The sequence below is a fragment of the Podarcis pityusensis genome, assembly GCF_964106645.2.
Source record: "Podarcis pityusensis genome assembly, chromosome: 3".
NCBI classification, from domain to species: domain Eukaryota; kingdom Metazoa; phylum Chordata; class Lepidosauria; order Squamata; family Lacertidae; genus Podarcis; species Podarcis pityusensis.
This window is the reverse complement of record NC_138026.1, coordinates 21,222,215-21,294,303: the sequence shown is the minus strand read 5'-3', so window position 1 is coordinate 21,294,303 and position 72,089 is coordinate 21,222,215. Positions and strand designations below refer to the sequence as shown.

The following is a 72,089-nucleotide window of genomic DNA, read 5'->3' as shown; positions in this document are numbered from 1 at the left end:
CTTTTTCAGAGCTTTCGCTTCCATCGGTGACAACCACCTTGGGGTTTTGTTTTCCAATAAATCCTTATATCTTATCCAAACATTAAACAGTGCTTTCCTGACGATATGATTTTTAAATGCTTTATGTGCTTTGACCTTATCATACCATAAATATGCATGCCATCCAAATACATTATTAAAACCTTCTAAATCCAAAATGTCTGTATTTTCAAGAAGTAGCCATTCTTTCAACCAGCAAAAGGCTGCTGATTCATAATAAAGTTTAAAGTCTGGCAGGGCGAATCCACCCCTTTCCTTTGCATCAGTTAATATCTTAAATTTTATTCTGGGCTTCTTGCCCTGCCAGACAAATCTAGAAATATCTCTCTGCCACTTCTTGAAACAGTCCATCTTGTCCACAATTTGCAATGTTTGAAACAAAAACAACATTCTAGGCAATACATTCATTTTTATCACAGCAATACGACCCAACAGTGAAAGCTTCAAATTTGACCAAATTTCTAAGTCTTTTTTCACTTCCGTCCAACATTTTTCATAATTATCTTTAAATAAGTTCCCATTTTTGGCTGTCATATTAATCCCCAGGTATTTCACTTTCTTAACCACAGTCAAGCCTGTCTCATTCTGAAACCTCTCTCTTTCAATCGGTGTTAATTTTTTCTCTAAAACCTTAGTTTTTAACTTGTTCAGTTTAAATCCTGCCACTTGACCAAATTCTTGAATCAGTTCTAAAACCCTTTTAGTACTAGATTCTGGCTCCTGTAACGTCAATACTAAGTCATCTGCAAATGCTCTCAGTTTGTACTGTTTGGCTCCGACCAATAAATTTTATTTATATCCCGCTCTCCCCAGCCGAAGCCGGGCTCAGGGCGGCTAACAACACTAAAATAGTGCAACATTATAAAAACATTATAAAAATTAATTAAAATCAAAATTGATGGCAACCATAAACTAAAGTTTTGTAAAGATTGCCAAAGGAGGGAGTCAGGCTGTGCCCTGACCAAAGGCCTGGTGGAACAGCTCTGTCTTGCAGGCCCTGCGGAAAGATGTCAAGTCCTGCAGGGCCCTTGTCTCTTGTGACATAGCGTTCCACCAGGTTGGAGCCACATCCGAAAAAGCCCTGGCTCTAGTTGAGGCCAGCCTAACCTCTCTGTAGCCTGGGACCTTCAAGATGTTTTTATTTGAAGACCGTAAGTTCCTCTGTGGGGCATACCAGGAGAGGCAGTCCCGTAGGTACGAGGGTCCTAGGCCGTATAGGGCTTTGAAGGTTAAAACCAGCACCTTAAACCTGATCGTGTACTCCACCGGGAGCCAGTGCAGCGGGTATAGCACCGGATGAATGTGATCTCGCAGCGAAGACCCCGTAAGGAGTCTCGCTGCGGCATTCTGCACCTGCTGGAGTTTCTGGGTCAGTCTCAAGGGCAGCCCCACGTAGAGCGAGTTACAATAATCCAGTCTGGAGGTGACCGTCGCGTGGATCACAGTGGCTAGGTCAGGGCGAGAGAGGTAAGGAGCCAACTGCTTAGCTTGGCGGAGATGAAAAAATGCCGCCTTTGTTATAGCTGCAATCTGCGCCTCCATGGAGAGGGAGGTATCGAAGATTACACCCAAACTCTTAACGGACGGTGCTGGCACTAATTGCACCCCCGCAAGAGATGGGAGTTGCCCCCTCAATCCCATATCGTCCCGTCCCAGCCAGAGGACCTCTGTCTTCGAAGGATTTAACTTCAACCGGCTCCCACGTAACCATCCAGCCACAGCTTCCAAGCATCTGATCAGTGTGTCTGGGGCCGAGTCAGGATGGCCATCCATCAACAGATAGAGTTGGGTGTCATCAGCATACTGATGGCAGCCCAGCCCAAAACTCCAGACAAGCTGGGCGAGGGGGCGCATAAAGATGTTAAAAAGCATCGGGGAGAGTATCGCACCCTGGGGCACTCCACACACCAAGGAGTGGCAGGATGACAATTCCCCCCCAAGCGCCACCCTCTGTCCCCGACCAGAGAGAAACGAGCGCAGCCATTGAAGGACTGTGCCCTGGATCCCCACGTCGGCAAGGCGGTGGTCCAGGAGTTCGTGATCGACCATGTCGAAGGCTGCTGACAGGTCTAGAAGAATCAGCAGCCCCGACCTGCTTCGATCCAGCTGCCTGCGGAGATCATCTGTTAGGGCGACCAGAGCCGTCTCGGTCCCATGACCAGCGCGGAAGCCGGACTGGAATGGATCCAGAACCTAGTGTTTCTCTAGAGCACAGAGAACAGAAGAAGGTGTGTCAGACCAGCAACTAGTAGGTCTTGGAATAGACTCACTCATCACTGCACAGAGCTTATGCACCGGAACAGAAAGAAGTGCTTTGGTGAGATACCTCCATACTGGCTGTGCAAGTCCACCCTTATAGACAGGCTTCCCCCTCCTTGTCTTACAACAGCTCGTTTTAATTGTACACAAAGATTGTCAGTTGCAGAGCTGGAGGGCAAAATGCTGCTGCTTTTATGGCAGAGGATTTATATTTTCTCTGACATTGCCCAGGCAACACACACCCAATTACAAGGAAAATCAGAGTCTGGGAAGCAACAATGTTGTTTTGTTCCCAGTAAATTCCATATCTTATTTACAGTCTTTCTTTCTTTCTTTTTTAATGATGTTTCAGATATTTTGATATCCAGTGTAAAAAGTATCACAATGCTTGATGACAGAAAGCAAGACAATTAGACTTTCCAAAGGAAAAAAGCTCTTTAGAGTTCCCCCTGATATAACGTTTGTTTACACAGGTCCCTTCCACAGAAACAAATGCCACCCATACTCATGGAAATAGCACTTGTGATATTTTTCTACGTTGGTCATACATAGTCCAGAAAAGTAAGCCAAGGGCACTTTCCCATTCACTGATATATGAAAACTAGGAGCTAAATGGCACCTTCAACCTAGGTTATGGGCGGAACAACGGAATGTCTAGGTGCACTTTTTTTATAACAATAATACAAAGCTGAAAATGAACTGCAGCTAAAATATTATGTTCATTTTTCACATGGTCTAGTCCTTCCTCTGCTCACCCCCCTAATATTCTTAAGACAGTCTCTTCTCCAGTCTTCAGAGAGTAGCTGGAAGTAAGGAGGCAGAAAAAAGTCCTCCTTTCCTTCCACTCTGCCATTTTAATCTGAAATCTTAGGCGCAGTATTGCGCCCGGAGCTCAGAAACTGCTCGCGCTAATGAAATGTCCTGTCGCAAAATGCGCCCAGAACAATGGGAGTTTTGAACACTGATGTGGGTGCGTCACTCGATGAACAGTAACTGAGTGTGTGAACTGAGTCCTGAAAACACTTCAGGTGATATGAAAATGGTGGCAGTGGTGTTAGATCTGTGATAGTGTATTCACACATGAAAGCCCCCACCTGGTGCTGAAGATAAATTTGTAAACATGCCTCAGTTTTGCACTACCAGTGGTACTTCGCCAAAAAATGCAAGAGGCATTAGCTGTGTTTATGGTCCCTTACAGAAAATTAATGACAGCAGAGGTAAAAACCCATTGGAGGTTGAATGTGTAGACCGTGCTATTTCCATGCGCTTTGCGTAAATACAAAAAGTACTTTCCATATATTGTTTGTTAGAAGTAGTGCAAATGCTACACTCCTCTATAGAATTACAAATGAGAGAAATGGGAAAACGATGGTGCTGGAAATCTGCCAGTCATCCATGAATGGTGGCTACACCATGTTTATGAAGTGTCCTAATCAATTGTATTTTACACCCTGCCTTTCCTCTAAGGAGCTCAAAGCAGTGTTCTCTTACTGCCGTTGTACCCTCATGGCAACCTGGTCACATAGGTCAGATTGAGAGAAAGGACCCAACCCAAGAATAACCTTGGGTGCAAACTTCAAGAATGAATAGGAATTTGATCCTGGTTCCCCTGAGTCCTAGTCTTGGACTTCAAGCACTTCAGACGTTACAGCAGCAGTGGGATCTCCTTTTATGTGGTATTGAGATACAGTGGTACCTCTGGTTAAGAACTTAATTCATTCCGGAGGTCCGTTCTTAACCTGAAACTGTTCTTAACCTGAGGTACCACTTTAGCTAATGGGGCCTCCTGCTGCTGCTGCACCGCCAGCCGCGCAATTTCTGTTCTCATCCTGAAGCAAAGTTCTTAACCTGAGGTACTATTTCTGGGTTAGCGGAGTCTGTAACCTGAAGCGTCTGTAACCTGAGGTACCACTGTACACTATATCTGGCCTCACATGGGTAGGTCCAATCATGCAGATCTTTCCAACCTGGTCATTGACCAAGGTCCTAAAAAGATGGTTCCATGCACAAGAAGGATTCATTTAAAAGGCACTGTGGGTGAAGTACACAGAAAAGCAACTTCCACACTCCTCCTTTAACATATTGAACTGATAGGAGCGCATCCGTTCCCCGTTATCCTGCCATCCCTTTTTCAAGTTGCTGGAATCCGAGGAATCAGCTGTATCTCAAGTTGGATCTTATACCGTACACAGACTCCAGAATCTTGGAGCTGGTTCTCTGTGTATGCTGTATTACAGCTTTTAGTCAAGCTAAGTGAGTATTTTATAAGGGCTTTTTTGTTCTTGTAGTTTCCACATGGCTATCTTGATATCTTCTGGAAGGTTATCACTTGTAAGTGACTGATAAAAGCACATAAATGATTTTGGCTACATCTTTTTAACCAAAATAACCGCTATAAATAGGCAGATAATGTCTGGGATCTCCACAGCCTAAGTGCTATAAATAGTTCTTAACATTTTCCCACTTCATGCTTTTGAAAAGAACATTCTCCACTTCCTTTCTTCAAGAACCCTGGGGAATTATACTAGAGCACCACTGCTCAAATATATATATATATATATATTTGGAGAGTTACAAAAACATGGTTAACGAACTTGATAACAGCCACTACAAAATCCATTGAAGGAGGTCAAGTACACTGAGTTAGCACTGTTCAAGTCATCATTCATACTAAACTGTCTAACCCAATTATTTGTCTTCAGCTTGGTTGAAGAATAATGTTACTTTCTAACCTTTCATTTAGGGATTTCAACCATAGGAATATGGAATGCAGTTGATGTTCTTTAAGAATTAAAACAAACCATCTAGACCACTAAAGATCTTCTCTTTAGAATGCCCTTCCTGGTGGCATCAGCCTGATTTCAGCAATAAATAACTCGGGTAGGAAAGATGGGCTGTACAATATTATTTACGTTTTCTGTACAGTAGTTGGCCCTGAAAACAGACTCCATAGGTGCAGTCAAAATGCCTGATCGATAAAAAACTAGCAGCTGCCTAAGTTCTAGCACACCCTGCTGGCTGAGACATTAAGAAAAAAGCTGCAACAGATGTAAAACTGGGTTAAGGAACTTTGGGCAGGTTTTTCAGGTTTCGTTAGCATTCAGAAATGCATGTTGAGTCATTGTATTGCCATGTGTTATAAACATGGCCCATGTTTTGCATTCAGACGTTCCCAGCTTCACCTCCAGCAGGTGTTGTGAAAGACCTTTGGCTGAGGTCTCATGCTGAGGCCCCATACATTTAAAGCACTCTTAAACCACTTCCACAGTCATGGCTTCCCCCAGAGCATCCTAGAAACTGTACTTTGTTAAGAGTGCTTAGGGGTCTCAGCAACTCTCAGCACCCTTAACAAACTACAATTCGCAGGATTCTCTGTGGCTGGCCAAGCGGTGCAAGAGTGCTTTGCATATATGGTGTGGATGTGACTTTTACCCTGGACATCTGCTGCCAGTCAAAGTAGACAGTACAAGGCTAAACAAATAATCGGACGTGGCGTAAGTCCAACTTCCTCTGATAAGCCATCCCTGACAGTGCTTAAATGAATGTCGCTGCAAGAGCAAGAGCAGCTACAGAGGTGCTAGAGGTGGCAGAAAGCGAGCAGTGGAGACAAGCAGGAAATAGACACACAAGACTGAAATAGCCCACAGATTCCCATTTTCATCTCATAAAAGGGGTAGTGTGGGATTGAAGGATGGGGAACTGGGAATAGACCAGAGTGTGACAAGAACTCCAGATTTCCACACACACCGCCAATACTGATGGACCTTGTAATAAAAAAATTAAGGTCTTATATATGTTCATAAATGTACCAACCAAGCACGTACATAGATATGTGGACCACATGTCTGGAGCAGCACGGAAGACCATCCTGCAACCATTTTGACTCCCCAACTGACCAAATGTTTTCTCTGCAAGGAGGGAGGGGGTGAGGGAACCTTCCCATTGTCTCAGGAATTGGGTAATCACCATCTCAAAGGAATGGGCAGACTACCAGGAAAGGCAATCAGATAAGGCATTATCAGATAACCTGGCAGACAGGAAAAACAACAACATTCAAATTTCTGTTGTAGACCACCTTTTCTGTGATGTAGGTATGATGTTTGTGGGGGGTGGTCACCCCTTCTGGTATATGTATGATGTATGGAGGGGTGGTTTTGAGCTCCAGGGCAGGGAATTTAAAATGGGCAGGCACGCCTTTGTTCTGGGTCCTCCGTCCTCCTGCGTGTGAGGGGAGCACCCTGTTGCAACAGCTTTAATAAAGATCAGGCTTACTAGCTGCTTTGCTTCTCAATATTCTCTGGTTGGCCTCTGTTATTTTCTCCTACCGATAGGGAACCCACTTAAGGACTCTATATGGGCTCTTGGATACCCTATAAGGGAAGAAGGGCAGATTTTGTTTACAACAACCTTTTCATTGAAAAGAAAAAGCAGTGATACCAACTGAACATTCCTCAGAGGCTTCTTTGCCTTAAGGTCCATGTCAAAAGCAGTCCAGCTTTTTCAACTGTGGGTATGTCATGCTTCTCATGCTCCCCTTTTGGTGCAGCCCTATGCATCAAGAGAAATGTAAAAAGACTTGTATCTCCTGGTTTTCATTCCTTGTTCACCTGTATGCACTTGTTTGCTTCCCCACCCCACCCCATGCTTTGTAAATAAAATTACTTTTGGTTCAGTCTTTGTTTAGGCCGACTCAGCCAGGACTCCATCACAGTCACTGCAACTTGTTCTATGTCAGTGGCTTGGAAAATTACTCTGAATGGTTTAATGAAGAAGCATCTGCAAATGCCATTCTTTGTCGTCACACATAATATAGCTGCTGGAGATGTTCTGTGCCTTGCATCTGTGAAATAATCTGGGAGGTGAAGAAGGCAAGGTTCAGTTCAGTTCCTATCCCACCTTGTCTCCAAAGATATCAAGGTCGTGTCCATGGTTTCCCTCTTTTATTTAATCCCCAGAACGATCCTGTGAGGCAGGTTAACCCGAGAGGCAGTGATTGGGCCTAATTCAATCAGTGAGCTTCATGGCCAAGAGGGGATTCAAACTCATTGTTAAGTTGTGGGTGAACATATCAGACGACACAGCGATTCTTCAAACAGCTCTTGTTTATTCACAGGCCAGAACAGAACTGAACTGAAGGATTCAGCCAGCCTGCTTATATAGAGCTCCACTAGAACGCAACAGTAACCATTTTCTGTAACTATCCAATCACTGAATGTCACTTTCAATCCCTTATTTGCATATGTGGACCTGAGTGAAAACTACCTACAGTATCGCCCTGCTGGCCCAGGGTGAGAACTTCAGTACATAACACCCATGTCTCCCAGGGCCTAGTAAAATACTCTAAACACTACACCACACTGGCTGTTAGCTAAATACAACCTGAACCATACTCTGTCCAATTCTGGTTCTGTAATGTACACAAAGTCCAAATTTGGAAATACAGCATTTTTCTTTGTCAAAGTTGAGATGTTGGAGGGCTAAGGATCTGATACAAAATTATCAGCAACCCTCCTAACTAGACTTCTCCAAGATTCATATGGCCAAGAAAGATTAGTAATGATATTGTTCCCTGTCATAGTCTTCATACAGTAACCCCCTGTTATATCATCGATCTAGGACAACAGAGGGCATAGCTTGAAAACGCAGCTCAGTAAAAGCGAATCAAAGTGAAGCTGGCCAGGGATTTGACAGGTAACTGGTTCTAAAATGGACCATTTTTAGAAGGGGAAACCAAGGAGGCAAAATTACCGTATTTTTCGCCCCATAGGGCGCACCGGCCCATAGGGCGCACCTAGGCTTTTTTTGGGGGGGGGAATAAAGAAAAATATATATATTTTTTCCCCCCCAGGTGCGGGGCTGGGGCGGGGGAAGCCCGAGCTTCCCCCGACCCCAACCCCCAGAACAGGCTGCTATCCGCAGCCTAGGGAGCCCTGCGGGAACTCCCCAGGCTTGCGGATAGCTTCCTGAAGCCTGCATTCGCCCCATAGGACACACACACATTTCCCCTCCATTTTTGGAGGGGGAAAAGTGCGTCCTATAGGGCGAAAAATACGGTGTAATAATTTTAAAGCCTCCTGAGAACTGGTGCTAATTTAAATATAACTTATTACCACTTCGTCCATTTTTAGCACTGCATTTTGACCAAAGTATGAAGCAAATATATATTAAACCATTTATCTAATCTTGGACAAATGGTTTATTGTCCATTGGTACATTGGAATGAAGTACCGGTACCAATATTCTGGTAAAAGGTGGCTTGCGGCTGCATGAGAGCTGAATTGCCGATCAAGCTTAAGATCAATCTAACTGTTTGCTGAAGCTTTCAAATTCAAGGATGAGCAAACATGCTATTAAAAGCAACATATTAAACCCTTAATGCTGGCTTTGCTGAAGAAATGGCATGATTTGGCAGTTGTCCTATAATAGCAAAAGGATTATTCAGACATATATAATTATTTGGATCAAAATGGGAAACTACAAATAGCAAAAAGAAGCTGGCAAACAGCCAGATGTGGGAATGGACCTGAAAGATGGAGAAAGAGAAGTCTCATTAAAACTTAAAATGTGGCTTATTGTAAAAGCAAAAGAAGTTGCAACTTACATATTAATAACAAGCTGGATCCAGACTTAATCACACTTAGTTGCAAGTAACATAAGTTCAGTTGATTTCAGTGGGTCTGTTTTAAGGATTTATTTATTTAAAAACATTTCCATACTGATTAATATTTTAAAATTCTCTAAACCCTGTACTCTAGGTAACACTAAGCCTAGATGCTTTTAATGTTAGAGGAAATTATGAACTGGTGTCATATCTCAATATCATGCAGACCTATTATTGCACACATTTAAATATTATATTATTTTTGAAATTTGTTAGTGGTCTTTTTTTCCTAGAGGGTGCCCAATTAAGCCTAGAAGATGTCCAATTAGTATAGAAACATATTAGCAGGAACAAATAGTCTCCACACACAAAAATAATAAACATAGCATTGAGTGTTTCGCATCATTTTACATAATCTTGGTTTTTTTGCGGAGACTGTATTACATTTTATTCAATCATTTTTTTTAAAAAAAGGAACATATAGAAGTTGCTCTAATTTGGCTCTGTGTATTTCAGTGTTGAGCAGCATACTTATTCTAATGTGACATTTACCAGTCTCTTTTAAGACCTTACAACAATGTAAAGTATTACATGCAGTAACGTCAGAAATCATAGTTTTTCAACTTCCCACCCACATCTTGGCTCACATTGCTTGCCTAAATAACCTTAATTCAGCCCTGAGAAAACATATCCAAATAGCAAATATGTGTCCTAAAAATAAAATAAAACCAAGTTGGCATTGATGGGCAAGGCTGTAGTTTCATGATGACTCAAGGCAGGTTACCCTAACTCGGTAATTTTTAAACCGTGATAAACTGAAAAGAGCACAGCTACCCTGTCTAAGGATCACAAATAGCTGGGCAGTATGGCATGCTTTAAAAGCTAGCCATTCCAAAGCAGCTGTTTTTGGCACTAATAGTAGCTGGCCTGGGACCCTACGGGCTCTGCCCCATGCGCCCATTGCTGTGAGCATGCTCTTTATTAGAGGAGAATGACAGGCAGATCCAGCTCAGGCTGAATCTGACATCATGACTTTGGGAGGTCAAAACAAAGCATCAGTAGGTCTGGCACAATTTGTGAATGTGTGCAGTGCAGGTGTGAGATGCTCACATCTGAATAATCCATGTAGACTTCATTGTTGCTTTTTAATGTACCATATTTTTCATTCTATAGGACGCACTTTTTCCCCTCCAAAAATGAAGGGGAAATGTGTGTGCGTCCTATGGAGCGAATGCAGGCTTTCGCTGAAGCCTGGAGAGCGAGAGGGGTTGGTGCGCACCAACTCCTCTCGCTCTCCAGGCTTCAGGAAGCTATCCGCAAGCCTTCGGATCGTGGCAGGAGTTCCCGCCGGGCTCCGAAGGCTTGCTGATAGCAGCCTGAAGCCCGGGGAGCGCAGCGCTGCGCACCCCGGGCTTTGGCCAGCTAAATAAATAAATAAAAATTTCTTTATATCCCCCCCTAAAAACTAGGTGCGCCCTATGGTCCGGTGCGCCCTATGGAGCGAAAAATACAGTACTTATATCCTGCTGTATTTTAAAAGAAAAAAAATCAACTTACAACATAAAACAAAAATCAGTAAACAGCTTACAAATGGTGTAAAACTATGCCTAAAGTCTGTCTAAAATGTTTGAGGGTTCCCTTTCCTCTTAAAATCTGATAACTCCCCCTGGTTTGGTGTATTTATCCAACCACTGTTGTATTTATCCAACCACTGTTTCTATGTTTTTATTAACGGGCAGAGCACACACTTGGTTATGAGCTATTGGACAGTAGACTCTTAACTCAGTGGGGAAACCATTAAGATATCGGAGATGATCTGCCAAAAAAGCTGAAAAAACATCTTCATGTATGTGACAACGGCCGCGAGAGTTTTAATAGCACAAGGATGGAAGGCTGAAGAAACCCCAACTAAAGAATCATGGCAAGAAAAATTGATGGACTATGCAGAACTGGCAAAACTGACATACAAGCTACGGGACAAGGATAACTGTGACTTTAAAGATGAATGGGAACCCTTTACAAAGTATTTGAAGACGCAACAAAGCGAACTGGACTCCTTGGCTGGTTTTGAATAAACATTCACAAACTTTTTATTGATAATAATCAGCTAAATAGTTTGAGGATCTATACAACTGTGTAACATGCAGAAAGCAACATTTTTAGAGAAATCAAAGACTGGAACTGAGGGAAGTCAGGGGGTGGGTGGGTTCTGTGGGGGAGGGAGGAAAAATGGGGGGGGAATAAGGATGATATGTTTCTGGATAATATGTTTTGTTTTAATTTTGAATAAAAAAGTTATAATTAAAAAAAAGATATCAGAGATTAAACAAATGTCTCTGAAAATTGGGATGATGGTCTTGAGTAAAGTGTGGTTGCAGGGGAAATGTTTTCTGAACGAGTGTCAGAAAATACACTGCATGTTTTGCAGAAGTAGTAAAATTATGAAGCTAGCCGAATGCTTGATGCACGATGTCCCTGGGGTAGCAAGTAAGCAATCAGTACAAACTGTATTTTACACTTTGTGAAAGAATTAGTGATTTCAGTTCCAAAATATTATTGGAGTGGGAGAAAAGAAATTTATAGTGGCAAAGATTCAATAAATATTAAATGTTCAGCTAGTTCATATAAAGGTTTTCAGAAACTGTGACTCTCCAGCTGGAAAGTAAATGTAAATAAAGTTGACAGATGTGCAAATATATAATAGCCTAAATTAATACTGTTACTGTTTGCTTAAAAGAAATTACATTTGTTGGTTGACTAGTCATCAGCATATGATGAATCTATTTCTTATTAGATTATACCGCAGTGATATTTTAAAGTATTTTTCTGTTTTCTGCTGTTTTCATCTGAACGTGAATGGGTAGAGGTTGAAAGAGATTCTTAAAACACTTTAGACAAGGCCTTTGAGCCATAAATTGAACTTCACCTATTTCCTTTATGACACCAGAATAAATTGCAATTTTATGCTCTCATCCCCCCTGCAACTTTTCCTGAAGATTGTTTAAATATTGATAGTTGAATATTGATGGGAATCATCCAGCAAACGTACGGGGTTCTATCCCAGCAAACAGCATTCCCTAAATCACCATCCATGGAAAATTCCTCAGAATATACAGGTAAAAAAGCATATTTGTTGCTGTATCTTTTCTACAATGATGCTGTATTTTCTTTGGGCAAGCCAGAGAAGTGTAAACTTCTCATTACTGCTATTCAACAGATAAAGTGGAGTCACCCCAAAAATGTTTTCCATGATCCACAAAACTGTTTTTCTTTTTTCTTTTTTTCTTTTTTTGGTATGCAAATATTTGTTCTTCAGAGGTGATCCTCTTTCATAGAGCTCCTCAGATGGCACTTCTCCAACATTTTTTTTGTCTGAGCTCCCCTTTTGGGTAGAATTCAGTAGGCTGGTTTGTTACTGATTTTATTTTAATTTCCAAGCTTTACACTACATGCTGATGACTGGTAGCCACGTGAGTGAAGTAATGACACCAGAAATGTTAAGAGGCGGCATGAAATAATATCTATGGCAGTCCCAACTTCAGTAAAAAAAATAATACTCTTAGGTGGGTACAACAATCCATAAAACAAAACTACAAAAAAATGTCAGCAGAAGTGTGGGAATGTTCAGGGAGGCAGGAGAGCATATATTGTTTAATAATATCCTCCCTAACTTGTGTTAGCAAGTTATATAACTTAGTTTTACATTCCCCTTTTAAACGCACAGCGGTTAGCTTGTTGCAAGCTTGTTTAAGCTTGTCAATATTAGATTCCTGGTCATTTCCCCTTTCATCCCTCCGAAAAGAATAGACACAACACAATCTTGTGTAAAGTATACAGTGGTACCTCGGGTTAAGTACTTAATTCATTCCGGAGGTCCGTTCTTAACCTGAAACTGTTCTTAACCTGAAGCACCTCTTTAGCTAATGGGGCCTCCTGCTGCTGCTGCGCCGCCGGAGCACGATTTCTGTTCTCATCCTGAAGCAAAGTTCTTAACCTGAAGCACTATTTCTGGGTTAGCGGAGTCTGTAACCTGAAGCGTATGTAACCTGAAGTATATGTAACCTGAGGTACCACTGTATATAAAAGAAGTTTACTCACACATTCAGTTCACAGATGGATCTCTGAAGGCACTTCGTTATGGAGTATATACATGTGGAATCTATCCCATATGGGAATAGTCCCTTTGTCCTCTGTTGGCTGAAAGCCAACACAGCACCTCTAGCTAAAAAGCTGTTGCTCCTACAATGGACAAAATGAAATAGACGGTGTGTACAGCGTGCCTGTCCTTTTGTGTTACCTGGGCAGGTAAAGTCACACCCACCTCTAGTCACATGCAAAAGGAAGTATATCCCAGTCAGGAGGAAAGTTTTCTACTGACTGGACCAAACATTCCCTGCAAGTTCACTCTAGGAAAACAAGGAATGCTGTACTTGACTGCTATCTATGTATCACATCCCACATGAAGTAGAATAAAACAGCAGGCTAAAAACAAGACTGCTGTTTTACAAAAAGATGTAACTCAGTGGCAGAGCATCTGGCATCACCAGAAAGGACTGGGAGGGACCTTGTCTGAAACCCTGGACAGCCATTGTCAGTCAATGGACAACACTGAGCTAGGTGGACCAGTGGTCTCTCTCCATATGTTCCCATGCCTGAATCTGGGCCAAAAGGAAGACAGGCTTATTGGGAATGGCATTCCATTCCTTTTTGCCGTAGCCAAAAAAGACGGTATCAAGAAGTAGCAACAGGTACTACTTCATGCAACATATAGTCGAACTATGAAACTCACTCCCCCACAAGGCAGGGATGGCCAACAATTTGGATGGCTTTAAAAGAGGACTAGACGATTTCATGGAGAGGGGTATCAATGGCTGCTAGCCCTGGTGTCTCTGCTCTGCCTGCACAGATGGAAACAGAAATGCTTCCGAATACAGTGGTACCTCAGGAATTACTTTTATAATGAAATGATTTTAGAATGTTGTACTGTTTTATTGTTGTTAACCGCCCTGAGCCTGGCTTCGGCTGGGGAGGGCGGGATATAAATAAAAATTATTATTATTATTATTATTATTATTATTATTATTACCTCAGGTTAAGTACTTAATTCGTTCCAGAGGTCCGTACTTAACCTGAAACTGTTCTTAACTGGAAGCACCACTTTAGCTAATGGGGCCTCCCGCTGCTGCCGCACCGCCGGAGCACGATTTCTGTTCTCATCCTGAAGCAAAGTTCTTAACCTGAGGTACTATTTCTGGGTTAGCGGAGTGTGTAACCTGAAGCGTATGTAACCTGAGGTACCACTGTACCAGTTGCTGGAAACCATGGGAGGGGAATGAGCCCACAGGTTCTTGCAGGAAATGATGGAGCTCCTGGTACCCATTTCAAACATGAACAGATGCTTCCAATTTTCCTCCTAATTCCACACCTGAAATCACATTTTCTGGTCTTCATGGTAGTCTGGTATTTTAGATTTCCCCACAACTTGGAACAATATAATAACAGTAACAACAACAATAATTTTATTATTTATACCCCGCCCATCTGGCTGGGTTTCCCCAGCCACTCTGGGTGGCTTTCAGAAGAATACAAAAACATAATAAAACGTCAAATGTTTAAAAACTTCCCAATGCACCTGTGTCCCTGGCAAGAGATAAGAAAACAGCCACATGTGCTGAACCTTGAGTCAGTCCCTTTTATAGGAGCATAGCATTTGGAATACAGGCTTGCTCTTTTGAGACAAAGAAGGACAAAAAGTGCTGGGGCATAGTAGAATTGTTCCTTTTTGTTACCATCTCTATACAGTAGCCTAAAGTACAGTATGTGCTTCTAAACATTACACCATAAACAGAGTGCATTCCCAGAGCAGCTTCCCATGCTTGGTTCAGCAATGAATGTTGGATAATTTTATTTTTTTTTTTAAACCCTATATGCCAGAATACAGTTGCTGGAGTGGAAAGGAGGCAAAGCAGAATGCTTTATCTGTTGAGTTTCTGCCTGTCTCTCAGCTTGTTAATGGCACCGTAAACGCTGTGGGTTAAACCACAGAGCCTAGGACTTGCTGATCAGACGGTCGGCAGTTCGAATCCCCGCGACGGGATGAACTCCTATGGCTCGGTCCCTGCTCCTGCCAACCTAGCAGTTTGAAAGCACTAAGTGCAAGTAGATAAATAGGTACCACTCCGGCGGGAAGGTAAACGGCGTTTCTGTGCGCTGCTCTGGTTCGCCAGAAGCAGCTTAGTCATGCTGGCCACATGACCTGGAAGCTGTACGCTGGCTCCCTCGGCCAATAAAGCGAGATGAGCGCCGCAACCCCAGAGTCGGTCACGACTGGACCTAATGATCAGGGGTCCCTTTACCTTTTTAAACCTGCCAGAAAATGAAACCTAAGTTCAAACTCCTGCCAAGTTATGGATCTCCAGTATAGATACCTTGGATCACCATGTGCAAATCTCTCTCCTACCTTGCATGACTTGGGGGGGGGGGATACTTACAGTTGGTATTCTAATTTATCTTGAGCTCTTATGAGGGAAAATAAAAGGTAAGGAAATTATGAGAGAGAAATGCCGCGCTGGTCTATAATAGCAAGGCAAAAAGTGGCACCGTGGTACAATTGCTTCTAGAAGCTTCAGTCTACACGAGGGATGAGTGACCCGTAGTGTCCCAAATACTGATGGGCTACATCTCCCATCATCCTCAGCATTGGCCAGTGAGATTTTGAATGCCAACCCCATCCCTGGTCTACACAACTGAGACTATCACAACTACCACAATCCAAGCAACTGTCTGTAACAGTGTCCTTGTCAGGACATTTCCTGAATTTTTCTCTTGCATGACTGATTCATTTATCTTATGCAGCGCTTCCACAAAGGACTGCAGGACAGTGTATTTGAGCGTTTCCCCAATTTAGCCTCATAGCCTTGTTGATGTGTAGATCCTTCACACCACTTGCTATCCGGTCCTTTTAACTTGAGGTGACAGGATCCGAACATGGGACCTTTTGCATCCAAAGTATGTGCTTTACTATTATCCCTCCCCAACATTACCCATTAAGCTTTATGGCCAAGTGCAAACTTAAAAACACAGGTCTCCTCTGTAGAAAAACCAACATTCTGTCCACAGCAAATGGTTTTTGCAAGTGCCCGGCCAAATGAGACATCTATGTGAGCTTTACAGCACCATTAGTGTTTGCAATACCAACTTACAGTCCATGGATAGTAAGCACATAATAAAGTCCCTTATCATTTCTTGAATTTATATCCTGATCTATCCTGTGGACTCAGTGCAGCTTATAGCTGTTCCTCTCTCTCTCTCTCTCTCTCTCTCTATATATATATATAATGTTTATTAAATTTTCAATTATACATCTCAAAATAAACATTTTACATACTGTTAAATATCCAACAACCTCCCTCCTTCTCCTTCCACGGTTCATTCTGTTTGTCTTTTGTTCCTGCAATATTTTACTATAACCATTTTATTCAGTTCTCCACTTTTACATCACTCAAGATTAACGACACTGTTGATTTTATCTTAATAAAACTTGACTTCCTTCCCTCTCTTTCTGCGGTTCCTTAAATTTATTTTTTAATCTCTTCCGCATATCCAAATTAACTTAATTTGCTCATTTATTAATCTACTTTAAATATATACCCTCATAAAAATGTAGGTTATTACAATAATCCTGCCAATGTTCTTTTATGTTTACAATTCATCTGTCAATATTCCATAAACCATTTCCATTATTTTATTGAAATGTGGTGTATAAACGCACTGTTAACGAAGCAGCAACTAACAAAATAAAATAATAATAATAATAATCTAAACAAAGGGCTGGATTTAGGTTTGATGAGGCCTAAGCTACAGAAGGTAATGGGGCCCTTTATATGTCCAGGTGTCCTTTGTCAACAACAAATCGTCGCTGTTTTTGTGTTGAATATATGCTATATGGTAATTTATGAACCTAATAAGTATCTAAAGCCATTTGCACATGTTGCCATGCAACCAGTCCATGCAGAATGTAGGCACCCTATATATAAAGGTAAAGGTAAAGGGACCCCTGACCATTAGGTCCAGTCGTGGCCGACTGGGGTTGCGGCGCTCATCTCGCTTTATTGGTCGAGGGAGCCGGCGTACAGCTTCCGGGTCATGTGGCCAGCATGACTAAGCTGCTTCTGGTGAACCAGAGCAGCGCACGGAAACACCGTTTACCTTCCTGCCGGAGCAGTACCTATTTATCTACTTGCACTTTGACGTGTTTTCAAACAGTGCCACCCTATATATAGAAATGAGCAAACCAGTGATATTTTAGGGAGCAGGTGGAGCCCATTGCTTACATCCTAGGAGCCTACACAACACAAAACACTGTTGCTGTATGTAGGTTTTACTTTATTTGTTTTCTATCTTATATTTTGGAAATTGGTACATCCAGTTTTGTTTTTTCTTTTAAAAAGTTTGGGGCCCCCAAGAGAGTGGGGCCCTAAACTATAGCTTGTTTAGCTTGTAAGTAATTCCGGCGCGCTTAACAGCAAAAAAAGACTAACGAATTAATGCGGCGTTTGGAATCTGCAAAACATTGACAGGAGGAGCAATTAAAAAAGATAATGAGCTAAGCCCTAAGGGCGCCTTTACGCGCGCCTTTTCCCTCCCGGGCACGAGAGGCGAGAAGCGAGAGCGAGGCGGGGCAGGCTCGCCTCCTCCGGGCAGGCGGGCGGAGCAAGCCTTGGCCAACCCCCGGAAGTCTCCGGCGAAGCGGAGGCGGAGCTGCCTTGTCGCCGGCGCCCTTCTCCTCCTCCTCCTCGGTGCGCGGCCAAGAGGCACGGGGGTGGCGGGCAGGTGAGGGCGTCGCGTGCGCTTCCCGAGCCGGAGGAGGAGCTGCCGGTGCCGGCTGCTCCTTGCTTCTCCGCTGCGCCCTCCCACGCTGCTTCCTGCCTGGGCCACCCGCGGGCCATGCGGCCGAGCTGCGGAGCCCTCCTCTTCCTCCTCGGCGGCGGCGCCTGCAGGCTGCGAGGCGTGAGAAGAGGCGCCTCCTCCTCCTCCTTCATGTGCTAGCGACGTCGCGAAGCCCAGGAGCCGGATCTTCATTTCTTCTTCTTTCTTTCTTTCTCCCTCCCTTTTTTAAAGTCAGCCCAACTCTGGCCGAAAAGATGCTGCTGTCGCTGGTGCTGCACACCTACTCCATGCGCTACGTGCTGCCCACCGCCCTGATGATGGGCACCGCGCCCACCTACGTGCTGGCCTGGGGCGCCTGGCGCCTGCTCTCCACGCTGCTCCCCGCGCGCGTCTACCACGAGGTGGATGACCGGCTGTACACCCTCTACCAGAGCATGGTGCTCTTCTTCTTCGAGAACTACACCGGCGTGCAGGTGAGGGCGGCTGCTGCCGGGGGCGGGGGGGGGCTGGCCGAGGCGCCACGCCTCCTTAGGGGGGGCTGGGGGAGATAGGAACCCACCCCCTTGTCACCTTTCTCTCCACCACCTCGCGTCTCTGGATGCCAAGGCGGAGAGGGACTCGGGCAACTTGGCTACAGGTGGGCGAGGCTGCGCGCAGGTGAGCGAGCGGAGGCAGGGGCTGCGCCTTCCTCGCTGCGCTCTCTCTCTCCCTCCCTTCCCAGCAGAGAGGGGGTTGCCCCCTCGGTTTGCTCACCTTCCCAGGCTCTGGGTGGCCTTGCAGGTGGGAGCGAGCCTTCCCAGGCAGCGCTGGGGCTCTGCCTACTTCCTCGATGCTGGTAACACCTAGGTTGAGTACAGCACAGTTAAGGTTGCGCACAGCAAGCCGAATTTGCACTGGGGAGACAGCAGAGTTTCCTTCGGGAGGGTGGGGGGAAAGGGACCCTGATTGGGGTCACATTCGACCTGTGGAATGCCTTCCAACCAGATGTCAAGGAAATAAACAACTGTCTGACTTTCAGAGGGCATCTGAAGGCGTATAGGGAAGCTTTTAATGTTTGGTGTGTTTTTGTTGGGAGCTGCCTGGAGTGGCTGGGCTAACCCAGTCCATAGCTGTCAACCTTCCCCTTTTTTGTGGGAAATTCCCTTATTCCAGTGCTGTTTCCCGCTGCTATCCCGGATTGTTAGATATCCCATAGACTGTCCCCAGCACAGGTGAGGCTGCTAATCCCTTATTTTCGAGGCTGCTGATCCTTTATTTTCAAATCTGAAAGTTGACAGCTATGACCCAGTCAGATGGGCAGCATATAAATAACAAAGGTGGCACAGTTGGTCTAGTCTTCCTTGTAACTGTGGCTCCCAGAAAGAGGTGACCTACCAGAGGCAGTGGCTTACCTGCCATGCCCCTTTGAGTGGCACGTTCAGTCTGATGTACCCAGCCTGCTGCTGTCCCATTGTGACGGTGCACTTCTGCCATTCCTTTCTGGCTAGTACATCACTCGGAGGGTGAGTGATCGAGGAAGAGAGGTAGCTGTCAGGAACAGCCCTGCCTCAACTTGCTCTCCACTCTCTGTGGGTGGTAGAGCAGGGAGGAATCTCTGCCTGTTGAACCCAGTTCCAGGTTGCACAACCTAGAGAGGCTGGCAAGCGAGCAGGTGGGAAATGAGCAGAGGTAGCAAGGAGCAACAGTCAGCTCTTCCTTTCCACCTCCATGCCTGGGCTGGGCTCTATTCTCAGCACAGAGAGAGGGCAGTTGAATAAGGATTGCTGGTGCTCTTTTGCAAAGGCCACTGTTTACCCACATTGGTAGGTGAGCAGGTGAACAAACAGTATCTGTATTGGCAACCTTTGCCTTTTTCCAGCAAGACCTCCACCTCTCTAGGGTTAAAGGGGAGGAGCAGACTCTTCCACCCCAGCAGAGTCCGAGCCTTCCAAGATTACTCCTGCCAACTTTGGCGGTTGTTTATCATCTGCAGGAGACTATCTTGACTTGTCTGGGACCTTGTAAGTTGCCTTACCATCCACCGTACTGTCTAACTGGCACTCGGGAAACAAGTGCAGGCCTCCTCCCAACTAGAGAGTGAAAGGGGAATAACGCAATGAGGATTCTGTACACCTTAAAGACTTAAAGGGTTTATTGTGTCATAAGGCTTTGTGAACTTGGCCAATGAAAGCTGGCCATTGTAAACCTGCCAGCCTTTAAGGTACATGCCTGGTGTTAAGTCTTAACAGAATAATATGGTTACCCTTCTGGAATTTGACATAGAGGAATATAAAAGGAAAAGGTATGATATTGCATGTTGCTCATCAAGGTACCACGCCTTTTTAAAAGGTGGTGTTTTGTGCATCTCTGGTTGGCCGCACTCAACTGCAGCTACACTGGTTCAGACAACATGCTTGAAACGGTGGTTCGTGCATATATGTTGAATGGCAGATCTTCAATAGTGGCTGTGACGTGAATACAGCACTAGAAAGTGCTATCCTTCTGGACTGAAAGGTAGCCCCTGAGTGGGGAACCTGTAGCTTCTCAGATGTTGCTGAACTATGTGCTTCCATCATCCTTGACCACTGACCATGCTGATCGGAGAGGACTGGAGTTCCACAGTGTCTGGAGGACTGCAGGGTCCCTGTAATCCTTTGAATGGCTTGGTATTTGAGCAAATTATGCAAGTATGGTCCTTCCTAGCTGTCTTTGCCACCCATCTAAGGAAAGGCATAGACGTATGAGCTCTCTGTGAACAGTAAAAGGTAAAGGTGAAGGTACCCCTGACCGTTAGGTCCAGTTGCGGATGACTCTGGGGTTGCGGCGCTCATCTCGCTCTGTAGGCCAAGGGAGCCAGCGTTTGTCCACAGACAACTTCCGGGTCATGTGGCCAGCATGACTAAGCCGCTTCTGGCAAACCAGAGCAGTGCACAGAAATGCCATTTACCTTGCTTTCGAACTGCTAGGTGGGCAGCAGCTGGGACCAAACAACAGGAGCTCACCCCATCACGGGGATTTGAGCCGCCAGCCTTCTGATTGGCAAGTCCTAGGCTCTGCTTTAGACCACAGCGCCACCCACATCCCTGTGAACAGTAGACTTAAATAGATCCATAAATCGGCAGTCCCACTTCTCTAATAAGGCATTGTGGTTTGACTTGTCCCTTGTTACCTGTTGCTTTCTAATGTGAAACAAGGATAGGTTTAAGTTGCCGTGAACTTCCAGTTAACATTCCATCCAAGCCCATACATTCAACATCAGAAGGAGGAGTTACTTCTACATGGCTTTGGTGCACCCAACTGAAACTTTTCTGTCTCTTCCTCCAATTTCATTTAGTATTTAAACTGTTGAAACTCTTAAAGATGCTAATAAGAGTTCAATCTGCAGAATTTTTCAACAACTTGTGTTGCATGTTTTCTTCCCCGAGTTGTGCTACCTAAGCCTGATATCTAGAGGATGACTTCTAGTTTCATTCTAAACCATCAGTTCATCATGTGGTAAAGCTGTTCCTAGGCCGTACCACTTCGGATTGTAAGTGGGGAATTGCACGATTCAATGGTCTGTTCCCCACTTGAAAGCAAACATACTAACAATGACAAAGAGATTAATTTCAGTCAAGCTTATCTGTTTCACATGATGATTTGGGGCCAGGATTGGGAGTTGTTGTTTTCTCACTGGTGGTACATTTGATCATACAATTCCATACCTGCAACCTGTCAGTACATTCATTCCAAAGACAATTTTATTAAATAATATAAGCTATATTACTCTTAAAAGTCCATTGGCTTTACATTATGCCTGTCGCTACACCAAGTGCCTGCTTGATGTCTTAAAATGTCTTCACCAAACTACGCGTGCTAACAGAAGCAGCAAATCCTTTCCACTGATGAGAACTACCAGTTGCTATGTATTACAGTGTAGTTTCCCGATCATAAACTAGAATGGCTCCCCAAACTAATAGCTGCTTTTAAAAATGAGAGATTTGACAGCGTATCTTTACGGCAAGTGCATGTAGTTTCGTTGGAGATCTGGAAGTGATAACTTTTTTTGGCTGCCGAAACATCTGAGGGCCGAACCTCAAGGATCGCCTCTCCCCATATAAACTGACAAGGACCTTGCAATCATCACCTGAGGCCCTTTATTTGTGTGTCTCCACGAGAGGCCCAAAGCGTAACAACATGAGAACGGGCCTTTTCTGCAGTGTCTCCCTGCTTGTGGAAGCTCGCCTGGCTTATATATCTTTATATATCTTTAGACGCCAGGGAAAAACATTCCTCTTCCCTCAGGCCTTTGGCTAATTAAACATCTAATTAAATCTAAGGCCTCTTAAATTGGGCTGGGACCCAGGGATATTGTTTCTGGGTTTTTTAATTATTATTTTATATATTTTTGTGTTTTTGTAAATCGCCCTGTGATCTTCGGATGAAGGGCAGTATATAAATTTAATGAATACATAAAAATAAAATAATACTATGTTTAAACAAACAAGCAAACAAAAATCTTTTTAGATGAATGCTAAATGGGTTGGTAGTATCCTGATCTTTGGACATGCCAGTTTGGAAGCAAGTTCCAAGGAAGCTTGTAGTCAGCCAATTGTATTTAGGCAAATCTTTTCAAGATCAACTGTTCATTTCAGCACTGTTGCCAGCAAGCAGATGTTTCAAACTAAGGGTACCAAACTGATGTTAGATGGTCCTTTCATTGAGTATGCTTGACTAAACTAGTCATCCAGAGGTCAAAGACTTCTGCATCCTGTTAAACTTTTCAGTTTTGTGCTTAAAGTACTTTCATTGCTTTCTCTTCATTCATGAGGTAATGTTTTCCTGTTTCCTCCCCTGCCATTTCTATCTTTATGATGATAGTAAAATAAAAACCCAACCCTCTCTCACTTGTGTACCTTACCTCAATCAGGTTGTGTTAAGAAAAATATATTTTACATATTTGGATCCTGTTTGCTTTATAAATATGCATACATGTTTGCTACTAATTCTACAGGAAGATCGGGAGAGTGTGCTAAAGGGGTTTTCATCTTTTAAAAGGGATTTCAAAGATGGAAGCTGGGTCTCTGTTTAAAGCATAATACATTCCCTCACGTGAAATAATTCCATTATTTTCACATGTTGGTTCTTGAACTGATCAGGTACTGATTGTTACATAGAAACACTTAAGACAATGTCTGCTGCCATCTTTTTACTGTTGCTTCAATGGGTATTGCGTATGACTTTTGCTGTAATTGTATTTTTTTTTGTTTGTAAACTGCTTTGAAATTCATTGGAATAAATAGCAGCCTAGAAATACTATGAATCAAATCAGTATTAAGACTTTACCTGAACCGCACTAACATGAACATGTCATGATTTTGCAAGATAAACTTTTTCTCTCTCCTCTCATTGTAAAAGAATGATTGCATGTAAGAGTACACTTTTATAAGCCAATTTACTTGTACATCCCTTCAGTTTCATAGACTCAGGTGAACGCTTAAATTATACATGGTCATTCTGACTTCAGTAAAGTGCCACATAAAGTCATGGGTAGATTAAGTTGGGGCATCAAGGTGAAAGAAAGGGAAAAGGTAGTCCTGTCATAATGTGGGAATTGTTAAATCTTCTCTCTCAAGAGTTTAAATAAAATAAAGCTTGCTCCTAGGTTTTGTTGGTGTTCTTCAGGCTGTTAAATCAAGTACCTTTTTTCTTTCCTAGATAATTCTGTATGGCGATCTGCCAAAAAATAAGGAGAATGTGGTATATATATCAAATCATCAGTGTACAGGTTTGTATGCAATTTCCTTACCTGTAAGAGTTTTTAAATTAAATAATTATTAAAAGCAAAAACAAAAAGTGTTAATATAACCACTGAGAATGAAATTCTCTAGATATAGATACTTGGGATTGCATGTTAAGATTAAATAAACAAAAATACACGGTATGATCCTGATAGATGAGCAGGATAATGGGTCTTTTAAGCTGTTTCTTTGCAAAACAGCCCCCACATGCTTCCTAACAAGGTGCCTCGAATTTGGAAGTGCTTTTGAACCAACACAAACAGTTGTATCCAGTGGCGGCTCTTGCACAAAGCAAGACACCCATTGGTTTTTTCCAGTCCTGCTCATGGCAGCCCACTGAAATGCCACCCCTAAGCTTGGGAGGAACCAATGGAAGAAGGTATTGTAACGCTCAAGAGGGATGCAGTAGGATTGGTGAAAAATGGGGGGGGGTCTGCCTTTCATGAGCAAAAGTGATTTCCACTGGAAATCTGCGTACAGTGTTCAGTTTTAATTGTGTGCTGCTCATTTTTTGCCAAGTGTCTAATATCTGTTTTGAACTTGGCTGATTGGCAAATTATATTACGCCACTTTTCCGTGTATAAGACAATTTTTAAAATTATAAATTAATGTTTGAGCGGTTCTCAGCAGTCCCCCCCCCAAAAAAAAAAGCTCAGCAACTCTCAACTCTTTTGTAAATTTGGAGTCCCCAAAAATAGGGGTCGTCTTATACATGGGGGCGCATTATACACGGAAAAATGTGGTAAATACTGGAACCCTGGGGGGTGATTTCAAGAAGTCCCATTAATTCTAGTTCTTCTGATTCTGGTTTTAAGGGCACACTACTTAACACGAAGGTGTGTTTCTGGTTCGTTGTCTGTTGAGTCAGTGTTTCTCACCAGATCCTTCAAGATACGCATCTATTCTGTGTTGGCAGGAGATTAAAAGTTATGTAGTGGTATTATGCAAACAGTACAAGCTTTGTTTAAAAAATGAAGAAATGTGTGCTAAAATACTAAAGAGTAATAGGGGAATATGATTGTGGAAAGAACTTACCTTGCATTGCCACTGACCGCAGTTCATCTTTCATGTTCATAAGCACTAGACGAGCATTAAATAATGTTGGGAAGGATTTTGACATTAACCTAGGGACATAAATGTTTGAGTTTTGTTTGTTTGTTTTGCAGTTGACTGGATTATAGCAGATATGTTGGCCGTCAGGCAAAATGCTCTGGGACATGTTCGATATGTTTTGAAAGACGGGTTAAAGTGGCTTCCTTTATACGGGTGGTATTTTTCTCAGGTAAATCCTAATCCTTTCTCCACGTCACATGAAATAACTAGTACTTTCTGCTAAATTTTGACATGTCTCAATCCTGAGCATATTTACTTGAAAGTAAATCCCATTTATTTCAGTAAAACGTAGTCCCAAGTACTGTAAGGCATGCTTGAAGTCAGGTCCATGCAATGATTCTGTCTTGATAATGTGTTTTTGTTTCATATTTGAAACAGAATAGTGAAACTTCAACTCTTTCTAGTTAGCAGATTTTATCTGGTAGGGTTAGGAGGGTATTTTTGGCTCTCCAGTCAGGTGTTTAGCAAACTAAAAGTACTCACTGAACTTGGGACAATGCCCGCTAAGATGCAAAAACCACGTGTCCGTGTCCTACACGATTAACAGTGCAATTCTGGCATTTATTTATTTATTAGAAGTAAGTGACATGGAGTTCTCAGGTAAGTGGGTCCAGGATGAACCCTAAGACAATTTCGAGCGTACTGAATAGAGTCCCACTGAATTCAGTGGTGTTGACTTCTTAGTAACCATATATAGGATTGCATTTGAAACATTTGTCCTTTAGTTAAATTAGTTACGTATTTCAGTCTGGCTTTAATCACATTTTAGTCCTGGGTTTGACTCAGTGCATGGACTGTGTTTATTTATGGGATAATATCCTTGCTGTTGCACATATTCATAACATGTTAGCAAAATTGGGTTGTGTTTCCAAAGAAAGCAAGAATAATTTGATAGATGTCTGCATATGCTAAAATTCGCTGAATTGTGGCTTTTATGTCTTTGTCACCGTGAAGTTTCTGATTAAAAAACAACAAGTAGCCCTTTTATGTCAATGACTTGATTTAGATATGTTCTTATATTTTCTTATTCTCTTTCCTTTTTGCTTTTTTGCTCCTCTAGTTGAGCTTCATATGGATTTTATCCTAGTAGGCTATCAGGGTGATCTAGTGAGCTGTGTTCCATTAGACACAATAGTTGAAATTCAGAAGATCTTTGGGAGACAAGGGGTAGTGTTTCTCACTAGGTGAGTGTGGTTCCATATCTAAACTCGTGACATATATTTTTAGCAGAGAGAGATAAGAGCTATAATGACAGTTTTCCACTTCTCTGCATATGGTCCCATAATTCACATCTTGTGTCACGAAAGTCACAAGATGTTGGTTCGCAGATGCAAAAACACAAGCTGCATAGCACATACCTCCATTTTTCGAACGCCACTCAATACAATCACTTTAAATGAATGAACCCCTTATATATTTTGGAGTTGCTTTCTGCTGCCAGGCGGGGATGAGGGGTAGAATTTTCATACATTAGTTTCTTGTAGGTTCCCCTTTGTCATTCGTTCAGACTAGGGCTGCCATACATCTGGACATTACCGGGATTTCAGATGCGGATTTGATGTCTGGGAGGCGGGATTTCCGAAAGGCGGCACTTTGTCCTGGATCTTAGGCAAGTCAATCGGAAAAAACCCTTTGAAATATGGCAACTCTAGTTCAGACCAGGTAGTGACTGATCTTCCATGGGTGTGCTGCCATAGAAAATATTCATTATCAGGGTGAGTTGTGTTTTGCCAAATCCAATGTATGAAATGGGCACCATAAGAATCACTTCAAATGTTACTGCTTCGGTGTGAAGGCCACTCAAAAAGTTGGGAGTAGATCCCTGGAGAGATCTAGCCTGATCTATGTGGTCAGTAAACTGGGATTATTCATATGGTCACCCTGGTGGTAAGTAACCGTACACATGTTACAGTTCCCCCATGGAATCCTTTTTTTGGTTGCCTTCTCTTAAGAACCACAATGTTTGACTCAGACCTACAAGTTTGGTGCATGGAAAATAGGTTCCCCCTGGAGGAAGCTTTCAATTGCTCTTCATGGCTGTTGCTTCTGTGATAAAATCTCACCCTGCGTGTTCATAAACAATATGTGACTGCTCATTGAGTGTGTCACCGTGTGGATTGAAAAGCTTGAGAAATAAGATTGGCTACTTTTCTCCATAGCAATAAGTTTAAAAACAAAACAAAAAACCTCTTACGGGCATAAGAAAATTGACTCCTCTGTATGACAAGCGCTGCAGAGAATGATTTTCTAAGTCATTCCCACATGGTTGTTAGTTGGTATGCGCCAGCATTTGATCTAGCAGGTGCACTGAGAGAAAAATGGACCTTTGGTACCTAATGGTAAACAATATGGCATGAACTGCAGTCAATTACTTGCTGGTGTACAAATCGGGCCTTGAGTTGAACCAGTGAAGTTGTTTTCCTTTGGCATAAATAATAATAAATAAATTTTTATTTATGTCCCGCCCTCCCCAGCCGAAGCCGGGCTCAGGGCGGCTAACAACAATAAAACATTTTAAAATCATTTCATTAAAAAATTACTTCAAATCAAATTGATGGCAACCATTGGTAGAGTTCTGTGAAGATTGCCAAAGGAGGGAGTCAGGCTGTGCCCTGGCCAAAGGCTTGGCGGAACAGCTCTGTCTTGCAGGCCCTGCGGAAAGATGTCAAGTCCAGGGAACAAGGAAGGACAGCATTGTTTTTACATTGCTTCTTTTCCCTTGTTTCTCAATACAGGTGCTGCAACCATGTCCAATTTATCTGTTTCACTCCAGAGATATTGAGCGATTTGCAGATTTTTTAAAATCTTGCAATAAAATCCAAAAATTAAATAGTCCCACAAATCCTCGAACTGCTTTAATAGTTCATAGGTTTTCCCCAAAGAATTCTGAGAACTGTAGTTTTAGGTCCTCACAGACCTAAAATTCCCAGCATCCTTAACAAACTACAGCTCCGAGGATATGGTTCCCCACCTTTTCTTGTCCATGCCCCTCACCTAAGCATCTCTGAAATCCTGATCTCCCCCCCCACCCCGTGACATATAATTCTTCTTATTCAAAAAGTGAACTCCTGTTTACATGGAGGAAACTAAAAGGCCATTAACTTGCTCTAAATCATTCTCAAATTGCCCCCCTTGAAAATCAAACTGCCCCCTGTGGGGCCTGTGCCCCACGTTGGGAACCACGGCTTTAGAGGAATTCATGTGCTTTAAATGTATGGTGTGGTTGTGACCTCAGGAAGTGGTTTTCAGGACACCCCATGGCTATGTATTTTTCATCCTCGGGCTGAGACCAAATTGTCCTCCTCCTCCTTGCTCTGTAGCCGTGTGATAACAGATTATTTCATCAGAATAATGCTCTTGTTGTTTTCTGGAAGGGAAGAGGCAGCAAATTAGCAACGCAAGAAGAGCCCTCCTGGATCAGGCCGAAGGCCTGTTTAGTCCAGAATTCAGTTTCCCACAGGAAACAACCAGCAGCTGTTGGTTTTCTTGCCAGTGGCTATCACCAGACTGAAAATGCCCATTCCTGGAGCTCCCTCTCCTCTTGGAAGCAACCCACTTCCTCCTGACAAGTGACTAAGGCCAGGTGGTTCTTCTCCTGTCTTCTGCAATCACAGTAAATGATTCTACTTGCTGTCATTATAGGATAGGTATTTTGTTTACTCCCCATAGTTGTTCAAGATCATTCATCCGCCATTTTCCCAGTTAACTTCCAAAAAATACTAGTCTGCCGAGCAGTCTTATTCCCATGGATGATGAGGTGATAAAAAGCTGGGTTTTCCTTTAGATCAGCTGTTCTCAACCTGAGGGTCCCCAGATTTTGTTGGACTACAACTCCCATCATCCCTGAGCTCTGGCCTTGCTAGCTAGGGGTGATGGGAGTTGTAGTTCAACATCATCTGGGGACCCACAGGCTGAGAAAGGCTGCTTTAGATCATGGGTTGTGGATGCTTTTCATGCTGCAAATAGGAGAATTCAGTGGACACCTTGGCCAACATTCAGTGTCGCAAATCACAGTCTGCAAATTATGGCACTTAAAGGTATTTAAGGGGAAATTCTATTGATAAGGATATGCAAAGTATGTGGAGTCAGTTGGCAGGTATTCTTTTTTAAAAAAAAAATTCTCCCTGACATGCCAAATGGTACAAAAACAAAACAAAAAACCACTTCCTCCTCTTCCTGTTGATACTGTGTTGGTGATGTCACTCGCGCTCCACTAAAACTTTCCAGTGACAATTAATTACAGAATTGTGATGGAATGCATATTTCCTACCTCAGATAAACATCCTGTTGTGGAATATATATGTGTAGGATCTGAGTATGTAGAAAGCAGAACACTAAGGAAAACATGCTAGTAAACACGTCTGTATGCTTCCTGCCCAAACACAAAACACACTCTTAAAGCATTAGAGAATAAATATGAAAAAGCTAATATGGTATTTATCAGCTTCTTGGAAATGTATTCCAACACTCTATTGATTCTCAGTTTAATGTTGATTCCCAGAAAAGTCCTACATACACAACACTGTGCCGTGAAGTGAACATGTATGTAGATAAAAAGTAATAGCTTAGAATGTGGCAGAAAAATATCACCTGATCCACCTGACTCTATAGAAAACTGATCTCTCAGTTGTAAACATTTTTACTTGGAAGGAAGGCCTGGGGATTTCAGTGGAATTTAGAACTTGAAAACATGTAGTAACTTCATCAGAGGTGATGGTTTTAACATTTGTCCTTTGTGAGATACGTTATAGCTCCCTGTAATTATTTTGTTTCAACCCTCTACTTCTTGTTATTACATGCTTTACCCCTATAGCTGGTCAAGCCCATTTATAATAAGTTTCCTATATTAAAAGTTAGGGTTGTGTTTGGCAAAGTCATAGAGTAAATCCATGGACGTGATAAACTTAAGTCCTTTGATTTCAGTGGGTCTGCTCTGAGTTTGACTTAATCAGATACAATCCAGTATTGTATGTGTGCCTGTTGCTTTTCTCTTGAGTAGGCATTGCATGCTGAGCCAGCTGTCTTTGTTTTGCAGACAAGGGCTGCTGAATGCTTTGAAGCAGTTGGCCAAGCTTGAAATTAGGGAACAAAGCGATAAAGCGATTAAACATTAGCAGCTTTTCATCTTAATTGATTGTAATAATCATTTTATTACTTGTATGTGACACCTGAGGTCTGCTATAATCCTGATTCTGAGGCAATCCCTGTTGTATTCTCTACATCAGCCTTTCTCAAGCTTGGGTCCCCAAATATTGTTGGACTGCAACTCCCATCATTCCTAGCTAGCAGAACCAGTGATGTTTGGAGTTGCAGTCCAACAATATTTGGCAACCCAAAGTTGGAAAAAGCTGTTACATACTAATCAGGCCACATCTATGCCCAGTTCTGGGTGCTGTAATTTTAAGGAAGACATTGACAAATTGCAGCATCTCTAGAGGATGGTGACAAAGATGTTGAGGGATAAGAATTGCAATTTATTCAACCTAGAGAAGACTACAGCGAGTCATGATGGCTGTCTTCAAATACCTGAAGGACTATCATGCAGAAGATAGAACAGTTTTGTTCTCTGTTGCACCAGAGTACTGTACCAGCAGGCTGGGGAATAGAATCCTTTAATGCCATACTTGAAATGTAACTCTTTTTTGTTAACTTGGCACAATAGGGCATTTTATTAATTAACTGTTATGGATGTGTTCATGAATTCATTACAACTGCTTCTTTTAAGTCAAGGCATCTGGTATTAATTGAAGCCATCGGCCTTTCCCTTTCCTTCTCTCTCCTTTCCATTTTGCACTTGGGGAACCAGTTCAAGAATTAGCCAATATATCGGCAGTTCTGAAAATGGGTTGCATTCAACGTAGTACTAAATAGTGCTTTGCACAAATAAAACAGTTTCTTCTTCTCCCCCCCCCCCCGCAATGCCTCACCCCTAAATCTGTTCTGGATTTCCTCCCTCCCCTAATCTTCCAGAGCAGATTTGAGAGAGGATAGCCCAGGCTGGGGATGGGAGGTGGAGTGCAGATGGAGTCCCATTGCACACTCATAAGTTATTGCACACTCTTGCATTTATTTAGTTGCTTACTGCCCACTGGTTTAAAATATTTCTAGCTTATATAGTGCCCCCTTTTTTGGTTTTATTTCATTGAAAGCATGTCTATAAACATAAATGTGGGCATGTTCAAAGGTGGGTTGCTTGGTTTAACAGCATTTTGTAGTGTGACTATGCGTACATCTAGCTCAGGAGTCGGCAACCTATGGGCCACAAGTGGCCCATGGGGGTCATTTAACCGGCCCATGGACCCCCGCCACCTGCTTGGTTGGCTCCCGTGTGCCACGCTAAACTGGTGAGGAGCAGAGCAGGGACCACCTTCCACAACACTGGCCAGCTTCCCATTGGCTTCAGGAAGCTCCTGCAGCCAATGGGAAGCTGTGTACGCCTCCTCTGTGCCAGAAGGAGTGCCGGAAATAGTTTTTGCACATGTGTGCGCACACTCCGGCCCACCGCGGTGTCTGCGGGACCGTGAACTGGCCCAAGCCACAAAAACTTTGCCGACCCCTGATCTAGCTGATATTATTTGCTTTGTATTCCATTGGGGGAGGGGGAAATATCATACTTAAATAACTTTTTCTTGGAATGTTTGATTAGCTGTGCTTTTAGAAGAATATAACCTAGGTGTAGTTCATGAAGCATAACTTGAAAGTGTGCTCCCATTTACGTTCCATCTGCACTCTGCATTTAAAGTAGTATTACAGTCATACCTCTAGTTGCGTTAGGTTCACGTTGCATTTTTTTCTTATTACAAACGCGGCAAACCCAGAAGTGTTTACTTCCAGGTTCGCCACTATGCGCAAGAGCGATATGTGCGCTTTATGCATGCGCAGGAGCGATCTTTCGCGTCACATGCAGAAGCGGCGCTCCACTTACAGACTTTTTGGGGTGCGAACGGCACCCCAGAATGGCTCGCATCCGTAAGTAGAGGTACCACTGTACATTATCCCGAAAGTCACAGCTTGTTGAGGGTGCTGAGAGTTCCTAGGAAACCCCCATTCCCCCTCACAGAACCACATTTCCCATAGTTCCCTGGGAGGAGGGATTGGCTGTTAAGCCCCTCTGAGAATTGCAGTTCTGTGAGGGGACTCGGGGTCTCCTAGCCACTCTCAGCACCCTTAACAAACTACACATCCCAGGATTCCTTGAGGCAAGCCATGACTGTTAAAGTGCAGATGCAGCATTAGACAAAGCAAAGCTGAGGAGTTTAGCAAGTTGACTTATGCTAGACTTATTTGTCCATCTGGCCCAATATCAACTATTTTGACTGGTAACAGCCCTCCATGATTTCACTCTGGTAATGGATCCTTTAAACTGAACCTGCCAGGAATTGAACCTGGGATTTTCTGTATGTAAATTATCCATGGGCCTTCACCTTGGCAAATGGCGACACAGCCTCTCTGCTTATCCCTCAGCTCCCTGTCAGTGTCCCAGCTCTTCTATTACTTTCCTGATTTCTCTGCTTTCTCTCTCTGGAACACTCTGTTTTCTTCAGGAGAGACTGAGTATCACCAATGAATTTTAGCTCTTTAATATCCTTGCTACAGTTTTACCTGTTGGTTCCAGTTTAAGCTGTTGTGTTCATATCGACACAAATGTTAGTTTTGCATTAAGTGTAATAACAGGGGTCTTTTTAGAGGGACCTTATTTCTATCTATTTTAAGAAATTGGCATTTCTAATGTCATGTTTTTTAGAGTATTGAAAATCTGTGTACTTTGTTTCATAAACTATTGTCATCAGTATATTTTCCTTCTTTCTTTGCTAGCATGGAGGAGTCTATGTGAAACGAAGTGCCAAATTTAATGAAAGGAAAATGAGGAACAAGTTGCAAGCCCAGATAAAGGCTGGAACTCCAGTAAGATTATATATTTCCCGTGTGTGTGTGTGTGTGTGTGTTCGTGTTCTAACTGCCACGAGAATGAAAGTGACAAGAATGCTTGTCTCATATGTTGCCCCAGATGCATGGGTCACCTTTCTTCCCCCTGCTGAACAGATGAGTGGCTGGATTAGGATGTTTGTTTGTCTGTTGGTTGGTTGGTTGGTTTATACACCACGTGCATGCCAAAATGGCTTCCAGCATGGAGGAGTCTTAGGTTTGGCTTACACACTTCCTTTTTCTGTGAACGGATGTCTTCCACATGGTTAGTAGATAGCACTGTACCCTCCCAGAAAACTCTTGGTGTCAGAATATAAAACCTATTTCTGCAGTATCAACTTTCTCTGAATTAGGACTGGTGGTTGTTGCTGTTTTTGCAAATTAAATAATGCTGCTATTGCTCAGCTAATATGAAGTTTCATATAGGCTAAAAAAGGAGGTGATTGCTGTCATAACTCCCAATAGAGTGTCATGTGGATGCTCAGTCTTACAGCTTATCTGGAACCCTGTAACCGAGTGTTCATCATACCCACCAAAGCATCAGTTTTTGCATGTTGGAATCAGGAAGAAATCAGCAGCATTCCTTCCTTCCTTCCTTGTCAGCTGAGTGTCATACAAAGGATAGCATGTTCTCTTTGCTTGCCAATACCTATAGCTGTCACACACCAAACAAGGTTTGCTAGCCAGGGCTGTTAGGTTAATTTGTTCTAGTTGAGAAGGCAGCTTGTATTTCTTGGCCTTTGTATTATTTAAAGTTGCAGTACATTCAGTTGCAGCTGGTTAGGGATCTCTGGACAGGATATAAAGAGAGAGAGATTTGCTCACTAAACTGTGTTGGTTTACTTTCTCTGACTTGAACCATTTAGATATGTTCTTACACACAATTTTTGTTGCTTCTTCTGCTTATGTTCCTCTGTTAATTTTTCCTTGAAAATTCGGATTGCTTGAATATCAAGATTGCTCATCTTAACTGAAAACGACTGTTATTGCGTATCTTTACATGTCCTCTGTGTTTTATTCAACCCTCTTGTCCCCTCCCTATTGAGCACACACATACTGTACACACATACTTTGCTGTCATACTGTAGCCTAGAGATCATGTTGTGATGCTTCCTTTTTAAAAAAATTGTGCATATAAATGTTTTTTAATTCCACAGATGTATCTTGTGATTTTTCCAGAGGGAACACGGTACAACCCAGAACTACCAAAAACCATTGCAGATAGTCAATCATATGCTGATAAGGCAGGTAAGGTGAACTTCAAAGAATTTTGGGAAGCAGGGAACTTCGAACAGATAACATTCACTGTTGCGTAGACACAGCCCTACGGTTTAAGGATAACCAAGGAGAAAGGGACATTAGTTGAAAAAGAGTGAGGCTTGACCATAGGTGGGTGCTGAATATACACATAAAAGTGTGTGGTCTTAGTGTTTGTTCCTTTTCATTGGTACTGCAGGTAGCACTAATGTTTAAAGTATAGTCAAACAAGGAAACTTCACAAGGGGTATGTCCTTTGAGAGATTCATTGCAAGCAAACTGTGCTTGCTTGCAATAAATATTGTGCCCACGCGATTCCTCTGGCATGAGCTTTGCAGAGTACGCAATGTCATTGGAAGCCGATTGAAGTCTGAACGCTGTCTGTCCTTTTGGACAATGAAGGAAAGAACACCTTGAAAGCTACAACTGGTGTTTATAGTAATAAACACATAGATTACTATATACAGTGGTACCTCTGGTTACGTACAGTGGTGCCTCGCAAGACGAAATTAATCCGTTCCGCAAGTCTCTTCATCTTGCGGTTTTTTCGTCTTGCGAAGCGCGGCTCTTAGCGGCTTAGCGGCTATTAACGGCTTAGCGGCTTTAAAAAAAGGAAACAAACTCGCAAGAACTCGCAAGACGTTTCGTCTTGCGAAGCAAGTCCATAGGGAAAGTCGTCTTGCGGAACGACTCAAAAAACGGAAAACTCTTTCGTCTAGCGAGTTTTTCGTCTTGCGAGGCATTCGTCTTGCGGGGCACCACTGTACTTAATTCGTTCCGGAGGTCCGTTCTTAACCTGAAACTTTTCTTAACCTGAAGCACCACTTTAGCTAATGGGGTCTCCTGCTGCTGCCGCACCAGAGCATGATTTCTGTTCTCATCCTGAAGCAAAGTTCTTAACCTGAGGTACTATTTCTTGGTTAGCGGAGTATGTAACCTGAAGCATATGTAACCTGACGTACCACTGTACAGATACAGAGTATTAACAGCATGTACACTCTCTCAGCAAACTGCCATTAACCAATCCCTCACACTATAACCACCACAGACAGAGAGACTCTCTCAGAACGCAGGCATATACATATAGCTGCTCTGTTACAGTATAACACTGATTGGCTGAGCGCTCTGCCAAGAATATCTCACATGTCCGTGTGCACACATATATATTTGAGTCAGTATTTTAAAAATGGCAACTAATCCAAAGGACAGGATTCACCTAACAGGACCTTCTAGCAGAAGCCCTGTGAAAGGACTTCCCCTTGTGGAACAGGGCTTCCCCCGCTGCACCCCCTGAAATTTGCTCATGAGGAGACTTTTTCCACCTCGCAAGCTGAAGTTCTTACACAGATGAAACATTTATCATAGCGCAACATTGAATTACACCCAAAGAACTTAGAGTAAGCATTTTAAAATGCAATTTGCCAGGCATTTTTGGGTGACCATACTCCTTTTTAGAAGCTTTAATACAGTGAATATTTCCACGCTTCTGAATATTGTTAACAGTTTTCGATGCTTTCGTTGAGATTCCTGCGTTGCAAATGGTTATAATCCCTTCCAGTTCTGCGATTCTGTGATATATTAATATTATTATTTGCTGCGCTTAATTAGTCACTTACTTAATGAAAAGTAAACTCAGATGAATATAAACTGGACCAGGCTTTCCTGTAACAAACTCATGCACTTTGGTAGTTCAGAAAACAAGGTTCAACTTTCCAGGCAACAAACCTGCTACTTGACGTCTTTGTATGCTGGGTACATAAAGGTTTAGCTGCAAGTTCTGATAACCATGTATCGGTTTCAAGAATCACCATCTAGTTGGCAAGGCAAGAGGCCAGGCTCTCTTATCTTTTTAATTTTTCTGCAGTTGTAACATTCAGCCTAACAGTACAAGCTTTGTACTACAGAGCTTCATTGCTCTTCACTTAGAATATATTTTCAAGTGGAAAGAAATTGGAGCAACAGTGGCTGGTTATCGGACTTCCTTTCCTAGTCTAAACACAATAAAGCATTCAGAAACTTTTAATTGCTACAGAATTACTGCTGCTAGCGTTTTGGCTGGGTTTAGGCTTTGAGAACATACTAAACCATTTTTTTGTCCTGCATTGAATGCTAATTGGCTTCTGGACTCAAATCAAGGTGCTAATTTGACTTTTTAAAGCCAACTGCATTGCGACTGGATACCTTGGGTGTCTCATTTTTCTGCTTTGTTTTGTCTTGAACACACTGTTCAGGATCTGAGTTCTTGCCGCAGGTTCCACTAGCCTTGTTTTAATGATATGTACTACGTTAATGACTGGCACTTGTTTGAATTTGTTCTCTTCTTATGTTTTACTATTACGTGTTCTTATGTGAGCCACCTTGAATCCACCTTGTGGGAAAGAACCATTTTTAATACATAGGCAAATCTGGTGGTTCACAAGGCTACATCACAGACGAAATAACATTAGGAATAAATATGAATATCAAGGTAAAATTTATTCAAACAGAAGCAAATAAACAACAGAATGTTTTGAGAGCCTCCATTTAGAACACCAAAAATTAAATGCTTAGTTCTCAACAACATGTTTGGTAATCTTGCCAGTTATTATGAAGGCACAGAGCTCTGTTAAAATTCACAGACAGCTTTCTGGGTCATGTGGTCAGCATGACTAAACCGCTTCTGGCACGATGGGACACGGTGACAGAAACCAGAGCGCACGGAAATGCCGTTTACCTTCCTGCAACAGCAGTACCTATTTATCTACTTGCACTGGTGTGCTTTCAAACTGCTAGGTTGGTAGGAGCTGGGACAGAGCAACGGGAGCTCACCCCGTCGCGGGGATTCGAACCGCCGACCTTCCGATCGGCAAGCCCAAGAAGCTCAGTGGTTTAGGCCACAGCACCACTCGCGTCCCTTACAAGTATTATTTAGCAACATGGCAAGACTCAGTATTTATGCTTGGGGGGGGTGATATCTACTTGTTTCCACCCACCAAGCACCCTTCAGAGCAGACATGGGGGTTGCAGGGGAAGGAGAGGAAAGGGAATTCCTGTCAAACAATTGGACATGGGTTCCTAAAATAATAAGCAGATGTTCATGGTAGTCAGTGCTTACTGCCAAATCAGGCTTGTAATTTGACTAGCACTTTGTGACGCATGTCCAGAACAGCAGTCCCATTCTTGCATCATACATCTGGAAGGCCACAAGGGATTCAGATATGTATGTGCTAAAGTTGCAAACCTGTTCTTTGCAAGTGAGGTACATATTTTTCCTTGGTTATGCTGACCATTCACCTTCCTAGCCATTTTCACGTGTGGCTTTTTGTGTTATTTTGTGGATGTTTTATCGAAAGCTTGGGGCAATATTAGCCGAACTGAATGCTTGGTAATAAAAACAATTGCTGTCATAACACTGCGTCCGGCACACATGGGCTGGAACAACATCTCAGCAACACAAACACTGTGGCACTTTTGATACAAAATTCACATGCTAAAAAGCTGTGTTAGGTTTCAAAATATTTGCATAGTCTTGTATTGAATAAGTAAACATTTCTGGAATGGCTGCGATGGACCTGACATCAGTGTTGTCCTTGGTTGTAACAAGTGTTGAAGGAATACAGTTTGGTGGAAGCAGTAGAAAGAGAAAAAGAGAAATATTGTTTGCAGGAAAGTTGGTTAAGAGATGCAGCACATTCCTGTTGGTGTAGAAAATGAACTGTCTTTTAACTACTCTGTAAATGGAGGATTTGAAGGCAACCCTCTTTTATTCCAGTTGCTTTGTATGTAGTAGAATCATTGGAGCACTGAGCTGTAACCTAATATATCATGCTCACAGTCATGTTGTCAGATTATTATTTTTTACACAAAATAAGGGCAAGACTGAGACCTCCCTATTATTTTAATATTGATTTTGGATGGTGGCATTTTGTTAACAGCAGGATACTGGAATTCCAGTTAATGTTTCCAAAAATAAAATCAGGCTGTCTCTTCTTTAACTAAGGAACTTTTGTCTTGCTTTAGTTCACATTTTAAATTATTTCGTTTTCCTCTTGTTGAACAGGTTTTATTCCTCTCAGTTGCATTATGTTGTTTTATGTTTCAATATTGTGCTATAGTTCTAAACATGTTATGTATTCTGCCATGAACCCCATTTGCCGATGAAGATGGCACCTCATAATTTTTTTAAGGAATGTGATTGTGAGATTCATTGTAAGATCTTTTTGTACAAGGACTTGCAACTTACCAAAAGCAAATCTCTTTATTATAAATGCATAATAGGAATTTAGAGCTTTGTGTATTTCCGCTGCATATTAATATGGTTTAAATAATCTGAGAGTAACATATGAACCATAGTTTTGCTTGGGAGCAAAACTTAACAAAATAGGGCAAAATCTTTGAGGGCATGTAACTTAATTTAGGATGAAATGAGCCAACTGATATATCAGTAAAGCCCACCCAACCATCAGGACTCATCTGGGTTTCTCCTTGAGCTACTCAATTGAACCTGGTTACGGAAAACGGATGGAAGCAGTTGAATAGCCAATGTCCACAGCAGCTCTCTTTGGACGTGAAAGTAGTTATGGGTAAGGATTAGGGCAAACCTTGACATTAGGAAGCCCTAACTTGCAGGCTACAATTTCTCTAGTGTTCCCCATAGGCTGAAAGTTTATAAAAGGCAGACTTCAAATACTGGCCTCTTAAGACTTGAGGAATACATGAACGTATTGTGCAAGCTGGGAATACTGTTATTTTCCCATGGCTTTCTAGTGGGGGGAAATATTAAGGTCATCGTTTCTATCTATGCAGCACGGTGTACCATGGATATGTGTGATTGACAGTCTTTGATATTCTTTCACCTAGAATTCAATTTGCTTAAGATGCTTGCTCTTGAAATTTGATCTAAGCAGTGGCTTTCATTTTGTTTTTCTATGCGGGTTCTTTTGGTGCTTAGCTAGCGATCCTTGATGAGATCAGTGGTGGCAGACGGGCTTCAATGAAACAATGACTTGTTTGCCACAACCAATGTTTCCACCTTTGGTATGCAGAACAGTGTTGGATACATTTGTGTGTGGAATAAGTAAGACGCTGTGCGTCTTAGGATGCTGTTGCTGAGGCCCAGCAGGCCTGGCCGCACCCTCCATGAACTCTGTGTCTAACCTAGAACATGTCCCAGAATCCTCTGCAGTGCCCAGCAATTCTGTGGCAAATTGTATTAGGGTTCCCGGGCAAACAGTTCCTTGAAGTAGAAAGTTTTCAATACACTGGCCTTGTTCACGCATAACTTGAATCCAAGCCATGATTTAGTGTGAACAAGCAACTTCCAAGAAAGAGATTGTGGTTACTTTGCCCCCCTTTTGGCCTGTCCCTGTTTGCTGCTCCTTTTGTCTTAAAATATTGTCTGGATCTGAACTTGTGGTTGAGCTCTCTGAAACCAAATATGAGTTCCAAACTGTAGGGCAAATCTTGGTTACAGCTTGTGGTTTGTCTTGGGAGGGCTAAACCATGAGCCCAGCTTCAGACGATGCAGTAAGCCAAACCATGTCATGTCCTAGAGCAGGGATGGCCAACAGTTCGATCGCGATCTACTGGTAGATCCCCGGGAGGTTTTGGTACATCGCGGTCGATCGCTGGTTCCCTTTCCTCAGTGGTGGTAAAATAGAATCGGGCCCCACCCCCTCACCCCATCCTCCATTGCTGCACGATCTCCAGAACGGAAGACAGAGCTTTTGCAGTGATGCTGATTGTTTCCTTAGTGATCTTTTGGTGAGCAACTTTCCTCCTAAGAAAGCTCAGCAACCTTTCCCTGAATCCCTAAAAAAACAGAACTTTATTCCCTAAAAAAAGCTCAACAACACTTTGACCTGAACCCCTCCCCAAAAGGGGTAGATCACTGCCAGTTTTTTTATTTTGTGAGTAGATCGCTGTCTCTTAGGAGTTGGCCATCCCTGTCCTAGAGCACAATGACTGGAAGAAGAGCAAAGCTGCTGCAAAATTGGCTTTGGGTGCCCACATGATTTGGCTTAATGTTACGTGCGGACTGGACCCCTAATTTAATGTGACCTGCAGACTAGAGACAAACAGGAGTTAATATGTCACACTATCATCATACTCTGGAGGCTTCAGTTCTCCAGGAGAAAAAGCCACTTTTAATACATTTTCAGTATACTTTTTCTCTTGCTTAGGACTTGCTGTATTAAAACATGTACTGACACCACGGGTGAAGGCTACTCATGTTGCAATTGATTCGATGAGAACCTACTTAGATGCAGTTTATGACATTACGGTAGCATATGAAGGTACTGTGGACCAGAAAGGACAAAGGAAAGTGGCTCCATCCATGACAGGTGAGTTGGTGATGTTGAATTAATTTAAGCAAGAATGGGGAGTCTGTTTTGGACAGCGGGTTGGACCGAATTGTGGCCAACCCTCCACAAGCCATATTTGACAGGTGGGCGGGGCCTAGTATACAGGGATGTGAACAAAGCACTTGTGGAAGGTTTGGGCCAATGATGTATCTCAACTCTTGCCCATCATAGTTTTTAAAAACCAGCCAGAAGAGGTTGATTGGGTTGGTCTAGAAGTTAAATGCTTCTGTGCCAGCTGCCTTAAAGGAGGCGGTGGTGTAAGCCCTCAAGAGGACAGTCCTGAGGTTTGTGACAACTACTGCCCAGTTGCTAATATCCCCTTCTTGGGCAAGCAAACTTGAGATGGTTGTGACTGTTCACCTTCATTCAGTGCTTGGGGGGAAACTGATTACCAGGTGTCTGAATCATCTTCATGAGAGGTTTTTTTAGCAGAGACTGGGTAGCAACAGATTTCCTGCAATCAACAAGTGTGTGGCCTCTGAGGTTCTCTGACCAGGTATTTTAAGTTCATGTAGGCTTTTCTGCTCATAATTTTTAGCTGTCTCAAAATGGGTTTTATGAAGATTTTGACTTAATCTTTTGTTGTGATTATTCTCATCCATGGGGATGAAGGACGGTCCAAAATATTTTTTAATATACTTCTTGTTCAGGAGACTGGTGGGAAGTCACACGCTCTCCCTGTTCTGATGTTAATTTTGGTACTTAATGTCCATCCCATTATTCCTGACTAGAAAGTAATGTCGGGTCCATTTACCTCAGACCTGGGGGACTTTGGCCCTCCAGGTCTTGTTGAATTGCAGCTCCCATCAGCAAACACGGCCGATGGTTGTTCAAGAACCTTTGAAGGGCCAGCGTTTCCCCACATCTGATTTATCTGAACCTTACCCCCTTTTTCATTGTGGGTGATCGTGGGGTGATTCGCAGCATCTTTCAATGTGGCAGTGATAGCCAGGGTGACTGCAGCATCTACCCTAACCTTGGGAGATTAAACCCTCTTTAAAGGATTGTGGATATCTGTCCCTGTCTCCTGGGTCACTTCTCTGTCTCAAAATACTAAAAACTTTGAAATCATCCCTCTCTCCTATTGCACTCTGCCTTTGGCATACTTGCAAGATCTGACTAGTGCTCATTAATTTTGGAAAACAGCCCTTCAATCACTGTTTTGGATTAAAACCTACATGTCAACTCCTGGCCTGTGATGAAATCGGGTGCAGGGGCTACCAATATATTTAAGAATCTCACCTCTTTTGTCAAAACAAACGGGTGACGTAAGTGATTTTGTGTGTACTCCTAGGCGGGATTTTTCCTGTTTCAAAAAACGTAATGCATTTAAGCTAGTTTATATTTTAGTATTAGTCTTTTAATGTATTACACAAAACATAAACCCATTTGACAAGACTCAAACTACTACTTGTCTCTGAGCCTGTAACCTTTTGGATAGTTTTGTACTTTGCTTTCTTTTTATCCTTCTTTGGAGATAATGGGTGAAGAACACTGTGTCACATTACGATTCATTCCCATTCCTCAGTACCAGTAGTAGAAACATTGTAGTGCTAATGGTTTTGGTGTTCTTGCCATTTAATCTATCTGAAATTATCTTAGTTTTTCCTCCCGTTTCTCATGATTATGGTACTTCTGCAAGCAAACACAGATGCTCATTGATGTTTAGTTTCTACTCCTTTTATTTCCTATGACTGAAAGCCATCCTAGAAATAGTTCCTTTCAAGTTGGTTGCGCTTTTGTTCCCATGAGAATTTGCCTAACACATTCTAATCAGTTTCTGATTCACAGCAAGAAAGTTGTCCCTAATCAAAAGCTTGAGGGGTAATGTATGATTCTTAATTATGTTGCTTCTTGTGGAGGGAGCATTTTGCTTTATTCGTCCTTCCAAGAATAGCCTTTTGGCAACTTTGGAAGAATTAAGCAACCCATCAAATGCTGGCATTTCAAGCCAATATTCCTGAAGTTGGATGTAATTTGTACTTAATGAATTGTTGCAATGGGGTTTGGTTTTTTTAGCTTAATTACATAAGCCTTTGGGGAGTTGAGCCGATGTGAAATTAAGGGTCATGGGACTACGCAACCTTTAGTGGCTCTTATGATAGAATCCAGCTGTTCCTCCGCAAAAACAGGAATGCCATAAATTGTTCTTATCCACTGGTAAGCCAAAGTAGTTACAGTGACATTGTGTCTTTTGAAAAAAAATGAATTAGTCTTGCTAAGATGAACTGCGTACAATTAAAATAGTTCCTTGGTCAACTGGATATAATCAAGAGTTTCGTTCTCGCAACTGCATTGACTATTCGTTTTTTTAAAATTAGAATGGTATTAAGGCTAAGGGTAACATAGTATGCAGAAGTGAGAGTGGCAGTTTCTCCCACAGTGGTTTCCACACTTTGGACGAAAAGCTGGAGGACTGCCATGAGGCAGCTTTGATTTTATGTTGCGCCTTCCTTTTTGCTTTATCCCATGAGTACAGCACTGACACGGTTGAAACGGCGACCCAAGATATAATGCATTTCAAGGATTTGCAGGGCAAATTGGCACTTGGATGGCGAAGAGCTAAATGAGATTGCTTTGCATTGCTTGCACCTGCCCAGGACCCTAAAATAACCTCAGCTAGGGCAAAGGCAACATGCAACTCTTGTAATGATAGATGCTCCTGACCTACCAGTGTGTGGCAGAAGTATGGAGAGGCACATACCTCAAATACTCGTGTGAGTTAAAAGGGAAGGAGTGCAGAAGTCCCCAGTGTCCACTTTTCTTCCATGTTACATTCTAAATAAAATCAGAAGGATGCAAATTATTATATATATTGTTCCTGCAGAATGGTATTTTGTGATTAATGGACATCCAAAACACACAAACCATCAATAAAAGTAAAACTAAGGTCATGGTTTAAAATCCTTTCAGCTGTGCCTAGTGCTCTTGGTATCAGAATTCACTTAACGATACATACTACAGTTCTCGTGTTCCGTTTTCTGCATTCCTGAATTTCATTGCGACTTACAAGTCATATCTTGTTCCTGCTGGCTCTGAACTTTAACCCTGTGGAATTATTCGTGATTCTCTCCTCCCTTCCCTGCTGCCCGAAATACTACTTTATACTGTGATTCTCAAGATCAAATGGATTTAGTAGCTTTCATATGTGCACCTGAAGTTGGGTTTTTAGTTTGTGTGTGTTGATTTTCACAACTCCTATACTGAACTGTAAACCATTAGGCATCTGGTTGGCCACTGTGGGAACAAAATATTGGACTTGATGGGCCTTTGGCATGATCCAGAAGTGCTCTTCTTATGTTCCTAACAGTTTCATGTATTTGTGCAAGTTTTAGAAGGTGGTGATTTTGACTTCAATAGCCAAAGAAAGAGAGAGAATGTATGTGTCCACTTCAGTGGCACTTATGAAAGTAACACTCCTACCCTCTATTTTTCTAGATTGGAAAAGTATTTTAAAAGGGAAAAAATGCCGTATTTTTTGCTCTCACTTTTTCCCTCCTAAAAAGTAAGGGGAAATGTGTGTGCATCTTATGGAGCGAATGCAGGCTGCGCAGCTATCACAGAAGCCAGAACAGCAAGAAGGATTGCTGCTTTCACTACATAGTGATCCCTCTTGCTGTTCTGGCTTCTGAGATTCAGAATATTTTTTTTCTTGTTTTTCTCCTCCAAAAAACTGGGTGCGTCTTGTGTCATGGTGCGTCTTATAGAGCGAAAAATACGGTACATTTCATACATTATTTAAGGTTTAAGTAGACATTAATGTCTCTGAACATGGATGGAAACAGTGGTGTTATACTCTGCCTTGTGAGAGTACTTACCTTGAAAAGCAACCTAAAAATTTTTTTTTAAATAAAAAAAATTAATAAAATGAATTGTGATCTTTTTACTCAAAGTTCCGACCTTGGAGTAATTTTCAAAAGCCTGTTTCTTTTAAAGAATGCCGAATAACACTGCACAATTACTGGACTTGGCTTTAATTTTACTGAACGACAGTGGAGTTCCTGCTGATGGGACAAGTGTATTCATGATGCTCTTTTGGGTTTTGTAGACTTCCTTTGTAAGGAGTGTCCAAGAATCCATATTTATGTTGATCGCATTGCACTCAAAGATATTCCTGAAGAACAGATGTATATGAGAAGATGGCTTCACGAACGTTTTGAAATCAAGGATAAGTAAGTAAATACAGTGATGTGACACTGCTTCTGGAGCAGCATTAATACGGCTTGAAAGTTCCACAGAACTCAACAAAATCTTAACTGGTTATTGCATACCATCAGTGAAGGGTTGGATCCAGATTTTGCCTTCCATGGTTGAAAAGGCACCTTCTGGAAAAGCTTCTGATCCAGCAAAGGGGTGCTGCTGGTGGAGAAGGTAGAGACCTCTTTTGCCTGTTCATCTAGCACCCCCTATTACGCTCTTCTGAAAGGTTGGAGAACCTTCCGGAACAAGAAAGAGGTGGTGCTCTATGCTACGGGAGGAGTAGGGAAAGTAGACTTTGCTTTCGTTCAGGGGGTATTTCTGCTGGTGGGAACAAAGTTTGGATCCAATCTAAAATGTTTCCCACAGACCTTTTGCTTATATTTTATAAATGTGTGGATGCCCACGAGTTAATATAGCCAATGTGGACAAGGAGTTGGATTTGGATATGGGAAGCAGAGCTTCAAATCTTGGTTCCTATAGTAAGCTTCTTAGTGGCTATGAGTCTGCTCACCTTCTCTCAGGTTAAATTTACTTCCATGGGTGTTTCGGAGTATAAAATTCTCAAGCACCAAAAACTACAAAGCACAATGTTTTTAGAGCATACATTTTAGGATAGAGATAAACTGTTGAATTGGGACGCAGGTGGCACTGTGGGTTAAACCACAGAGCCTAGGGCTTGCCGATCAGAAGGTCGGCGGTTTGAATCCCCGCGACAGCATGAGCTCCCGTTGCTCGGTCCCTGCTCCTGCCAACCTAGCAGTTTGAAAGCATGTCAAAGTGCAAGTAGATAAATAGGTACCGCTCCGGCAGGAAGGTAAACAGCGTTTCCGTGCGCTGCTCTGGTTCACCAGAAGCGGCTTAGTCATGCTAGCCACATGACCCGGAAGCTGTACGCCGGCTCCCTCGGCCAGTAAAGCGAGATGATCGCCGCAACCCCAGAGTTGGCCACGACTGGACCTAATGGTCAGGGGTCCCTTTACCTTTACCTAAACTGATGAATAGTGAATTATCTTTGCTTGCTATTCCAGGCTGGATTTACATGACCATTTGCTACATAGCCTACCTGGGCAAAGCCAGGCTGTTCTCCTCACTTGAGTCTATTTTGCCCACTTGGGAGGAAAAAAGTGTCCAATTCACATAATGAAGTTTGCCAGTCCAACAGCTGCCTCTGCCCAATACTATTTGCACATGATAACGTGTGTGACATTTGTGTTCATCACCAAGCTATGATAAGCCTGTTACCTTTTTTTTATCCTTTCTTTGCTCCTAGGTTGCTAATAGAATTTTATGATGCAAAAGATTCTAAAAGAAGGAACAAGTTCCCTGGGAAATGTGTCCATTCCAAACTCAGTCTCAAGAAAACTTTGCCATCTTTGCTGTTTTTAAGTGGGCTGACTGTTAGTATGCTGCTGACAGAATCTGGACGGAAACTCTACGTGAAAACATGGCTCTATGGAACTTTGATTGGCTGTCTGTGGGTCAGCGTTAAAGCGTAAGGATCTGCACCTACAACCAGTGACGTTATTCTCCTGTCTTGCACATCACATCAAACTCTTTACTGAATTTATAAAATGTAAATAAAGCCTTATTAATGGAACATTGAATGAATTGAGACTTGTGACCTAAATCTGCCATGGTCAGTGTGGAGAACATGTATACGTAATTATGCTCCTGATTTTTCCCCTCAGAAAAAGCAGCAGAGAGCCAGAATTATAATGCATTTTCCCTCTATGGGTGGATATCTATCTATCTGCACATGATTTAATAGAACATGTGATTATAGATAAACAGCTGAAGTGGACCTCTGAATGTATTTACTGATATTACTTTAGGTTTATATATTTATTCCTGACCCACATTCTTTAGTTCACTATGGAAATTATCACAGCTACGTCACAAACTAAAAACCAAAGCTAATATCTCCCAACACATTTGTTTTCTATTTTTTTTTCCTTTTTAAATTGAGTTTCTCAAATTTACAAAGCAATTGGTAGAACATGAAAAGCTATTTTTAAAGAAAAAATATAGGTAAAAACTCTTCATGTGGAAATTACTTTAACATATGCATGATTTAATTATATAACTAGATGGCTTAGTTTTTGTTTGCAACATGTTTAATTTTATTCTCGAAAAGGGTTGTGTTCTTGATTTAAAACACCCTGTGTTGGTGCATAAATGATTTTATATATACAATATGTTCAATTAGTAAGTTGATAATTGAGGCTGTCTTGGTTGTAACCTACCTAGATTCGCAAAGAGCATATTGGTACATTTCAGCTACACAGTTAGTTTAAGTCATAATATGTGTGCCATAAACAGCAGTGCGCATTCCAGTTTCCTGTTACCCCAGGACCACTTCACACGGGGTGTTTTGTCCACAAAGAAGATGATTGCTTTTATCAGGAGCAACCATATAGTGTTACTTGTGAATGTTCTGCTGTGAATACACCAGCTGGGAAACAAGTGTTGGTAAAACATTGACTTGTGTGAAGTGGTCCTGAGCTACATGGAACCAAATGAATGTGCCTTGCCATGATTGATGCTGCTGTGCAGCTTGGAGTATATTTTATGGTAACAAGGAACATCAATGTGTTCTTGCCAAAATGTAGACTATGTGCCTTTTTAATCTACTGATCTTAAATTTAACCTAATATTTCACAGCCTGATCATTTAACACTGTAATTTTGGGGTATTTCCAAAGGTTTTCACAGTTGGCGTGCACTTGAACTTGAAGTATGCAGTTTTGCACTGTAGAATAATAGTGAGAGATGCATATTCTATTAGTATTTAATCCACTCACCAATATATTTTGTAAGAACCAGTGGTTCTTGTTGCTATTTGGTGATATATTGGGAAAATATTTCCTGTTGTCATGGGGCTAATTATTCTGTATCAACTAAGGGAAGGGATTCTATTTCGTATCTATTATTTTGTAAAAACAAAAAATCAAGATTCCACTATCAAAATGGAAAAAGATTAGAGGCTATTTTTATCTTTCTGAGTTTTTTTCACAAGAAGTTTCTGTTGGCCTTGGAATTGTTTAAGACCCAACATGAACTAAAATGCTTGCCTTAGATTTTTAAAATATTAAATGCGTTTAGCTTCAGCTATGATGAGTAAGAAACACCTTGTTCTTGTGTGTTCTCCTGGAAGTGTATAGTATACTTCATTTCAGATGTTCATTTACTTCATTATTCTGCCTTCTGGTTACTAGAGCAGACTTGCTGGTTAATGGAATAATCTATGAAAGAACAATGTGTTGGGTTTGTAGCCTCTGAGAAAGGATATGCTGTCAATCTCTGTGTCCTAGACCTGCGGAATTGCCTTCCAGTTTTACTGTAAAGCTTTTTTTGTTAATGGTTTGCCTATCAAACCTATGGGTATCATTCAACTCTACAACTAAAACAAGCTGCTTAAATTTAATGAGGCAGAACAATTCTTTGGAAGTTGAACAGAAACATTTTAACTGTTCACAGATTCCAGATTATCTGGGACACAAATCATCTCCTTCGCGAAGCTTTATTTTAAACTTAATATCTTTGGCAAGTTGATGTAGCTTCCCCCATGATTTGTTTATTTAAAAATTGCTATTAATTTGAGGCATTGGCTGCTATTTCAGAACATAAGTAGATACTGACTTATAATTTTTAAAAAGCAGTGTGGCAACCTACTGCCTGTTACTATTGTTTCTGAACTTTCAGAGTTTTAATACCTTACTCTATATAGACAGGTCACCACTAACGTTTAATGTAAATTGGGTCAATGAATATATCTTTATTGGATGTCCTGCTGCTACAGCAGTTGAGATACAAGTTTTCATCCGTTGGGTTGTAATTCTGCAAAAACAGAGAACATGCACACCCTTCAGACTTTCACACTGAATGGCTCTTTTGACATCTGAAGAAGGCCTTTGTAAGAGAACAAAACTAAGGGCAGACAATGTGATTGTCCCTTTGCCTTGCCTGACAGGAATACTAGAACTGAATCGCCTAATTTTGATGGAGCATTTATTTGTGGCAAGGCCACATTCCACATGTAGCCATAGACATAGGGGAGTCGCTTCCTCATGGTGTGATCTCATGCTGCAGAGGTTTGTGTGAATCAAGGGACCATCAGATTGGCAACACTAACTGAGCCAGGAGCAAAGTGATTGGGTACGAAAGATGCACATAATTAGTCCCACCCCTATGGTGGATTGACCCTCATGCTTCTCACTAGCGTGAGGTTACACCATGAGGAAGCAAGTCCCACACTGTTGCAGAGCCAGATGAGTTTTAAAGGCATGGATGCTATTGGCAACTTGGAGTGCAATTGACTTAGTTGCCTGTTCTGCTCTGGATATTCCACTGGATAAATCTTAGTATTTTTGTATTTCACATCATTTAAAAAAAAAAATGGCTGTGAAAGCTTCAAAAGTCACTTTACCTGAGACCTCTGGTTCTAATTTGCTTAAATTCCTTTGAGTATCACAAAGGCATAATTAGAAAGGGGGTTGTAAATGTGCAATGAAAATAGGCTCCTTTGAAAATGATTTTTTCCCTGTGCCAGCGTTACTCGATAATAGTTGTGTTCACCATATTCATTTTGCTAATTGGTGTTTCTGGTTTGGTCTCAGTTGTTCGGAAAGAGTTTCACTCTGTAAATGGTTTCGAATATTGCACATTTATATGTGCTGGCTGGTAATAAGTTCAAACTGCAAACTGCATTGCAAAAGCAGTGAGGTAAGAGACAAGTACCAAAGAGCGGTTTGGTGATTTTGCATTCATAGAGAGTCTCTATTTTGAATTGGGGTAATTATGTAGTTCACAGAAATGTTTCTTGCCGCTCACATAAATATTTCTTTGGGAAATGAACTGACAGCTTCTCTTGTCAGTTTAAATGTGAAATTTCTCCCTCTCTCATTGAAAGGGTTATGATCTGTGCTTATGGAAGAGATACTGTTTGTTCACATTGTGGAAACTTAAAGAGTTGATGCCAGGATTAAATTAAACATACATTCCAGTAGAAACTTCTTTGAAGGATTATTTTATTGATTTTGAATGTGTGTGATCGTAAGTAAATATTGAAACTGGAACAAACTTTCGCAAATGATTGCTGTGTCTGGCCCATTCTGTCATGTGAAAAGTCAGTCTCAATAGTTACAAGGCGTTGCTTGGTTTTAAAGTGCGCTTTAAGCCTTTAACAAACATGTATATTGCATGGCACGGCTGTGATGTTCCAAGGTATTCAGAATTTCTTTCATGGCCACTACATTGGCTCAACTTGGTTTGGTTTGGGTGTATTCTTTTTGGAGGTGTTTATCAACTGTGTTGGCCTGCATAGTGTTCATCATTATCACAATTGCACACATCCACAATGTGAAGATTTACATTGTTTTATTCTGGTTCAGAAAGTGGGGCTTTAACAGAGTTTGGGTGCTCTAGAGCAGTGGTTCCCATTTAGGGATCTGGGGACCCCCGAGAGTCTGCAGAACACACCCAGGGGGTCCATGGCACCATCCCCTGCCAGGGACTCACTTTTTTTTGTTAATTGCACAGTGAAAGCCACAACCTCACTCCAAATAAGTACTGTTTTTAACTAATTAATCGCTTTAAGCCTAGGATGAAATTTGCACACAGGAGGACTAATTAATAATAACAAATTACTACTATTAAAAGGGACGCAGGTGGCGCTCTGGGTTAAACCACAGAACCTAGGGCTTGTCGATCAGAAGGTTGGCGGTTTGAATCCCCGTGACAGGGTGAGCTCCTGTTGTTCGGTCCCTGCTCCTGCCAACCTAGCAGTTTGAAAGCACGTCAAAGTGCAAGTAGATAAATAGGTACCGCTTTGGCAGGAAGGTAAACAGCGTTTCCGTGCGCTGCTCTGGTTCACCAAAAGCAGCTTAGTCATGCTGACCACATGACCCGGAAGCTGTACCCCGGCTCCCTCGGCCAGTAAAGCAAGATGAGCGACGGAACCCCAGAGTTGGCTATGACTGGGCCTAATGGTCAGGGGTCCCTTTACCTTACTACTACTACTATTATTACCAACATTACAAAATTTCTCCTGTTTTCCACTCAGTCTTCACTTTATCAAGCCCTGACCATGCCTTCATCTTTGTCCCTGAAGGATCCCTCAGTTAGCAGAACCATATGCTGCAATGTTTTCCTAAGGTATACCATCTCAGATTACAAGTAAGGAATAGCATGTTTGAATACTCTCATATAAAAAGCCTTCTACATACAGAACACTTACAAGTTGGGGACACAATTGCTTTTCTTATTATTCAGTTGTAGTGAAGCAATGGAGACAAGTTTTTCCTACTGCCTAGCGATAGGCAATTTGTGGTAATTCCACAACTTTCATGGTCTGTTTTTCAGTATACCCAAAACCCTTTGCTTTTTAGGGGCCACCCCACATCTTCTTCAAACAATTGCTTTGCACAGGTAACTACCATAGAGTTATCAAAATTTCCAAAAGTAGAGAGTCTGTGGCTTAGTTTTTGGAAAAATAAGGGGTCCTCAGTAATTAGCTAATTGGGAACCACTCTAGAGGCATGAGTTGACTTGCAAAGGAAACATTGCTTATTAGAGCAGGAACCAAAGTAAGAAAGATGAATCTCCCAGAAAGGTTTTGTGTTCAGAATGGAAAGCTCCTTTGAATACATCAATGTAATGTTCTTGGGGCAGCTGGGAGAGAGCGAATAAAATGCTGCGGAAATTTCATTGTATAAAAATCATCAATATTCTGAGGCAAGTGTTTCCCATCTTCAAAGTAAGTCTTAAAAAAAATTGTTTTGGGCAACCCCCTGCATTTCTACAACATCACCCTTCAAACAGTTACTTCCATCAGAAATGGACGTAGCGTTCCTGTCTCCCCAGAGCATAGGAAACATTTTGTAGAGAGCCCCTGAGTAGCTTTGAAAGCTATTTGTACAAAAAGTCAACCACACACAGCAATATCCGCCAACACAGCCAAGTGAAACTGCAGGGGAAATTAAGCAAGGCAGGATTAAATTTCTAGAAGAGTACTTCGCCAGAACACTGCTTTGTATTGTTGGCTTTTACAAAAAAAAGGAGGGGAAAGTACTGTGCTATTCAGCTACAAAGAGATTCGAAGCTCTCCAAAGCAGCAGTCTGAATTTGGCACTTCGCTTTAATGCACCTCACATAATAGACACACATATTATTTTTATTTTTATTATTTAAGAACTCCAATTCCTTCACAATGCACCCACACCATGGGAGTGCTGCTGCTTGCATTGTGGCAGCACCTGCAAAAAATCTTGCAGTTGTTATGTCAGCATTCTGAAATTAAGCTCCTTTAACTGCAAAAGTGGGGAAATGTTATTGGAGAGTAAGCCTTGTCTTTGGATGTTGACCCAGTTTGACACTGGGCTGCCATTTAATTGGAACCTATTAAGAGGACATTGGATTGCCAAGGCTTAAGTTTTGGCAAGATTGTTATTTTTTTCTTCTTCTAAAAGGAACAGGCAACCTGGATAAAACAATATATGCTTCAAATGCTTTACAAACTGGATGCGAGTTGGCTTGCAAATATGGAACTGTTAAGGCACTTATCATAAAATATGTTATGTTGTTGTTTAGTCGTGTCCGACTCTTCGTGACCCCATGGACCAGAGCACGCCAGGCACTCCTGTCTTCCACTGCCTCCCGCAGTTTGGTCAAACTCATGCTGGTAGCTTCGAGAACACTGTCCAACCATCTCGTCCTCTGCCGTCCCCTTCTCCTTGTGCCCTCCATCTTTCCCAACATCAGGGTCTTTTCCAGGGAATCTTCTCTTCTCATGAGGTGGCCAAAGTATTGGAGCCTCAGCTTCACGATCTGTCCTTCCAGTGAGCACTCAGGGCTGATTTCCTTCAGAATGGATAGGTTTGATCTTCTTAAATATAGTTCACCAGATAGCATTCGTACAAGCATTTAAGTAACATTTCCAGAATAGCAAATTCTTTCAGGAAGGAGAGCTGGTATTCATTCTTAAATTCTAAGGCCATGGAGGTTATTTCACACTGTTCCTTCCCACCTCCTCCTTGGTGAGCACTAGATTTTCATCACCTATTTATATAAGTCATTCCTAAATATTATTATTTTTTTATTTCTTTTTATTGAATTTCACTTAGATAACCAAAAGAGAAAACAAATCAACAATTTCAAAAGAAATATCCAAACATAACATAAAAATAACATCAGTTTCCATTACCGTTCTTTGTCTTCACACTTAAATCTTTATATCTTCAAATATTTAAGTCTTTCCTCTACATACCTATTGACCTCCCTCCCTCCCGATTTCGGGCTTCTTAGTAAAAATACTTTCTTTTTCTGCAGCTTATAATTGTTAATGGTTTATACATCGTAAGATCTATATCAAACCTGCTATAGTTTTTAGGTTTCTATAATTCCCTTCAATGTATACGATAAATTTATTCCAATCACTAATAAACTTTGTATTTTTTTTGGTTTCTGATTTTTTGTGTCATTTTTGCTAATTCAACAAATTCAAATAATTTTATTTGCCAATCTCTAATCGCTGGGGTGTTTGGACTTTTCCAATTTTGTGCAATTAATATTCTAGCCGCAACTGTAGCATACTGGAATAATATCTTCTTTTTTAATTTCGTCACCAATTATTCCTAGTAGAAAGGCCTCTGGTCTTTTGGGGAAAGTGTATTTAAATATTTTTTTTAACTCATTATAAATAAGTTCCCAAAATTTCTTCATTTCTTCTCATGTTCACCACATATGGTAGAAATTGCCTTCTTTGATTTTACACTTCCAGCAGGCCTTATTCCCTGTTTTATACATTTTCCCTAATTTTGCCGGTGTGATGTACCACCTATACATCATCTTTTCCAAATTTTCTCTGAGTGTGACACATGCCGTGAATTTCATTCCACTAGTCCATAATTTCAACCACTTATCGTATTCTATATTGTATCCCAAATCCATTGCCCATTTTGTCATGACCTCCTTTATTTCTTCATCTTTGGTATCCCATTCTAATAATATGTTATACATTTTGGATAATAACTTGGATTTGCCTTCAATTATTTCTATCTGAAATTTAGATTTTTTTCTCATTCATCCCTATTTTTTTATCTTCCTTCCATGCTGCATTTATTTGATAGAATTGCAGCCAGCCTGTTAATTTGTCTTTCAGCTCCTCATATGGTCTCATCTTCCATCCGCTTTCTGATCTTATCAGTCATTCCTAAATATTAGATTAGTTGATTGAAAAATATTGATATGGCTCTCCTTCATCCTCCTTGGCTTACGTATCCAGTAAAATGAATATAGTGAATCCAATATGTTTCCTGGTTTTTGTTTTTTGCCCAGTGCAGCAGAACATCAATGTCTTAAGTCTACAGTGGTCTACCAGCGTCTTACAACCACAGCCAGGGTTGCTCTTAATCGAGGGTCAGCAAACTTTTTCAGCAGGAGGCCGGTCTACTGTCCCTCAGACCTTGTGGGGGGCCGGACTATATTTTGGGGGGACGGACGAATTCCTAGGCCCCACAAATAACCCAGAGATGCATTCTAAATACAAGCACACATTCTACTCATGTAAAAATATGCTGATTCCTGGACCATCCGCAGGCTTAATTTAGAAGGCGATTGGGCCAGAACCCACCTCTGGGCCTTAGTTTGCCTACCCCTACTCTTAATATTTCCTACATATAACTGGGTGGGTGGGGAGGATCCTATAGAAATAGAGTCATATTAGTATACTGCTCTTCTTCAGTCTTTTTAAATCTATTTCATACTTGGTGCACATCTGCAGGAGAGTTCTTTTTTTCTTTAGTTTTTGGTTACAGGGACCAGTCTCCTTCCCGCATTGTCTTCTGCCTCACAGACTGCCTCCCAACATATATGTGAATTTGGGGTGTGGATGGCGGGCTCCGTGTGAGTGCAAGACCTTTTGTACTCTTGTACACAAATGCATGAGAATTCAGGCTTGTTTAGTGCAGCTTTAAATAAATCCAGAAAAGATGTTGGTTATCTCCCACTCCCATGTGTGCACACATCGTTAAATCAGCTCTGGGAGCAACATTGTTGGACAGATCTGGCACCACTTTTATGGCTTGCAAATGGACATAACTTATCAGGGAAGACTAGAAAATCCCTGTTATAAAGATGTAAATTAAGCTTCCATCAGCACGTTTTTTTGTTAATTCCCAATACCTCTTCCCTTGCGAATCCTGAATCTTAAAAGTAGTGATGGGAACAAATTGATACATTTAATCTATTGTCGTTCGCTTCCATTGCATCTCAAATGTTACTTAATGGCAGATTATTACCTTCTTTTTTTCCTTTTTATTGTCACGTCTAAAAACAGCCCCATGTTAGGATTGTGGCAGATCTAGCAACTTTATTACAACGTGTTCTGAAACAAAATTAATTTGGCTACGGTAAGACTAAAAGCGGCAAACCTGGGAGTAAGCCCCATTTAGCTCAGTGGGGTTTACTTCTGAGTAGGCGTGCGTAGAATTGCACAGACAATAATTTTTCAGCATGTCTTCCAAGTTTTTTTTGTAACTAGATATGTGCCCTCAGCTTACTGTCTACGCAACATAAAACTTGCACCGTAAAAAAAAACTTCAGTGGCTCCTAGAACATTTGGTGTGGAGTTTGTTTTTGAGTTTAGGGGGGCAACAGATTGCCTCATTTTAAGCATCCTCCAAATAATTATTTAATCTGCCCACTGGAACAAGTTTTCTTGACTTTCTAACATTCTTTCATCCTTGTTCTATGTAGTATCAGAACAATTGGAAGGGGCATAATTTTTTTTATGATAAATTGCTTTTTCTCAGCTGTGTGACTGGGGGGGGGGGGAGAGTCCATCCGTCCTGCAGTCTGAGAACAAGCTGGCAGGCTTCTTTTATATGCCTGTGTGGCACATTAAAACTGGAAAGGAATTCCTTTCCCTTCCCAAACGGTATATGTATTTGTCAATTGTACTGATATATATACAGTGGTACCTCGGGTTACAGACTCCGCTAACCCAGAAGGAGTACCTCAGGCTAAGAATTTTACCTCAGGATGAGAACATAAATTGTGTGGCAGCAGCAGGAGGCCCCATTAGCTAAAGTGGCACCTCAGGTTAAGAACAGTTTCAGGTTAAGAATGGACCTCCAGAACGAATTAAGTTCTTAACCCGAGGTACCACTGTATAAATTTTGAGAGTAACCCCATGGTTTACTTCTTAACAGATGTGCATAGGATTAGGAAATCTAATCCGAGATAGCCTTGGAAAAAACCAAAGCAGGGTGTTATTTCTTCTGAATTAATCCATGCTACTTTTGTCCCTAGATCCACCCACCATCAGATCTGGCCTACCTACTGCCGAAATGTGACTTATTGCAGATAACCCCAAAGTAAATGCAGCCCTTGATGGGGATAGGGAGGAGTTGCCCACAAAATGCAAAGCCTAAAGGGGAAAGTTGAGTTCTTTGGTCCATTATCTGACCAAGAAAACTTGACTGAATGAAAACCTTATTCCCCTCGGTGCCTTTTTGCCCTTCAGAGAAGGCATGCCAAGAAGCTATGTTTAAACCCTGGCTCTTAACACTGCTCAACTAGGGAGATCAATTGAGCTGTTTTCAATGTCAGTGAGTAACCTGATGTCTTAGCGGGCAACCCGTCAGGGATTGCTGCTGGAAAGAGAGATCATCCTCCAGTTTCTCTTCTCTCTCAGTTGTCACACTCCACTTCTTTTTGGAGCTGCTCCAAACAAGCAGATGTAATGTGGGAAGCATTGGTTTAACTGGCAAAATGCACATCCTTCACTGTGGAGTCAAAAACGTTTGCTGAAACTGAACTGAAACATCTCATAAACATCAGCTATCCAAAACTGCATTTTCAATGTTGGAAGAGCTTTAATGTCTCCTAAGGGCGTTCCCAGAGTTCTCTTCAGGGTTTTCTTCCTATTTGCTGTTCATACTTTAACCCAGCTTCCCCCAGCCTCCCGTCAGCTGCAGCAGACATGGCCAATGGCCAGGGCTGGATTTAGGTTTGATGAGGCCCTAAGCTACTGAAGGTAACAGGGCCCTTTCTCAACAAGCTGAAGGTGAAGGGTCCTTTGTCAACAACAAATTGTCGCTGTTTTTTTGTGTTGAATATACAGTGGTACCTCGGGTTAAGTACTTAATTCATTCCATAGGTCAGTTCTCAACCTGAAACTGTTCTTAACCTGAAGCACCACTTTAGCTAATGGGGCCTCCTGCTGCTGCCGCGCTGCCAGAGCACAATTTCTGTTCTCATCCTGAAGCAAAGTTCTTAACCCGAGGTACTATTTCTGGGTTAGCGGAGTCTGTAACCTGAAGCGTATGTAACCTGAAGCGTATGTAACCCAAGGTACCACTGTATGCTATATGGTAATTTATGGACTTAATAGGTATCTAAAGCCATTTGCACATAACAAAATATGTATTTTATCAAAGAAATTGTTGAACTGAAATACAATTAAGAAGAAGTATATTAATAGTGAAATACAATTAAGAAGAAGTACATTAATGAAATAATTATTAAGCTCTAACTTAAAATGATTTTTTTATTCATAACAAACTTAATAATGCAAACACATTGGCATTTGGCAAATCAAAAGTTCCTTTAGAAACACAATTTACAAAGACTCATAATTTTTTTGTGGGGGAGGGCAAGAGAGTGGGGCCCTAAGCTATAGCTTGTTTAGCTTATACGTAAATCCGGCTCTGCCAGTGGTGAGAGATGAGGATAGTGTAGACCAGCCCAGCAACATCTGAAAAGAGCTAAAAGCAGCATCCCTCAACCGTGTGCCTATCAGAGGTCCTACTCATGAATCATTCCAGCATGTGAGTGGAGCCTCACCAAGTAGGCTGGCCTCTTGATTCCTGCATTGCAAAGGTTTGGCCCCTTCCAACTCTACAATTCTATGATTCTAATGCTGTGCAGTTTGACTATCCCCCTGATGGTGATTTCCCCCTGAATACCGTAAAATTGTAAAATGGAATATCTGTTAATTCGGAGTGATAAGTTGTAGGTTTATGAAATCCTCAACAGTTGCATATTTAAGGCAAAACTACCTTGCTAGGGGGATGCAGGTGGTGCTGTGGGTTAAACCACAGAGCCTAGGACTTGCCGATTTGAAGGTCGGCGGTTCGAATCCCCGTGACGGGGTGAGGTCCTGTTGCTCGGTCTCTGCTCCTGCCAACCTAGCAGTTTGAAAGCACATCAAAGTGAAAGTAGATAAATAGGTACCACTCTGGCGGGAAGGTACACAGCATTTATGTGTGCTGCTCTGGTTTGCCAGAAGTGGCTTAGTCATGCTGGTCACATGACCCGGAAACTGTACGCCGGCTCCCTCGGCCAGTAAAGCGAGGTGAGCGCCTCAACCCCAGAGTCGGCCACGACTGGACCTAATGGTCAGGGGTCCCTTTATCTTTACCTTTACCTTTACCTTCACCGTGCTAGGAGCAAACAGCTGAAGCTACCTTGTACTGTAGAAGTGGCACGGTGTGCTTCAAAATGCTCTTATCTATTTAGGGATTGAATCCATTGGACCCTAGTCCCATGGAGAATCTGTGACGGCCCCCCTTATTTCATGCAGTCATGGAAAACTGTTTCCAGATTCTCTGTCGGAACAGACATCTGGTGTGCCAAACAGCTGCTAAAAAAATCAGTATTGGGGGCAAGTGCTGCATTTTTGTTGGGAGTGCTGCAGCAGTGGAAGAAACAGCTACAAAGATTTGTGCCGATTAAAAACACTTCTCAGGGAACAACTCCTAAGGAGAGTACTCTGAAGAGAGAGAGAGATGCAGGAGGTGAGAAATAAAGTAGCACGTTTCAGGAAGTCTAGGTCTGAAAGTATTTTTTAAAGCATTTTACCGTAGTGGGAGTGAAAAAGAGACCTCAGGTGTAGAAATCACAGAGCTGTTATTCTTAGCACCATCTGGTGGTAAGCGACACATACGAAAAAAATAAAAATTTTGCTGAATTCCGCAGCCGACACAGCAGAAACATAACTATAAACTATGGTCTTCTTCTTCTTCTTCTTCTTCTTCTTCTTCTTCTTCTTCTTCTTCTTCTTCTTCTTCTCTTCTTTTTCTTTTTGCATGAGAAAGTAGTAGGAAATTATGACATTGGGAACACATATTGAATTGGTCCAACATTGGGAGGTGGTGGTGCCCAGGAATGCTGGTAAAAGCTGGGAAGACAAAGGCCACCTTTGAATACTGAAGGGTTCGTCACTTAGCTGATAGGAAGATGCCACAAATTAAATTAGGGTGATTAAGTGTTGCCATCGAAGTACAGCTCATCCATAGCCTTGACACACATTACATTTACTTCTGGTAGATAGGGTTTTAACAAACGAAAAATCACCAGCTTATCAGAATGAGAAGGAAATGCATGCAGTCACCCTGGATCACATAGATATACAATGCTACCTCAGGTTACATACGTTTCAGGTTACATACGCTTCAGGTTACAGACTCCGCTAACCCAGAAATAGTACCTCGGGTTAAGAACTTTGCTTCAGGATGAGAACAGAAATCACATGGCGGCAGTGGGAGGCCCTATTAGCTAAAGTGGTACCTCAGGTTAAGAACAGTTTCAGGTTAAGAACGGACCTCCGGAACGAATTAAGTTCTTAACCCGAGGAACCACTGTATAGATACTGTATACAAATACCCACCTTGAACTAGGGAATTCCACTGAATGTTCCCCGCAGGGCTGGCCCTACCATTGGGTAGAGTGTGGTGTTGATGGTCAGGACTGTGTGCCATGCGGCCTGCCTTCTCCTTCCTCAGCTAGTCTGCCTCCCTCAGCTGTATTAGGGCAGGGGTGTCCAACCAGTAGATCGCAAACTACCGGTAGATCCCTGGCTGATCCTGGTAGATCACGGGATCCTTATTGTGTACAAAAAGTTATGGGGGGGGAGCTAAAAATCTCTGCGCAATCCTCCCCCAAAAAAGCTCAGTAACTCTGGGCAATCCACACACCCACCCCACATATGCTGCTCCTCCCTCCAGTGACAATTTTTTTTATACTGGGAGTAGACTGCAGTCTCTTGGGAGTTGGACGTGCCTGTGTTAGGGGATGCAATCCCACGGCTGGTGTTGATGTAAAGTTCAGTGGCTTCTGCACATGAGATTGCCATTCACCTCAGGCAGCCAAATGTCTTGGGCCGGGCCTCAGTACTTAAAAGTTCTCTTTCCCACTGCCTTTTTAAAAAGCTGCTGTGCTTAATCTCTTTGAGAACAAGGACTAACACTACCTGCATGCTCTCTCGTATCATGGAGCCATCCCTCCCCATTTCCCCCCCTATACTTTTTTTCTGATGAATTGCTTGCTTTCGCAAAGTGCATAAGGGTTCAGGAATAAACTATAGCTTGAATCCCACAAAAAGTGCAAGCATGCAATCAAGATGTGGATAAAATTATTAAAATACAATGATTTGTGATCTTGCCTATGCAGAATGACGCCTCAATATGTAACTGAAAAGGCAAGCAAAGAATAGATTTACGTATATGATAGAATAAAAGCAGTTTGACTAAGGGTCATTTTGAGTGGTCCAAAAACTGGATTTTGCAGTAAGAGTTAGCCACTTGGCTGAACTCTACAGATGATAAGGTGAGCTGACTAACCTTTAAGTTACTGAGCACACGTGGTGAATATGAAGATAGCTGACAAAAAAAACTGGTGGTGTTTTGCTGCTAGTGCCTAGTCATTCATATATTTTGGGACACCCTCCAGATCTCAATTTATAGATTGCCAGTTATCGTGCATTCTGTAGAGAGAAATTGTACCATTCTAAATTTAATTCTTGCTTGCCTTTGGAGACATTTAGGTTAGGTTCCAGCCAATATTAGCCGTGTTTAGGTCCCTCATTGTTAAAGAGGCGGAGACAGACATGCCCAATGGGATATTAAGTGGTCAGCAGGGCTGGGTAGGGTCCTTTGTTTAAAGCTGCTCAAGCAAATTGCAGTGTCTGCACAAAGTTTATGTTCAGCAGGACACAGTTGCCTCTGGTGTCGATAGTGGACGTTTCACTCTCCGCACAGAGCAGCCTTTGCCAACCTGGTGCCCTCCAGAACTTTTGGACTTCAACTATCAACTGGGCTGGTAGGATGCTGTAGACCAAAAACATCTGGAGGGCAAAGGCTGTTGACACCTCCAGCAGCTAAGAGCATATTTGGAACAGGGCGAACTGTGATCAAAAGCAGGAAGCGTATGAAAAGCGGGAACCATTCTTCGAAGAACGTCCCTGGATGATAAATCTAGGATAGTTTGTTTATGGAAAGACTTTCGGCCTGTATTAGGTTCAGTGTTGGACTATGCTGGAAAAGAAGAGCTCAAGTAACATGAGATCCCTAAAAATAGATGGCTTGCAGAAGAATTAAGTGCACTTACTGTGCCCTCTGACATACACAAACACTGCTTATCTTCATTTCCTTATCTTGTCTGTTTGACACCTCATTTGATTACATATTTATTCATTTGGCTCCACAATCCACCTCCTGACAGTTCAGTACTGATACTGTTCGCAGCCTGAGGGAAGGGTCTTCCTGTTTAGGAGAGCAGGGGGTGGGGGTGGGTTTCTGTTTTTGAAAAAAAGAAAAGAAGTAGGCAGATTCTCAGTAAACAACAAGCACGGCAATTATTTTAGATGGGTACCAGCCTAGTTTTGCTGGGCTTTTGGTACTGCTCTTACTTTTTCCTGTATGGATTCAGGGGCTTCAAAATGTGCTCTTCTGAGGCAAGACTTGGGACAGGGGCATACCTGAGGGTGCTTATTGGTGAAAGCAATGTATATTTCAGGAAGCAGCTTGCAAAAATCTATATTAGGTGTGCATTATGAGAAATGTTCACAAAATTTCATACACATTTCTGTCTAGTTTTTTTTTAAAGACTCAAAACTGCTGCAGAAATTGACTGAACTGAAATAAAGATTGCAGTTCTCTCCTTGTTTGCAGTGCCCAAGAAGATGTGTAAACCATTTTGAGTGGGGTTTTTTAATACAATCAAGCAGTAGTATATAAACTTTATGAAATAAATAAAATTAAAATGCCAAGTTGCTGCTTTGGGTGTTATTCGTTTCACTATAAACATTCAGTATTCACATCACCACTTACTCTGCTGCTTATGTCCAGAGCAGTCTAATCCCAAGATTTTTTGTGAGGGACATGGTCAAATGTTTCTATAGCTGCAGAATTCTGATTGGAGTTGCCAGCTTTCTTTTCTGCCTGAAAAAGGCTATCCAGCCTCCTATTCTTACAGCAGCCAATCAAAGGCCCATGAGAAGTGCACAAGCAGAACCTGAAAACAAAATACTTATCCCTCCTGCCATTTCAAGCAACTGGTGTTCAGATGCATTGCTCAGGTAAGAGATGGCCCAGATTTCAATGTGCACCAATGTGCACTCGATCTATTTAGGAAGGAAAATATGAGCAGTGTTATCCTTGTTCTACCTCTTTGGTACAGCAAAGAAGCCATTCAAATTCCCTCCAGCCCAGGCAGCTGATCAAACACCGTGTTATTGAACTGCGGAAACTTTGACCCTGGCATGGCACACAAACAATGGTGAAGAATATCGCACCTGTGGCATCCAAAGCACCAGAAAACTATACAATACATGTGTTGTGGGAAACAGAAGAGCCAGCACAAGGAAAATCCATATAGTTCTGTCCCGGTAGACTGCCGCACAGCAGATCCAGGAAGTATTTATGCATTATGTGACCACAATTAGCAGCGTAATTAGGCACAGCCGGCTAAACCAACTTGTTTGTGCTGTAAGCAGACGGGGAGCTGTTACTCTCTCTCTGCATAATGCAGATGAGGAACTGCTGCAGATTTCAGAGGTCGCTCAAACATGCACACATGGGACTAATTTCTCTTTGTTAAAAGTCAATTTGGAGCATGAGCACTTTTGCTTGAAGCAGAGTCCATTAGTCCACCCTAATCGGGTTTTGTGCAAACAAGGACTAGGAATTTTTACACCCTCTCGACCAAGGCGGTAGGTCTTAAAGGCTGGGTAAAGGTAAAGATAAAGGGACCCCTGACCATTAGGTCCAGTCGTGGCCGACTCTGGGGTTGTGGAGCTCATCTCGCTTTATTGGCCAAGGGAGCCAGCGTACAGCTTCTGGGTCATGTGGTCAGCATGCCTAAGCCACTTCTGGTGAACCAGAGCAGCGCATGGAAACGCTGTTTACCTTCCCGCTGGTATTTATCTACTTGCACTTTGAATTGCTTTCGAACTGCTAGGTTGGCAGGAGCTGGGATCGAGCAACGGGAGCTCAGCCCGTTGCGGGGATTCAAACCACCGACCTTCTGATCAGCAAGTCCTAGGCTCTGTGGTTTAACCCACAGCGCCACCTGCGTCCTATTAAAGGCTGGGTAGGAGGAAGCAATTCAGCAGATGTAGTTTTTGTGATAGAGGTAGAAAAGACTCTACAGCCTGAAAGAAAGAGATAATTCGCATACAGTGGTACCTCAGGTTACATACGCTTCAGGTTACAGACTCCGCTAACCCAGAAATAGTGCTTCAGGTTAAGAACTTTTCTTCAGGATAAGAACAGAAATCGGGCTCCGGCGGCACAGCAGCAGCAGGAGGCCCCATTAGCTAAAGTGGTGCTTCAGGTTAAGAACAGTTTCAGGTTAAGTACGGACCTCCGGAACAAATTAAGTACTTAACCCGAGGTACCACTGTACTTTTGTAACATAAGAAAAATTATTTTTTAAAAATATGTAAACTAGCACGATGCATTTGGGGGAACCTTCTGCTGATTGGGGCCCTGGATTTCTGCTCTGTCCTTTAAACTGTACCACCAAATGAAAGACCTTTGATTGGGAAGTGAAACTGCTGCACGTAAGCTGTCAGGAGTTGCACTGGGATGACATCCTCGGTGTCTGGTTCCACCTCTGTATTGCTGTGAGAGTCATGATACTCATGATGTGTCATTAGAGACCTTGCAGATGATTCAGCTGAAGTTTGGGCTTCCTGATCAGATGAACCCTGATGCAAATGTTACCATAGTGCAGAGCTTTCCAAACTGTGCGTCGCAACATGTTAGTGTGTCAGCAGCATTGTGTAGGTGTGTTGCACGAACGCTCCCTGCGCCCTTCCAGGGGGGCTGGAGAGGGGTTAGTTTAACCTCTGGTTTGCTAGTAAAACCAAATTACTGTGTTGCAATATGATGCAAAACTGAATTACTGTGATGCGAAATGATGCATGCCCCAAAAGTGTGTCATCGACTTGAGAAGTTTAGAAAGCTCTGCCATAGTGTATTCGCAGAGCTATGCAAATAAAAAATGGTGTTGCAGTTGTTGTTGTTGTTAGCTCAAACTTTATTGACAATCTTATACAACAAATATAATGTATATCTTCTTAACTAGACAAGAATATAAACCGTATAAACAAAAAGCATATACAAGTAATACTCCATTTGTTTACAGACACTAAACTTATTTTATATTTTTACTATCTCTTATTTTCTTATCTATATATTAACATAAATTTAAAAAATGTAATTGGACTTCCTATCATTTCCCGATGTGTATTTTCTTTCTGATGTTGAATGTACCTTACATTATTAGCTTATCCTTTGTTTTCTTTTCTAATACATTCTTACAACAGTTTGCACCTTTTGATTTCTTTCGTTTGTGTTTCATTAGACAAGGTTCAATCAAATGCTGCCATAGACAACATACCACTATTATGATTTTGTATATATCTCTTATATTTTTCCCGTTTTTGTGTAAACACTTGCCTTGTATTGCCTCTCAAGCTGTTTGTCAGTTGCGCCATTTCTGCATATTCCTGTAACTTGCTTTGCCATTCCATTATAGCTGGAACATTTGTTTTAATCCTGTTATTAATCCATAACCAAAGGCAAGTACATGGCACTTCAGGAAGAAGAAAGTTTGAGCCAAACTTTAGGACAAGGTGGAGGTTAAAGAATGCATTTTGAAACAGACGAATTTAATTAGCAAAATGTTGGAGAGCAGAGAGGTATATGGTGATGTCCGCCCCTCCTGGTTCCAGCCCAGATCTGCAAGATCTGTACTGTAGCGGGAAAGTTGACAAGGTCAGTAACAGTAGATAGGGAACTGATGCCACAGACACCAATCTGACCTCTACATAGTCATTAGCACTAGTGGAATCGTTTCCCCAAGACCCATGCAAATGCCTCCCTCAGGTACCATTTACTAATGAGATCTTCAAAACCAAATCTCACCCACATGTATCAAATATGGACGCAAGGCCCAGAATGGAGACAAAAGTTCCCAGACAGCCTGCTGCGGAATATATCTCTGTGTAAATAAATCAAAGGGCTGTTTTTTAAAAAACCATCAAACTGTCAGCAGGAGCTAGTTGTTTATTTTTAAATACAGTATATTTTACAGATACCCTGTTGCACTGAGGCAAGAGATCTTGTTTTATGAATGTCTCTCAGTGGTGGGGATATGGAAATCTTGAATTATAATCTCATCTCACTGAGGCCTGCTTGATTTCCGCAAAGACCGTTAGCGGGAAAATCTCTCAACAATGTCCTGAAAAGGGCTTAGTAATTTCTTTGGAAATTCATCCCATAGGGGATTTAGACTAGACAATACAGAGACATACATATATTGCCTCTGTCATGAACTCAAATTGGTTGCAAATTCCATCTGCATGATCCATGATCCACGGCGTCTATTGACACTTCCTTGGTAACTTTTTTCATCTGTTGTACGTATACTGCTTGAAGATTTTTAAATATTAAATTAATGTTTTAAATTTCATTGAGAAACATTTATTTTCTTCAACTTCAAAAGTTGTTAAATGAATAAATTTAAATGCATTTCTAAACCTCATAATACTTAAATGCATTAGTCTTTAAGGTGCCATGAAGCTCTTGGTATATCAGGATCCGCCCTGCCCCTGCATAGTATTGTTACAGATTTGTGGGTGCCCCGACTCCTCTGGCTTTCTGGGTGCCCTGCCCCCCCTAGATTCCTGGGTGTTGGGGTTTAATCAGTGTTTCGACAATTAAGGTGAGCTAACTGACGTTGAAATTAGCAGTGTAAAAATACCAGTTTTCCTGTTCAGGAGATCAGCCGATAGAGGTGCCATTAAGAAACGAAGAGAGGTGGTCATTGAGAGACATTGACAATGCAAATATTGTCCTTTTCCTTCCAGCCATGATTAGTGGGCAGAGACAAAAGAGTTGGGAGGGGATGGTTGCTGGGGTTACAGGGGGCATGATGTTACCACAAGAAAATAGTGTCCTTTTGCATGAGGTTTTTGGAAGGAGCAAGAAGGATGGGGGGGGCAGAAGTCCATGTGGGCTGGTTGGGATAGACTAAACACAGAGACCAGGGACCGTGGCTGGCTTCTACTTTGGACTGAAGCTATGGGAGAAGCAACAAGAGACACTCATGGAGTATAGTTCTGCACTCCCTCCATCAAGGTGTACATATGTGTAAATAGAGCCATAAATCTTAAAGACACTGCAGTCTCCTCTGTGCCTATTTCCCCTGCCCAAAGGGGAAACACAAGGCCTGGTTAAGTGCCAAGACCGCTGGGGTGGCCTGTAGAATTTCTTGCCAGTTTCATTCTCTCCCACACATGGAGAGAGATTCTTTCACTTGAAGATGGCCAACTGATGTGATTGGTCAGGTCTGCTGCCTTGAGGGGGGGGGGGGCTCCTGTTCATTCTGCTGAGTTCTGTCCTAAAGTCCTGTTCTGATGCCACCACTGCATTAAAAATATCTGTTATGATGGGGAAACTGCTCCTTGGGATGCCTGCAGTGGATGACCCAAACCCAAGGTGCAAATATGCAATATTAGTAACTGTAATACTTATTGCCCCCCTCACCACTCATCAAATGGTTGATCTATTTACTGGGAAGAGAATGGTTTGCACCCCCATCAGAGTGCTGGGCTTCTCCTAATTCAGCACTGTTGCGATAGATGATTGATAGATAGATAGATAGATAGATGATAGATAGATAGATAGCCACTGACACCAAAATCTGAGGTGGGGGCAGGGGGAAAAATGCTTTGCATGGACAGTTTGAACCCCCAGTCTGAGGCTTAACCACACCTGCTCTACAGTGTAATACTAGAATTAAAGTCTGTTCTGAAGTCCTGGAGAAGATAGGCAGCCACTCTAAATGTCCCTGTGTTCAGGCAAGAAGTCGAAAAAAGCTAATAATTGGATGCAGGTTTTCTGGTGATAAGCATCCGTTTCCAATAGATTCTCCCCTCCCCCCCCCCAAAAAAAAACTATTTTCAAGGAAGGGGCATCCATTTTAGGACAGTTAAAAGCTTTAGGATTTGGTTTTAGAATGTTAAGAGGGATTATTTTTCAAGTTCCCATTTTTGTGCCAAGGATTATATTAATAAATCAGATCAGCGGATGATGAGAACTCTTTTCCTTTCTCTTTTGTTTAGACCATTGCCCTAATCTTAAGTGTATAACTGTACTGGAAAGCTGGAAGGTCTCCAGAAGCAGCCCTTCCTCCTTAGACCACTTCCGCTGCCGCTCATTCGCTCAAACCACGATATTTGGCTTGGGCCAAATTCCAGCTGAAATACATGACATGAAAAGCACCAACTGTCTCTCAAAAAGCAAACACTGTTCCAGATTTAAACTTGAACTGTAAAACGGGAATGTCGGAGAAATAGCCAAGGGAATTAACAGTAGTTGGGATAGGGAAACTACTTCCCTCCCACCCCCTCCTGCTGCTGAAAACAAGGGAAGATTTGATGCATTAAACAGCTTTTCTTACCTACTTAACATTTGTTTTCTTTTCCAGGTCTCTCTGCAGACTAATGAGGAAAAAGTATCTGTTTGAACAAAAACTGAGCACCCTGGAACTTCGAAGTGTGTTTGAGGCTGCAGCCTCTGCGAATCAAGCTCTTATTCTTTTCCATCTTGATTCCACAGCTGAGACATGCTTCATTCTATGCATTCTTCACGTATTGGAAAGAAAGACATGATAGTTGCAGTACAACCTCATAAATCTCCTCTGATTTCAATTCTGAGTCTATGAACTCCAGCAAAATTCTCATGAGAAAACAGTATCTGTCTATAAAAACTCCTGAACTCCCCATGGGAATTGGCTGGTTTAGAAGGGTTCAGGGGTTGAGGGCTGTGGCTTATTTGCAAAGATTTTCTCAGTAAATACATCATGGCAACACAGGATAATAACCACTGCACTCCGCGCGAGGAATGTCCATCCTTCTTTTTATAATGCATGAACTTTTGAGCCTTCCGACTGAAAAACAAACTTTGAGCAACTGGATTAAATGCAAGCATATCCTTTCAGTAGGAGACGCTCAAATTATTGGTCAGGGATTTGCTTCCTGTTACAAGAGAGACTAATTTCACTTTGCGATAAACCAGATTATGAGAACGGATTTGTCAACCAGATTTGTTTGGCTAAGACATGACTTATAGCAATTCTGTCAGCAGTGCTTATAGTTCTTTCAGAAGGGCGACGCTTCCATCAGCCATCCTGCGGTGACTCTCTTTCTGCCATGAAATGCACAACCGATCCTAACAATGCATGGAACACATTAACTGGATTCTGTAAGGTGTCCTAGGAATCATTATGATCAGTTTTATTGGTGAAGCCCTAGGCTGCCACCATGGCAAGCATGATCACAGGTTCATAAGAGTTGGAACGGACACTGGAGGTCGTTTAGTTCAACAGTTGGTAAAGTGTGAGACTCTTGATCTCAGGGTCATGGATCTGAGCCCCACGTTGGGCAAAAGATTCCTGCATTGCAGTGGGTTGGATTCAATGACCCTTGGGGTCTCTTCCAACTCTATTCTATGAAACCCTGTGCTCAGTGGGGGATTTGCAATGCAGAATGAAACGACAGCATCCCTAACAGAAGGCCACCCTTTGTTTTTGTTGTTTAGCCGTCTTAATCGTGTTTGACTCTCCATGACCCCATGAACCAAAGCATGCCTTGGAAACTCTCACTTTCTTCTCAAAACTTCTCCTTTTTTTATGTCCTTGGAGCTTTCCTGGCAAAATACTGGAGTGGTTTGCCAGTTCCTTCTCCAGGTGGATCACATTTACAGTGGTACCTTGGGTTACATAATCTTCAGGTTACATACGCTTCAGGTTACAGACTCTGCTAATCCAGAAATAGTACCTCAGGTTAAGAACTTTGCTTCAGGATGAGAACAGAAATCGTGCTCCGGCGGTGTGGCGGCAGTAGGAGGCCCCATTAGCTAAAGTGGTGCTTCAGGTTAAGAACAGTTTCAGGTTCAGAACGGACCTCCGGAACGAATTAAGTACTTAACCCAAGGTACGACTGTAGTCTAAACCCTCAGCTATGACCTGTCCATCTTGGGTGGCCCTGCATGGCATAGCTCATAGCTTCTCTGAGTTATTCAAGCCCCTTCGCCACGACAGGGCAGTGATCCATGAAGGGGGGAGTCACCCTTAGCCAGGGACTAATTCCATTTGCTACTCTTAAACTGTGCGATGTAACATCACATAAGCAGTCAAATACAATATTTCCTGTTTGCCCAGAGTGGACACGCAAGGGAATGTTGCTCCAGCCAGGAGGACTTCCGGTCAAACCTGGTCTGGAGCATCCTCCCCCTGCATGTGACTAGATAGATGGGCATGACCCTGGCAGACCCTATAAAGGGGCTAATCACACAGCCATCTTCCTCTTGACTCTCTCACTCTCTTGACTATCTTGATGCCTTTTGCTGTGTGCTGGCTCTTAGCAAGCAGCACATGGGCTCATCCCTCACAAGAGGATGAACTCACACCTTTCTCTGCAGCTGTAACTAAAATCGAAAGCCTGTCTTCGGGATCATACTGTGAACTGAATGTAAGTAAACCTTATCATTACTTTCTAAAGGAAGACAGTCGTGTTGTTATTGTTTTTAAGAGGGGACTAAAGGGGAAATTTGGGACGTGGGTGGCGCTGTGGGTTAAACCACAGAGCCTAGGACTTGCCGATCAGAAGGTCAGCAGTTCGAATTCCCGCGACAGGGTGAGCTCCCGTTGCTCGGTCCCTGCTCCTGCCAACCTAGCAGTTCAAAAGCACGTCAAAGTGCAAGCAAATAAATAGGTACAGCTCCAGCGGGAAGGTAAACGGCGTTTCCGTGCGCTGCTCTGGTTTGCCAGAAGCGGCTTAGTCATGCTGGCCACATGACCCGGAAGCTGTACGTCGGCTCCCTCGGCCAATAAAGCGAGATGAGCGCTGCAACCCCAGAGTCGGCCACGACTGGACCTAATGGTCAGGGGTCCCTTTACCTTACTAAAGGGGAAATTTACCAGGAACAATACAATATGGACAAGCCAGACTGGATTGCTCAATTTATATGGTTCCATTGAATCCATCAACTTGCTTCTGGGAATGGGCTCTGCTATTAGCTCACTAGCGTGAGTGAGGAAGGATACTATTTAATCAATATATGCTCTCCTACTATCCTCAACATTCCCACAGAAACACTTGACTAGCACTGTTGTAGGCAAGGAGGTGCACATTTTGTGTGTGTGTAACCTCTCATACGTCACACACATGCGTGACAATGCGTGTGTGACACAGGAGGCTGAGGGCTCTGGAGGAGTCGGCCACTGGACCTGCATTGCGTGTTGCGCACGTGACTTCACACATGCGTGATGCACTAAGATTGATGTGTGGGTTGGACTGCATCTCTTTGTTCTGAAAGGATGTTTGCAACAACACTGGGATGGTAAAATTATTTGTTTTCTGCTTAAAGTTCAGTCTTACGTAATCCAAGGAATAACAGAGCCTCCTTTCTTTTACCAAAGTAACACCTTCACATCTTCATGTCCCTGTTAATAAGATTTGTTTAGTCTCATGGATAAAAGACTGGCATCATATTTCAAAAAGCCTCTCCTAAGTACAAATCTTATTATTAAAAAGATTTACCTTTATCTTATTATTAAAAAATTCTTTGTCTCTTTCTGATCTTCTGATCTTAGCCCAGAACATTTAACTAAAGTCTAAGACCTGGATTACAAGGATAATTCGGAAATATTCAAGAAATCTTTTTTGGGGGGGGTGGGGGAGGCAGGGAGATGCAAGGTATTTTATTAGTAACCCATATTGTGCTGCACTGGAAACTCACAGAAATACAGGAGGCAAATATGATGTTCACTTTAATAATAGTTTTATTATTTATAAAGGGCAGTCATATAGGTAATGCCCTTTTAAAATGTGTTGGGAGGGTTATTGGGTTGTTTTTATTTTGAATATGTATTCTGTGGTTTTATATTCTGATATTTTTCTGCCCTGAGACCTGCGGGTATAGGGCAGTATAGAAATAATAATAATAATAATAATAATAATAATAATAATAATAACCAAATTCATTTGCTGCTTCTCCAGAGGGTGAGACCTAAAACATCCAGAGGGTGGATCCACATTACGAGAAAGAGGATTTCCATCTATGTTATACTCAAAGTAGACTCACTGAAATTAATGGACCAAAGTTAGAAATCTGCAGAGCCTCAAATTAGTGCTTATAATGGAAACACTGACGAAGTATTAACTTTGGCATTGCAAACACAACATGCTAATTATACCTCTATTCTTAACTATAACTTTTGTGGCTGAAATTATGGCTAGAACATATTATGTTTCATCATGGGATAGTTCTGTCCTTAGCATACACATGTAGCTCCCAGATAAAGATTGTTTTGCTTTCTTTCCCAGCAAGACTTCCATGCATGGCACTGATTTTATACTGGCCCCAGTTGGGTTTACTGCCAATTGTAGACTTTGCTGAATGGATCTACACACACTCATTTTTTAAAATCTTGAAATAAGGAGTCTGAATTCATCCATAATCAGTTCTTCTAATACTAGATAAGGTGAAATGGATTCAGTAAGACATTTAAACAAGAAAATGTTCAACCAGACAACAGAAGCACTCTACAGTATTGACCTAGAAGGTACAATGGCCGTGCAGAAGTACTGAATGGATGAGTTAGTTAATCATTTCCTTATTTCTTATTCTTTAAATTACTTTCAGTATTATAATGATCACTGTTATATTACTGTGTTGGCTCCTTTGGTTGTGCCTAGTTTGTTCTCTTTTTCGATTCTAATTTTGCATTTCCCTGTAACAATAAATTATGAACTGCTTGGGCATCTTATGAATTGTGCCCAACTAATTTCATCTCATAGTAGGACATTAAAATAATGGACCTAAGTTAGACATGTCCGTTAATTTGAATAAGTCTGTTCTGAGTATGGCAAACACTGTATGCAATTCTATATATTTTTGCAGTGTTTATAAATAAAACGCATCTGGGTACTTTTTCCTTCCTTCCTTTGTTTGTTTGTTAAAGACAACCAATTTGAATACTTTTAGAAATTGATCCCCAAGACTTGGGGGGGGGGGTATTTTAGGAGTACATTGTATTTACACACACTTTTAGAAGAAATGATAACTTTGTTCCATCAGTAAAAAAAATAAAAAAATACTTTCAGGCATAATTACATAAAAATACCAGGTAGGATTTAAATAACGCTTAAAATTCTCAGCCTCTGCTGAAACATTTCAGAACAAAGGAATTGTCATACGCACACAAAACAAATAACAGGGAACGATCTTGACAAATATTTTCTCAGCTGAGTACAAATGGCTTCAGATGGCTCATTAAAAAAATAAATAAGAGGTTTTTAAGGGTTGGCTCTACTCTTTGTACTTTTGCCTGGCTTCTGCTTCTGGTCCCC

At 42.0% G+C, this 72,089-nt stretch overlaps 1 protein-coding gene across 1 annotated transcript; it reads left to right on the top strand.

The window, feature by feature from the left end:
• Positions 1-17,623: 17,623 nt before the first annotated feature.
• Positions 17,624-49,395, top strand: AGPAT5 (1-acylglycerol-3-phosphate O-acyltransferase 5). Its single transcript, XM_080999295.1, has 9 exons — positions 17,624-17,731; positions 18,020-18,261; positions 23,465-23,534; positions 24,714-24,829; positions 32,476-32,565; positions 33,744-33,834; positions 40,005-40,166; positions 44,236-44,359; positions 45,658-49,395. The coding sequence occupies exons 2-9, from the start codon at positions 18,043-18,045 to the stop codon at positions 45,881-45,883; spliced, it is 1,098 nt and encodes a 365-aa protein (XP_080855421.1). The 5' UTR covers positions 17,624-17,731; positions 18,020-18,042; the 3' UTR covers positions 45,884-49,395.
• Positions 49,396-72,089: the final 22,694 nt, after the last annotated feature.

What these genes read in the sequence shown, in the direction of transcription:
- AGPAT5 (XM_080999295.1), top strand. Translation starts at nt 18,043, where the DNA reads ATGCTGCTGTCGCTGGTGCTGCACACCTACTCCATGCGCTACGTGCTG. An exon ending in ACGGGTGGTATTTTTCTCAG is followed by an intron (nt 24,830 to 32,475) that starts GTAAATCCTAAT and finishes TTTCTTTGCTAG; the next exon opens with CATGGAGGAGTCTATGTGAA. An exon ending in AGATAAAGGCTGGAACTCCA is followed by an intron (nt 32,566 to 33,743) that starts GTAAGATTATAT and finishes TTAATTCCACAG; the next exon opens with ATGTATCTTGTGATTTTTCC.